The sequence below is a fragment of the Ambystoma mexicanum genome, chromosome 1p (assembly GCF_040938575.1).
Source record: "Ambystoma mexicanum isolate Mex_15411 chromosome 1p, UKY_AmexF1_1, whole genome shotgun sequence".
NCBI classification, from domain to species: domain Eukaryota; kingdom Metazoa; phylum Chordata; class Amphibia; order Caudata; family Ambystomatidae; genus Ambystoma; species Ambystoma mexicanum.
This window is the reverse complement of record NC_090921.1, coordinates 1403076634-1403148722: the sequence shown is the minus strand read 5'-3', so window position 1 is coordinate 1403148722 and position 72089 is coordinate 1403076634.

Genomic DNA, 72089 nt, shown 5'->3' with positions numbered 1-72089 from the left:
GCAATACATTTGCAATGATTGACACAGGCGCACAGGCCACAATTATGTCCAAAGAATTGGTAAGAAGTATCAATGAAGGGAGATCTCCACAGAATTGGATCAAAGTGAGACAGAGTGAAGGCCCATTACATAACTTTAATGGTGAGGAGGTGCCTATCACGGGTGTTACTGAAGTTGACATAAAGATAGGAAAACACAGAATAAAAGAGGAAGTATTGATCACATCTATTTGTGAAATTCCATTCTTGATGGGAACAGATTGCCTGAAAAGATTGTCTCCTCGCATTGATGGGGTAAATGGGGTTCTGTGGTATTTAACCAAAAAACCATTAAGGTCTAAGAAAATAAAGTCACAAAACAGCAGTGTAAATGAATGCCATACTGTTGCCAAATCGAATGATGCAGTGGAGGTGTACTTACAGAATAGCTGTGTGCCTAGTGTCACTGTTATTTTGATGTGTCAGGACAACATGTAAAGTGAAAAAGAAAAACAATCCGTGCAGATTTATTTGGATCCTAGGAAGAAATGGCAAACTGAGATAAATTAACACATATTGCGCTTCTATTTAAAAGAGAAGAAGTGCAAACAGAATACCATCCTTAAAGCAGACACAGAAAAGCACATCACCACTCTTGCTGAAATACATTTGGTAGATGAGCAGCCATGGATTCATATTGGTATAGATGGCCATTCTAAAATGATAAAAGCCACTTTGGCGCTTGAACAGGAAAGGAGATTTATTAATGAGAAACTACTGCAGAGAATAGTGGGAAGGGAGGAGATCCCGAAATCTAGTATTAAAAACCAATATATCTCTGGTTTGGACAATCCAGATTTTGAAAATCGAATTGTAGGAAGGTGCATGCTAAAGATTAATGTTGGACAAATCTAACACAATGGGCCTCATTACGACCCCGGCGCTAAACCATGGTGCTATTAGCACCATGGTCCATGCCGGGGTCCGCCATGGTGAATGGCGGAATTACCGCCCCATTCCAAGGTTGGCGGGCGGTAATTCCCCATTCACCATGGCCCCATAGGGCTCAATGGGAATGGAGAAGGCGCTAAGTACGGTGCCGCAAATTGCGGCACCGTACTTAGCACCAAGGTCCCTTTGCGGCACCCTACTTTAACGACTGGTAAAACCAGCCGTTAAGGTCGGGTCAGCAAAGGAACCTTGTAATCAGGTGTTAAGGGTTTAACGGCGCCGACACCTTTTACGGCGCCGTTAAACCCTTGACGCCAGGGTCGTAATGAGGTCCAATGTGTGGATAGTGAGTGGAACACAAAATGTTTTTTATTTGGACGATGATATCATGCACAGGATGTGCATGGTGTTAGATTTCCTTAACCAAAAAATATGGTCCCAGCTAGGCCGGCCTGCGCCCGAATTTGAAGACAAAAGAAAGGCTTATCATTGTGCACAATTGGTACCATATGCAATTGAATAACAGGTGAAGAAGGATATTACTATTCCTGCATTCACCAAGCAGGTTGATATAACACTAAAGCGTAAGAATGGACAGCAAATGAAGGATTCTGATGCATTTGTGTGCTTGAATGAATCCATGAAACAGCAAGGGCTGTATTATGAATGTACCCCATTGATAGATGTTGGGGTGAGGTCCATCAAAATTATGGTGGATAATAACGGATGTCAAGATATTAATTTAGAAGAGAATTCCTTACTAGGAATGGCCATACAAAAATCATATTATACTGCAGATTTCAATAATATGGTGATTGGAAATATCCCTGAGAGATGTTTTGATGCACAGGGTGTGTTACCAGAGTACTTGGCATCTCAACCCAAAGGGATGTTCAAGATTCAATCTGTATACCCTTATGATTCCAATGAGACAGCGTGTTGTCACCAGGATAATTGTATAGTATTTGACTTAAATGAAAATGAAACAGGAAATCAGCACATTGAACGGAGGCTGATATGCCAAAATATGTAAAAGCGGCAGCTTTGCAGAGAGATACATACACACAGTTCGAAGAAAGCACAGAGGTTCCTCCATTGGAGGATTTCCCAGAATTTTCAAAAATGGTAGAGGAGCAGATTCTGTTAGAAGATGCCTGTGATAGCGAAGAGGATAAGAATGAATTGAGAAAAATATTTATGGAATTTAAGGACGTTTTTGCCAAAGACGCATATGATCATGGCCTAACTGATTTACATGTTGCCACATTACCAGAGAGGTGTGGTAGAAATCCAGTATTTGGGTGCCAATATCGATTGCCACTGGCATGCTTAGAGTCATTGGCAGAGATAATTAAAAACTTGGAGTCTAGGGGAATTATCAGACCCATTCATATTACCTCCAACACTCCTATTTGGGTGCATTAAAGCCAAATGGACAATGGTGTCTGTGTGCAGACCTGAGGGAATTAAATAAAAGAGTGCCAGTGTCTAGATGTCTGCTGCCATTCATTGATCAAGGCCTTGCTCAAGTGCATGGGTCAAAGGTATTTACCACATTATATCTCAAATCTGGGTACTGGTGTGTGTCATTGGCAGAGGACATTCAGAATTTATTTGCATTTTCATTTGATTAAACGCAATACGCTTGGTCTAGAACACCATTTGGGTATTTCAATAGTGGAAGCGAATTTGGCATATTTCTGAGAAAATATATGCCGGATGCGGCAGATAGAGGAACCATAGTTTATGTAGATGATGTCCTGATAAAAAATGAAAATTTAAAAAGTCATTTTGATGAAATTAGACATGTACTTGACCAATTGCAAAAGGCGGGTGCCAAATTATCTTTACAGAAAGCCAAATGGTGCAAGGAAAAGGTGAACTTCCTAGGCCATGAAGTAACTGAACATGAGTTAAATCCACAAAAGAAAAAGGTGGAGGCCATACAGAAATTGAAAGATCCTAGAAACATGAAAGGTTTAAAAAGTTTATTAGGAATGACGGGATATAACAGGACATTTATTGAAAATTATGCTGAAATCACTCAACCATTGACTAAATGATTGAAGCTGAATACACCCTGGAAATGGGAAAAGGAGCAATCTGAGGCAGTTTCTAAATTGAAAGAATGCCTCATAAAGGCACCATGCTTGGCTTATACCATAAAGAACAAAGATTTCTTTATAGGAATAGTATGTCAGCAATGTTATCTCAAAAACATGATTTGAATCATAAAACTATTGCTTATGCAAGTAAGGCATTTTCTCTGGTTGAAATTAAATTCAGTGAATGTGAAAAGGCTCTTCTGACCACTGTGTGGGCATTGCAACATTTTCGTCCCATTGTTCAAGGGGAGAGGTAATCATTGAGACAAATCTTCAACCATTGCAGTTTTAACAGAGTAAAAGGATTAGATAAGGCAATGTAGCACAATCCAGAATTACGTCATGGACGTTGGCATTGCAGGGCTTTCCTGTGGAAGTAAGATAAGGCCAAAATAAAAAGAGCCCAATTACTCAAGGGTTGGCAGATCTACATGATTGTGCAGCTGAATGTGTATCAGATGAAATACAGGTGGAGTCCAGTTTGCAGGAGTTTGAACAATCACCACACAAAGCTTTTGTTCAAAATACATGCAATAATGTACCAACTGTATATGTTGATGGATGTGCTTTTCCATTGAAAATGACAGTAATAAACAGTTGGTGTCAGGGGTAGGAAATGTCTGGTTGAGATGTGAGGACATTCTAGTATAGGGATGTGAGAATTGGGGCTAGGAGTAGCCAGGTAGCAGAGTTGGCAGCCATTCATAAAGCAATTACTACTGCAGTTGATAACAAATCCAGTTAAATTGTCCTGGTGACTGATTCTGATTGTGCACAAAATAGCTTTGGAGAATATTTGCCTGGCTGGAAAGCAAGAGGCATGCTCACATATAATAAAAAGCCCCTCAAGCATGGGAAAATGATACAAGCTATGGACATATTAGTGTCAGAGAACGATTTAACAGTATACTGGAGAAAAATGTGGAGACATTTGAAAACTCCAGGAGAAGATAAGGAGGGACATGATAAAGCAGATCAATTAGCCAAGAGTGGGGCTGTTATGGGAGAATTGTTGCCCATTGAACACTTGATTGGTGAAATAAAAATAGATGCAGTTACATGCTCTAAAGCTCCAAAAGAAGTAGAACAACCAGTAGTGCAATGGAGTTATGATACACCAGATCAAGATCTGATTAAGGCGCAACAAGATGACCCTGTGTTGGGGATCTATTATAATTATTTGATGGGCCCCGAACAAAATCCTTTAACTGAAAATTATTATACAGGAAAAAAATTGTTGTGAGTGTTATTAAGGAACAAAAAAAGAAATAAACTACAGGATGGTCTGATGATCAGGGAATCCATAACAGGGCAGATGCAGTGGGTGGTACCTCTTTCATTCAGAGGGCTAATGTTACACCATGCACATGATGGAATAACTGCAGGACACAGAGGTTCACAAACAACTTTAGAGACACTGAAAGATTATGCTTACTGGCCACACATGTCCCAAGATGTGGAATTATATACCAGGGGGTGTCTTGTATGGGCACAATTTAAACCTACTTCACCAATGCATAGAGCTCCATTGATGAAACGAAGTTTAACTCTTCCACGGTCAGATTTACAAATTGACTATGTAGGGCTTGTAAAGAGATCGAGTAGGGGAAACCGTTATCTTTTGACAGTGGTTTGTTTGATGTCGAAATGGGTAGAATGTATTCCTGCACCAGATTGTAGTGCACAAACAGCAGCTACATTGCTAGTGAATCTTATATTTTCAAGATTTGGGTTACCACAAAGAATAGAATCAGACAGAGGAAGTCATTTCACGAGCACCTTAATGAGTAAGCTGTGGCAGATATTGGGGGTAAAAAGGAAATTACATATCGCATATCGGCCCGCCTCTTCTGGAAATGTTGAACGTTGCAACAGATCTGCCCTGGAGATATTAAAGAAGTTTGTAGCAGAGGCAGGTTCTAGTTGGGATTTACGATTACCTCTGGTATTGATGGCCATTAGATCGACTCCTGCTAAAGCAACAGGTATCAGTCCTCATTAGGTGTTAACAGGAAGAAAAATGGAACTGCCACAACATTTATTATACAAGAAACATGAGCAGACACTTGTGAGTGCATCTACAGTTCACAAATATGTGGAAGAAGATGCATTTGTATTTGTGCAGCGAAATTTGGAAAGAGCTGCTGATAGTGCATAGTCATACTATGATAAAAAGACTTCTGTGAAAGAGTATAAAGTAGGTGATCAGGTATATTAGTTTCATTTTGGAAAAGGTAAACATAAAAACTCAAAATTTCTTGTGACATGGCATGGTCCATTTGAGACAGTGGATAAAGTGTCCCCGGTAGTCTATAAAATATTAAAGACAGAGGGTAAAATGGTGACAGAACAATTTGTTCATGTTAACCAAATTAAGCCCCGTCATCCTAAATATGAAGTCAGAAGACTTGAGCAGGTAGAGACAGGTTAAGTGTACTGATTTAATGAAAAAGAAAGATGCCGTTAATTATCTCACACCATGAAAAACCAGATATATTATTTAGTGTAGAGATAAATGTAAAAGAAGGTATCAGGAAAACGTGTCGTAATATGCATTGATGGAAGGTGCTGAAACAAGTTAAATTACTATGGTATAATATGCTAAAATGTTCTGCATGAAAGTTGTTTTGATGTATAATAATGTAAAATGATTATATTATTGTTTTCTCTCTAACATGTGATTGATTGCAGATATTCGGAATAGTAGATCATAATATTTTGGGCCACATTTTGTTTTTGGCAAAGTAGAAGTAAGGGTGAACTTGGTATTATGCTATGTACTTAATCTGTTCCTTTTCTATTTGGTTTAGAAACAAAGAACTAACATATTGGTTGGGGTAGGAGGTCGCAGGACCAGAGGACGCGAGAGATGATGGAGTCCTGGAGTCCATGGGATGAAGGCCAAGTAAAGCCTCCGGACCGAAGTATGGAGGTGAAGACATAGAGATTTGGATGCCAAAAGAGGTGATTTTTGTGGAAAAACACCCAAGAGCACCAGGATGAAAGAATTCCACTGAGTGAACGATATGATGAAAACTTGGTGGTCAGGACATCTCAGAGGTGCGGTCATGAAGATGGTGAATGCCATCAATTGAACAGTAGTGAGTTGAACTTAATTCTGCAGTGTTGCTGGTGGAGCATAGTATTATCCCATGTGACTGAAAGTGGGGGTGAAGGAGACTCACAAATTTGTAATGTTGTTTAATTGTTTTAGTTAGTTATGTTAGTCATTTGTTTTATCTATTTATTTTATTGCTTTATTGTCATAATAAGAAATGTTGATTTTACACATATATAAAGACTATAATTGAGAAGACATTCAAACATACGTGGACACTTCAGTTGGAAAATATGTGTAGAATATTTTGTTATACATACGCATGCACATGCAAACGTGTGAGAGGACTGATGGGCCCATTTGGGATCTGTTTTACTTTTGTTATGATTAAGCAGTGGTTTGTTATGAAATGTTTAAATGTTCATTTTATTAAGATGCTATTATTTCAATTGTGATTCATATGATGGAAACAGAGAGATGCACATTTTAAAAGGTTTCCTCCAATTAGGGGTTTATTAGCCAGATTTGTTGGAAAAAGGAGGGAATGTGTAAGGACATATATGGGATTTTATTGCCAGCATACAATATGCACCATAGAAAAACAGCCAGGCCCAGGTTTTCAAACTGCAGGCATTATTTCAGTAACAGCCAGAAACAGCCAGCAGGCACATTTTCAGAATACTTAGTGATAAAAAATAAAAACTGTGAATCTTGCTGGAGCGAATTCAGCTGGTGCAGCTTGACAGTTACGCTCCCTTACGCTAGACCTAGGATCTAGCTTCTTTCCTCTAGTCTGCCGAGCCGAGCTGCCTGAAGGAGAGTGTTCAGCGTCGGGCTGCTCCCTGATCTCTGAGCTCCGAGCAGAGATGGTGTCGGATAAGAGAGCGGAGCGGAACGGAGAGCGGAGGCATATTTGTGCCCGAAGTCGGGCGGGTACCTGACACCCTACAATCATAGAGAAGAGGCGAGAGGTGAGAGGTGAAGCGTGTGACGAGGTTGTTAGAAGTTGATCGCCTGTCCCCACGCACGCCTGCTCGCCACAGCGTTCTACTCTACATATGCCATTGGTATTGTGTATGAGTTTGTGTCTGTGTCTCTCAGGTCTGCCTGAAGGCATATTATATTGATTTCAGTCCATCAGAGTATTGAAGGCAATATGAGTTTGGCCTGATTAGACCAGTCATCTAGACCAGACTCGGTTTGGTCATACCTTGGACACTCGCAGAGATTGTATGGGGCAGACTATAGGTGATAAAGAGTGACATTAAGTGTGGTCTATACACTTACTGCTTTCCAGGTGAAAGGGGGTAAGGTTATTGAGAAGTCCTCTCCCTTATCTCCCCCACCCCCTAACATGGCATTCTAGTGATCTGGCCCACCAGTAGAGTCAAGGACACGATAATTGCGAATACAGTTTTGGCTGTTTAGGCTGTGAGCAAGGGCATTCTCTGTTCTATCAATTTCCAAATGGGATCTCATAAGGACTAAAATCTTATAGGCAAGGAAAATCAAAACCTATAATATATACAGCCCGTGGATTCAGTGAGACTGCGACAGCAAATAATCCTTTCATCATGTGAATCTGTGAAGTGCTATATTAGTGAATGCTGGTGACTGTGGAACTTTTTCTTTGAGCCAGCACTTTTCCTTTTCCCTGAGTAATCAGGCAGCTGGGCTATAGCAGCATCCTGTGTACATGATACATGCTTGATTGATACAATGAAGCTTAGGAGTAAATTGAAAAAAAAAGTCAACAAAAACCTACAAATAAAGGGAATCCCTTGGCTATAAGTGATAAAAGCCCTCAAGCTACTACTGATAAGGGAAAAAAAGATCACAGATTTTTTTGGGGAACAGACCGTGATGGTGCAAATCCACTCTGAACTACCTGCAAACACCCCTATCATGAGAGATGAGATAACCATCCCAGCAGAGTTTGATAATAATAACTCTCTACTTAATCTATGCTACAGTCTGGAGGGCCAAATCTCGCACTTAGAGAGATCTGGGAATGTAGGGCCGGCAAGGATATCTGAAGTCATTGCTGATCCAGTTCTCAATATTGAGGATATCTCTATAAATATCATACCAAGTACAAATATGGAAAGATTCTCATGCTCCCCCCGTCTGTCTGGTTTGGCAGATGCAACAAATGAAGATGCTAGTGTGGTTCAGGATAGCACAACATCAGGCCTAAACCATGATTCTGGTAAAGGTAATATTGACTCTAAATTCAAAGATCTGGATGCCGATAATACGGCTACAAGTTTTGCACTTAAAATATTACTAAGGCTTTGCTGCACTACGGCTACACAAACTAAGAGTAATGCGGAAGTCTTAAAAGGATTAGTTAAGGATAATATTTCACACAAGCAGAGAGAAGTCAATCTAAGATCGGAAGCTCCAACATGAAATACTTCAACTAAAGAAACATGTAAAGTCAACTTAGAATCCACCTTGGTAAAAATATTGGCTGGGAGCGAGGAAGAGAGTGAGCATGATGCTCCTATGTCGAGAAGAGAGAAATGAAAGAGAAACAGAGAAATACAAAACACGGCAAAGGAAGAGATCATACTGGTCGATAATGGAAAAGTAGCAAAACTAGCAAAGAAGAATCGTACAAAAAGAGAGAGAAAAAGGGTGGCCAGAAATGCAAGAAAGCGTGCAGAAAAGAATAGTGGTGAAAAAAAGGGCACTCTTACATCTTGGGTGATTGAAACTAATAAGAAAAAAATTAGCTCCAGTAAGCAGGCTAATGTACAACCAGAGGAATCCATGAGTGAGGACAGCAGCGATGGCTCTGTTGATGACGCTGATGTTTCATCTATGAATAGCAGTTACAGTGAGGCAGACCCAGCAGATATATCACTGCACATCACAAATTCAAAGGTGAAATTTTGTAAGATAGCTCAAGATAATTGGACAACGTCATGTAAAACAGAGGCAAAGTCCAATAGGTCAAATAAGGTTGAGACCTCAAATGGACCCATGCAACAAAAGATCTTCATTATCTCATGTACAAATAAAAGAAACTCCAATGTCATCAATATGGGGGTGCTGCTAGATGTCCTACATCGGCAACTTCAATTAAGAATATTGAAGAGTGGGGACTTTAAATTTTTGGAGCCCTGTAAGGGCAACTATAGTTGCATTCACTGCTACTCTGAGGTGGTGGGAAATCTTGTGAGAGAACTCAAGGGAGAACTAAGCAGCAATGGTTATGTTCTGGACGCAAAAAAAGTGAGGCGGGATGCCGTGATAGTAAATCTGTATATAACAAAAGTGCTAAAAATGTTCCACAGCCAAGAGAACCTAAGAAGGGTAATGATATAAATAAGTCACATTGGGAATGGCTATGCTCATTTTTGCCTCCAGTATCTAATGGAGAATGATTAGATTCTACCATTATATCCTCGAATACTAGGGGCCATTTCCATCCTTTTGCTGAAAATGGGTCTTTTGGTTTATTAAAGGATGCACTAATTGTTTTCTTACAGGAAACATGGCTTCTGAAGGGTGCTGTGTTTGATGGTTTTAAATTGTACCATAATGTTGCAAAGAAAGGAGAAAAGGGTCGTCCATTTGGAGGCCTCACTATCTTAGTCTCTAATAGACTGAATTCACAAGAGTGTATATTATCTCCAAATAATTCAAATGCGTTGATGGTGGCAGTTGATATGCCCAATAATTGTAAAATCTTGTTGGTTAATATATATGATAGAAAAGGAGGTTTGTTTCTCCTGGCTATCTTGCTTCAGTGGTTTGAAATAATCGTTTTAACACTGTAGTTAATGCGATACAGGATTTGCTTTTATTAGTGATAGTATTGGATTGTTTCTCACATTACATTGATAAGCGTCACATACACTTTAAGGCAATTGTACGCCTTGTTTGTCCGCTGACACGTGTTTCGACCCAGAGGGTCTTTATCAAGGCTATTGTCAAAATTTGTGAGCCCCCCGTGGGGTCCTGGTCCTAGTATGGGTGCTGCCTGTTGACAGGTAAGGCTTCTGTTGGCCCTTGTTAGTGGCTGTAATTAACTACAGTGTTAAAACGATTATTTCAAACCAATGAAGCAAGATAGCCAGGAGAAACAAACCTCCTTTTCTACTTAACAACTAGGGATACTGGCTAAACCCCAACAACTCCTGTGATCTTGCAACGCCAGAACAATCTATTAGCCTTGGATAATAGCAGGGCCTAGCACAGGCTGTTTCCACACCTAGAGCCAACCACAATCCTTAATATATATGATCCTCCAGGACTGTCCCAAACTTTTGAGATTCAACAGACAATATTCGATGTTCTGGCTAATCAAACTATGGCAGGAGGAGAATTGAACATCATACTTGGAGGCAACCTCAATGCTAACCTATGAATAGACGATATGGGCATATTAACCAAAGCAGCTATTTGGAGAACATTCATCAGTGAAAACACACTAAGGCTGCTAAATGGTAGCAGTTGTGACAAATCACCCAACACTGTAACATGGACTAACAAAGCCCATACCTCTACACTAGACTATATATGTATAAGCGACAACATGCCTGGTCAAACTAAAAGCTTTGAAACCCTGAATAATATTTTTAGCGACCATTATATTTTGCAAAGTAGAATGGAATTGCACATGGCAACCCCTGTGAGAGATGCTGTTGGTGAGGTATACAGCGGTAGTAACGGCACTAGAATTCGATGGTCGGATACTAACATGGCTAAGGCCAAATGGTGGATTGAAACAATTGACCCAGAACAGATTCTTGATACCTCTGTGGACAATATAGTAGCCTGGTTTTCTAATCACATCTCTGTCATGATGCCAACTCCAGGGAAGGTGTGTCCCCGAGAGAACGAGGTCATTCATAGTGGACTGTTTGATCAAAACATAAGGGATATGAAAAGGGAGAAGCGAAGAAATGTGAGACAATTGAATAAGCTATGCCTAAGTCCTGAAGCAAGTCAAAAAGGCAGAAGGGAGATTTGCAATAAGTACTCTAATGCGATCAAACTCTATCAGACATCAGAGAAGAATGCCACTTGGCAATCTATTGTTCGAATATTAAATGAAGGAGATGCTAGGAAGTTCTGGGCCTGCTTTCGAAATAGGAACAATGCAGGTAACCCGGAGCTGTTAATTCCCATAGACAGCTATACTTGGGTAAACTTCCTAACTAAAAAGTTTAAAGGAGAATCCTTAAAACTTGAAATTTGTCCTATAACCAACACGAACATATGTAGGGAAGACATAGTGCTAATAATTAAGAAGCTAAAGAGCTCTCAAGCCCCGGGACCCGATGGTCTATGCAATATCATCCTAAAAGAAAATCCGGAAATCTGGGCAGATATCTTATTAATAAGGTACCAAAAAATTATCGATACGGGTAGGATGCCTAATTCCTGGAAAACCTCTAATATCATAACTAGATTTAAGTGTAGTTTACACAATCTTCCTGAGAACTATAGGTTAATTGCCCTTACCAATGTCCCTAGCAAGATTTTCTGTACTATGATACTAAAGGAAATCAATAAGTGGATTGCTAGTGAAAACATATTAGATAAAGCCCAAACAGGCTTTAGGAAAGGTTGTGCTACAATAGATAATATCGTCATACTAAACACACTAATTGAGCAGGCTAACCAAGATAAAAATCTACCTCTATATGTACTCTTTGTAGATTTTACCTCTGCCTTTGACTCAGTGGAGCGGGGCGACTTTGGATGAAACTTAAAGCCCGAGGTATGCCTGCGAATTTGTTGTATTTTTGTATGATGATATATGATGACAGCAAAGCCCAGATACGCCTTGACAATCGAGGTACTCTATCTGCATCTTTTAACATCTCAAAAGGTGTAAGAGAGGGATGTGCGCTAGCGCCCATCTTTTTCAATGTATTCATGTACGATTTTGGTAACATCTTTAAAGATAAAATGAATGCCTGGGGTGGATCTGCTGTGCAGATGATATTATAATCATGGACAATACCTATATGGTCATTTGTAATAGTGCATCAACCCTGTGTGAATATGCAGATAAGAATGGCTTTACAATTAACTTAAAAAAACACAATTTATGAGCTTTGGGTCCCACTGCTGTAAAAAAAACACTATATTATGTTCATTTGGAACAATAAGTAAGGTTAACTGCGACAAATATTTCGGCCAGGAAATATGTGGTGAAATGAAGAAAATGAACCCACTAGTTCAAAAGAATAAATGAACCATTATAATGGCAACTCTAGTGGCAGTTGTGAGATTTTCTAAGAAAACAACGGGCTTTAGCCTACTGGGAATTATTAACATCTATACGCAAAAGTTGGTTGCAATGTCCCTGTATGCCTTGGAAGCATCTTTCTCTGATTGGTCTGAATGGGCAGATGTGACAGAAGGTGTGATATGGAGGAGAATATTAGGTCTCTCTAATTATACACCTATCCAGGCCATCCAGTTAGAAATGGGGTTTATTTCTCTATCTACCCAAATCGACCATAACAGTGCAAAGCTATATATCAAAGTAAGGTATGCACAGCAAGGCTCATTACTGCACATAGTACATGAAGGGCTTAAGGGAGGAAATATGGGGGCCCTGAATAACTTCCAGAAAAAAATCCAGGATATTCTTGAGAGAATTCCTTTTGTCCCAAAATGGGAATACGGAGAGGGGGCGGTGCTGAAGTCTTTGAAAGATTCCTTGGAACAGTGGGATTGGGTTTACAGCAATGATAGGATTGCTGAATTTGGCTCACTGGGGTCATTTGCAAAACTACCTTTCCTATATAAAAAACCTCAGTTCTATGTAAAGCTTTTGCCCTCAAAGGTTAATCGTAAAATCTTCCTGGACATGAGGCTAAATCGTCTTAATGTTCTGGGGATACGGGGGGCCTGGCTAAAAATCCCGGAGGAAAGGAGAATGTGCAGACTGTGCTCACCTGCTGTAAGAATATGCGTTCCATATATGAGAAATACTTTGAAAAATATCTAGTAAAATATGAATATGATCTTACCTATATTGCCAGTGAAAGGTTTTGGCTGAGATGCTTAGCAGGGTGGAACAGGAATTTATTAATTGCAACAACTCAGATATGGAAAGTGGTGAACTTTCGTCTTAGGCGTTTCAAAGAAAATTTGAAGTTATTAGCAGAATTATAAATCGTTTTTCTGTCTGAGTTGGGGTCGAATTGAGCTACTTTGTCTCTATGATGGTCACTCTTTTCCTAGAAGATGAACTGAATGAGATTTAGATACACTCAGGAGTGATGTATGTTGCTTTGTTTTATTTTATAACTAGTTCATGTAAAGAAGGCAATTAATTTCCTTTTTAATAATGTATAGTATATATATTGGTGACAAATTTAAATGCAGGTATTATTTTTTATGTATTTTATTGATTAATGAGTGTGTATTTTCTTATTCTTCTATTTCTTATCTGTTTTGTGTGTGTTTATCTCTTGTGAAAAGTTCTTTTGAACTAAAACACAATTAAAAAAATAATTATAATTAGTGTGCTGCCAGGTTAAAATAAAGAGGTGCACAATTTTATATTGGATGTTTCATGTGTGAAAACTGCATTAGAATACATAACTGATTAACTCTGTACTAATTGCCTTACTAAAGTACTAATATCAACTTCTCTAACATTATAATGCAGTCTTATGTGCACAATGAAATGCAGTCTGTGTTTTATGGGCACAGTTGGAAATTCATTTTTCCATGAAGAGGTGCACACTAGCGTTTTTTCTTCATCTTGTCGAGAACAGAAATATGTAAAATGCAGGAAGGAAAATGAAACAGTTGCTTTACAAATTAAGTCTTCGTTGTTTTGAAAAACGAAGGCTGGCAGAGGGCCCATTCTTGTTCTTCTGATTAGTAGGGATTGTAGGTGGATAAGCCACATCAACAAAAGGCTGAATTAGAGTTTTCTTAAGGATGGAAGAGAAGGGAGGTGGCAGTTTGTGCTGGGACCAGGAGACAGAAGGTGCCATATCTGCTGAACTCCATGTGGGTTGAGCGCTGGCTACGAATCTAATCAGTTGGCTGCTCCCCACACATAAGGAGGAGTTTGGCACTGGGTCTGGGTCTGCGAAGACAGCGAGGTCATGCGGGGACTTCAGATTTCATCGACTTTGGCGAGTTAGTTCCAAGTGAGGAAACATAGATTGCTGAATGTGTGTTTATACAATTTTCTAGTAGTGCAGGGAGTTAGAAAAAAAAACTGTATGTTTATTTTTCTCTCTATATTCAAGGTGTTTGAAGATCAATTCCTTTTTGCAATATGTCTGCTTGTTTCTGTTTTTCTTTTATATCTTGCAGGTGATGCTGTAAATATCATGTGGTAAGATGTTTTGTGGTTTGTAATTGTCATTTAATACAAAGTGCAGATTAAAAAAAACAGACACTTTAGTGTCATTCATGCATCTGTGAATCATTTATATGGGGGAAGTACAGAGGTGATGTTTATATCAGAACAATAGTGCATTTACCAATGTACCACTGTAGTTAAAATAGCAAACAAGAGAAAGTGAGTAAAAATCTGCAAGGTAGGAAGGTGTGTGTGTAAGTGTAATGAGTGATTCCTTCCTTGCATGCTGAAAGGAAGGAGTGTACACATAGATTACTGGATGTACATAAACCAGTATTACCAGCCACAAACCATAGGTGGCAGTCTGAATAAACTCATTGAGTTCTCTGAAGTGTCATAAGTCTGGGGGTTCTCCAGAGGCGACTAAAATACATTCTAATAGAAAGGAAAGGTTTGTTTTATGATGGGGTTGTATTAAAAAAAAAACATGCTCACCGATATACCACAGGAATAAGATAATTCTGAAAATACCACAAAGTAAGATACCACTCAAATTACCACCAATACAAGCTAACAATATATAATCGCCAAAATAGAGTGATACCAAACCCACTCTAAATGTAAGACCAGTTTACTACCTATTTACCACCAAAACTTTTCCGGTAAGAGAAATACCACCAAATCCCGAATTTACCCCAATAAGACAAAATCTCCTACACCGTCAACATCTCCGAGAGGGCAGGCGTCCCCGAGACAAGCACCCCGAGGTTGGCACTCAAGGTAGCCCAGGAGGACGAGCCTCCACTAGAGGAAGACGACCAGGAGGAACATGATGAGGATGAGGAAGATGCATTTTTCACCTTGAGTGTGTCCGAACTTCAAAAATCAAAGCAGCGCCAGCCCAGGTACATGCTTCGCATATGTGACTCGCCGGTCCCCATTTTGATCAATACTAGGGCGTCGGTGAGCGTCATGGCTGAAGACCACTACAAGCAATTGAGCTATGCACCGCCTCTAAGTGAGATGAATGTGTGCCTTTTTACGTTTGGAGGGAAGCACCCACTGCCCCTGGAAGGCATATTCGTGGCCTACATTCACCATGATAATATATCCATCAGGGCCCGATTTCTTGTCACCAAGGTGAATGATGTGACTCTCTTGGGGTGCGCTGCTGCCGAGGTGCTGCAATAGTGAACTTCGGTTTCAGGGTGTACTTGGAGGACATTAAAACTTGCCAGGTATACAGACATCTTCACAGGAATTGGGAAGCTTGTGTGTCACCCAATGCGCTTGCACATTGACAGCACAGTGCAGCCTGTCATGCTGAAACACTGTTGGGTGTCGTTCCAACTGAGGGACAAGGTGGACAAAGAACTGGACAACCTTATCAAACTGGACATTATTGAGGAGGTGGAAGGGCAGACCCATGGGTCTCCCCCATAGTGATTGCGAGAAACAAACAACCTGACACCATACGCATCTGTGTGGACATGCATCTCCTGAACAGAGCCATTCGACATGAGAGACACATACCGCTGACCCTGGACGACATGCTGGCGGACCTGCAGGGTGCGTGCTACTTCGCCAAGATGGACTTCAGGTACAGGTATCATCAGCTGGTACTGGATCTGGAGACCCGCTACATCACCACGTTTACTACACACAACTACTGTATAGGTACAAATGCCTGAACCGTGGCATATTGTCAGCCACCAAGGTCTTCCAGCACACGATCAGGGGGTCCTGGCCAGTTGAAATGTGTGATAAATATAAGCAACGACATTATGGTATATGCCAAGTCAAAACAGGAACACTTGGAGAAACTGGGGAATGTCCTGAAGCACATTCAATGCCCCGGACTCACTCTACACCAGGATAAGTGTGCCTTCATGGAGAAGAGGACTGAATCTTTGGATTCATGTTCTAGAAGGGAGGCATTTCCCCTGATCCGGTGAAGGTGAAGGACATACGCGAGGCAGGTGCCCCTGTGAATGTGTCGGAGGTGTGCAGCGATCTGGGGATGGTCACGTACTGTGGCAGATTCATACAGAACTTGGCCACCTTATCAGAACCCCTCAGGAGCCTTACGAAGAAGGAGTGTGCATTGAAGGGAACTGCATTTGAATAGAGCGCATTCAAGGAGATCAAAGGTCCCTTGACGGCCGAAGACACTATGGCATTTTTCAACACCAGAAAGAAGTCAGAAATCAGCATGGACACCAGCCCATTTGGCATGGGGGCGGTATTGATACAGTCCGATGATAATGGTGCTGACCAACCAGTGGCAATTGCGAGTAGGGCGTTCAATGTGAAGGAATAGTGATATTCAAAAATCGAATGTGAGGGCCTAGCGGTGCAAACACTTCCGCCAGTGACTGTCATCACCGTTCTCACGCCCCTGATACCTATCATGACAGTGTTTTCCTCCAAACCTCTAACCCAGATTGAGAAGTGGTTGTTCACCCTGCGGGAATACAAGATCGAACGAACCTTCCGACCCAGGAACACCAACACAGCAGACTATCTGTCCCAACACCCCAGTCAAAAGGAGGGGGATCTAGAGGAAAAGGGAATAGAAGAATATCTGCACACTTTAGCAGATACCGAAAACCCCGGTCTCCATGTCCATGACGATATCAGGAGGGCATCAGCCCAAGACAAGTGTTTCAGGATACTCCACTCTACAGGGACCAGAGGAGAGTGGTGAAGGGTCCTCGAGAAACTGGGCAAGCGTATGCTGGAGAGAAGGATGGCTTTGGAGCAGATGTGGAGAGTGGGAGGAGAGCTCACCTTTATGGAGGATGGGCTCATCCTGCGGGGCTCAAAGATGGGGATCCCAGCCAGCCTGGTACCAAGAGCATTGAAGTTAGCACACAAAGGCCATCAAGGGGTCACCAAGACCAAGGCACATGTTCGGTTGGAGGTGTGGTTTCCAGGCCTGCAAGCTTGAGTGGAATATTTCATCTGCAGCTGTGTGTGGTGCCAGGCAGCATTGTCGCATCAATGGGAGCTGTGCATCTGATCAATGGACATAAGTTTTGTGCCATGGGGGACCATGCACATGGATATTGAGTCAAATTGCAGAGACAATCATTTCTTGGTCCTGGTGGACCAGTCATCAAGATAGCCTGAGGTTGAAATCATCAAGTCCATGGCTCTGGAACATGTGATACCAGCAGTTGAGAGAATATTCGCCACTTATGGCCTTCTGGAGGAAGTGTGCTCTGACAACAGGCCTCCGCTCCAGGGTAGGAGATTCACAGAATACCTACGTGACCTCGGCATTGCGCATTGGAAGATCACGCGTTTATGGACACAGGTGAATGGGGAAGCAGAGAGATGGATGCAGGCACTGAATAAGGTGTGCAGGATAGCACATGGACAAGGGGAGTTCAAGATTCAAGCTCTATATCAGTTTCTTTCAGAGTACTGAACAACCCCTCATTGATCCACCGCGGTACCCCCGCCAAAGCGTTGTTTCAGTGGTGCCTGAGGTGACTGTTGCCAGATCACTCACCTCGAGTCACGGGGATCATAGATGATGATGCCATACTGGAGGAGAGAGGGAGGGCTAATGAGATAGAGAATGACTGGAGGAGCCTGCAACACCAGCGTCTGGATATAGGAGATTGTGTGCTGGTGAAAACGAGACACAGGAGAGGGAAACTGTCCCTTCCCCATGTGTCTACAGCACTCAGAGTGATGGATGCAAAGGGTTGATGGCCCAGAGTCGAGCCCCGAAAGGAACCGGAAGGTGAAGTCCCCGCTGCGGTGGCTGGGTCTGGACAGTGATGAGTCAAGCCGAGAAGGGGCAGTGCCCAGCAGTGAAGAGGCAGCCCGACTGACCGATGATAGGGTCTGGCACTGGAGATGAGGACCCGGGATGGGAGAGGTGCTTTCCTGACTGAGAGTTGTTGCGTGTCCTGACCCACGTTTAAGCTATCATGCCACAACATTTGGTGCTGTGGGCTTAGAAAATTCAAGATGGCGGAAAACCCACATGTGCGCTGAAATCCAGGAAAGCTGCGCAGTTTGTGCACACACTAAAATGGTTGCCTCACTTGCCACCCACCAGTGCGAGAATGAAAGGCCGGGTTGCCATGAGGGAAATGGGTTGCCAAAGGAAAAACAGTAGCGCCGGTTAGCTTCAAAGCGCTTTAAAACCACCATTGGACTACCCGCACAGTAGTCTGAAACCATTGGGAATGGCAATGCTGATTGCCAAATGCAACCTAGAATTGTGAGGAATTCATTTCTTAAATCTCAAAAATGGGTGCAGTACCAGTACTCACCACTATCCAAAAGCCGGCAATTTAAAACAACACCAGATTTTACTTTTTTTGTGTAAAAATGAATGAACCCAAAGCAGGCCAAAGAAAGACTTACTGAGAGGTGGATACAATGTAAAGTGATATTCTGAAGTAACTTGAAGGTTTATAACAAGACTGGCTGAGCTGTGGATTGCAGCAGTTTAAGTTGCACTGGATTTAAAGACACTAAAATCGAAAATGTTTAGATTAAATGAGTGACCTATGTTTGGTGTCACATGCCTTTGTAACTGTTGAAATGTCATCGTTTTGCACTTAGAATCAGCATTCTAGCTGCATGTGTAAAATTGCAAGTTAATTTAAAAAGCAACAAATAACATGACAGTAGCTGAAAGTCTGGCTTAAGGAACTTGATTCTGCCTGGCAACTACCCCCATCAGGAGTGAAACTTGAGTCACAGCTGTGTTCCCAGGCTATCTGCCTTTTGCTGGCAACACTAAGGATATGCCATCTTTCTGATAATTGAATTACCTGTGCTCTGCAGGAGAGTGAACAATGCAACTCCCTTCACCCAGGCAGAGGGTTTATTGAGAGGATCATAAATGGCTTCCTCTGAACAAAGCCTGTTCTGACTCAGGCAAAGGTTTTATTACAGCAGTCGTAAAATGTAGCTTCCTCTTGGCAGAAGCTGGGAGGGGCACTGCCTGTGAGAGCAAGCTGGCTTGGCAGAACTGGATAAACCAGTATTTCTACCTTGTGCTGAGAGGAAACCACACCCCTTTGGAGCCAGAACATAACTTTAAAAAGATGGATCATTCATAGAGCGGACATGTGAAAATTTTATAAATGATACCATAATTCTTGTGATTTTTCTGCCCACAGTTTAAGAGGTTTTTAGAACCGGTGGTATGTTCAGGGGGGTTTTAGCGGAAAAGTGGATATTACTCTAAATGTATGCATGTTAAAAATCTGAAACTTCATCGTGAGAGGGGCGAGTTTAGTTATGACCAAACACACACACCCACTTGCAGAACATATAAATGGACCACTGAAACTTAGGTAGAGACCTTCAATTCCATTTGCTGCAACGCGCTCTGCCGGACCATACAACATCCAGAGATCCAGACTTCAAATTCATCAACCTCCAGAAAGCCAAACTAGAGACCAGACCAGAGAGAGAAAGCAGTGCTGTACCCAGAGAGAAAGCAGTGCTGTGCCCAGAGAGAGACCCGAGCCCAGTCCAAAACCCTGACCAGATCCGTGACGAGGCCCATTTAATTCAAGAATATAGTGTGAGTACCCAGCCGGACTGTGTAGAACCAAGCTTTTAGTTTAAATTCATCTAATTCAATCTATTTAACCTAAGTAGAACTGCCTGATAGCTCCAAATCTGTCACCTGTCATTTTAGCTGCAAAATCTGCCACTTGTCATTTTGAGCTTTTAAAATTTGCAAAACCAAAAACGACCTCTATTGAATCGCTCATATCTCCGCGACCGTTTGTGCTAGAGACTTGCAGTAACTTTCATTTGAAAGCTTAGAATCTTAGCTTTGAATCGCACCAAGAACCACATTCCTACCCCTTATAGTTTTACCGCAATCGCGGAAAACGCACGCGCGAATTTTGCCGCGATTTGAAAATTTCTCCACGTGTGAAAACAGCAGTTTGCTTGCCTTCCATTTGCCAGAAATTCGTTTAACCTGCTAATCATCCCTGCATCATTGCTAGTGTGAGCCTGGACTAATATTAACTAGATACCACTCACCCTGAACCTCTGAAAGGGAATTAAAAGCATTTCCAGCATATTTCTCATCCATTGCTAGCACATATCAAAGCATTTGGGCCTGTGTTTTCAAAACTCCTATCTGTTTTCTGTAAGCTTGCTGGGATTGAACTGAATCACATTTGATTGCATTTCTGAGAACTGTGTGCTTCCTTCCATTTCCTTGCCTTGCATCAAGGGGGGAAGGGGATTGCCAGAGAAAAGTGATTACATTGTTTTGCTGAAATCATATCAAGTTGTTTTCTATACTGCATTTCATTCATTCAACCTTGCATTTCCTTGAACCTTATAAAGCATTCTCTACCACATTATACTTCTGTACCTATTTACCAGTGTGCTACCTTATCCATTTCATGTCAACTCCTTATTGATTATAGAGAAGCGTGTTAGTGCCAGATTCTCCGTTGTTAATCTTTATCATATCAGATTAAGTGTGCTAGTCAATTATTAATTTATTATAAAGTGTGATATATATATATATTTTAATTTATCAAATAAACCTTTTAAACTTGCAAAACAAAACTACTTCTTGGCTCAGTGGGGTCAGGGGGATTCCAAGAGAGGGGTGTTATATAGGGGTAGCCATCCAGAACGCATGAACTGGACATAAAGATATATCAATAAGGGTTTTCATTCAGTATTATAGATTAGGCGTTGACTTAGCTGTAGTGTTGAATTGAATCCTCTTACAAATTGGGGGCTCGAGCCGAGACGTTGGGTTAGATTTACCACTTGTGCAGCTTAATACAGTGTGCTAACTGACGGGATACATACATCCGGTCGGATCACCACGCTGCATTACGCTGTGAAGCATTCCTCAAAAGGGACACTCCAAGAAAAGTTCTGTTCTGCAAAAATAAAATACTAACTTCTGTAAGTCAGGACAGAGACCAATCTCTAGAATGACGACCTTGGTAGATATGAAAATAGCCAGAGAGCACTTCTTACATAAATTATTTGTGAGAGGTGAATGGGCTGAGCAGGGCCAGGATGCCTGGTTGCAGGCCATCACGCGACAGGTCACTGAAACAGGGTCAGACTCATGGAGAGATCAGGGTCCATTACATGTGGCCCTGAGTGAACTATATATGGCTCCTAAAGCCAAAGAGGAACACAATAAGATTGCCAGGATAGCAGCATACCTGTACCTATATATGGGAGACATGCAGGATAGATGTGCTGAAAGCCAAAATCTGGCAAATAGGCAACAGATGGTGTTAGAGAAGGTCCAATCTGACCTGGTCTCTTCTGAGCAGAGGCTGCAGAGGAGCCAGGAGTCAGAAAATGACAGCAGACTGTACATCACTAAAATAAAGGAGGATATGGATGTGCTGCAAAAGGAAAAGTCAGAACAGGATACCAGATTTCTGGCCTTGCAGAAGGAACACCAAGAAGGTTTGGACTCCCTACTGCAAAGCCAGAAAAAGCTGGAGCAACAACTGGACTTCAACAGGGTATGTGCTGAGCAGGTAGTCACCCTGCAAGGCCACCTAGATAGAGTGAATGCAGAGAGCAACAAACTAATTCTGAAAGACCTGGATACCCAGGCAGAGTTTGATCAGGAGCGCCAGAATGCTGGTGCCTTCCAAAGGCAAAGGGACGACCTGGCAGCACAGATGCAGGCTCTCAGTCAGGAAAGGGATACCTTAGGCCAGGAAGTCTGCCATTTAAAAAGAAAAATGGAAGAAAATCACCTGACCCACCAGGGACTGGGTGACCTCCAAAAAGAACACCAGAACTTGCTAGAGCATACCAGGAGGGTGGAGGATGCTCTAGCAAGAAAGGAGCAGGCCAATAGGGACACAGCTCAGGAGGTAACCCTCCTGCAGCAAAGACTGGCCCAGTTCTCCAGGACCAACCAGGAAGCACAGAGGGAAAATGAGGCCCTCTGTCAACACAATGATAGGCTCCAACAACAGGTAGCGATGCAGGAGAGACTGATAGAGTCGAGTAAGGCCTTAACAGAGGAACTGAAAGCACAAATGCAGGCTCTTGCATTGCAACAGGGAGCAGGGGCGGATAGAGATGAGGTCCGCTGGGAAAGAGAGACTCCTGACCATAACCGCAGGAGCCCTAACACCGGGGGCCTTCATCTCCCCCAGTCCCTGGACTCTACCACCCCCATGTCCCCTGCGCACATGAGCACAGGGCCGCAGGGATGGCAGATTACTATCCAGCTAAGAGTATGGGGCTCATAGGCCAGTACCACTCAGGAATGGAGGGGTGGGCATCCGGGTATGGGCACCCAAGTACAGTACAGTTCAATGGGGAACCCCAGGAGAGTAGACCCATTAAGGGCATCCTGAAAACCTCTGCCCAGTTAGGTCAGTGGAGGGGGTACCCATCAAATCCTGGCAGCAAGGAGGAATCTGAAGACTCCTCTGAACTGCGCAGGACACAGGAGACCAGGTCCCCACATTCTGCCAGCCATTCCCAGGCTCGCAGAATCCGGGAAAACCTGGAAGAACAGACGGGAACCTCTGGGAGCAGTGCCTCTGAGTCCGAGGAAGAATGGACAAGGGTTACCCGAACCAAAAAGGCCAATAAGGCAAAAAGGGCCTTGCTTAAGGACCCCTTAAAGCAGATTAAGGCGATCAGGAGCGTCATCACGCCTTACCATAAGAACGCTAAGTATTCTGTTTGGGAGCACTTAGAGTTGTTTGAACAAATGATGGAGACTTTCCATTTGAAGGACAGCCAAAGCTGTATTCAATATGTAAAGTGGACCTTCTCCCCGGAATACTCCAGTTTCTTTGCGGGGCTGGAGGACCAAAATCATTTAAGATGGTCCACCTATAAGGCGGCCATCTTGAAACATTTTTCTGTTCACAGAAATCCTCAAGAGGCTCGCAAGGCAGCCTACAATTTGCAATGTGGGGAGGATCAGGCCCCACAAGAATTTGTGCAGGAGTTAAAGCGTGCTTTTGCACAGACCACAAGAAGGGTGCGCACGGATAGCAGGGAATTTATTAATACGTTTTTCCATGCCTTGCCCAAATATATCATGACCCAGCTCGTGAGGGATTTTCACGAGAAAAGATCTTTAGACTGGGTCATTGAACAGGCTACCCGGATCTATGAGGTGCAGAAACCGGTAGATAGCAAAAGTAATGCCCAGAAAAACCCCAAAGCCAACAGCACCCCTGCTGCTGCCAAGGTGGCAGAGGTAAAGGTCACCCCCGTTTTGGATTTGGAGATGGGGGGGCCTAAAAACCTACCTGCACCTAATAATGCTAGGCCCAGAAGGTCCTCGGGTCAGTCACAGACAGGGAGCCAAGGAGGCAGCCCCACAAATGGGGTCCCTCGCTCTCCTGATTATGTAAGTCCCCGTTACAAGGGAAATCGACCCATCCTGGGTTATGTGTGGACTCCTCCAGCCCAAGGGGGGGGATCCAGCCAAGCACCTAACCCAGGGAACTTCCCTCCAAACTTCCCTCAGGAGGGCAGAAATTTACCAAACCCTGGGCAGAACTTTTTCCCCAGATATCCACCCGACTTTCAGCCCCAAAACCATCCATCCTTCTTTCCCCAATTCCCTGAGCCCAGACCACTGAATCCGGGAGAGGGGAGGCCAAGGGTGGAGGGGTACCCAAATCTTCCCAACCAGGGGTACTACAAAAGAAGGGATAGCTACCCTTCCCGGGATCAGCCCAGGGGGGAAAACAGGGCCCCGTATCAGCCTGAGCGGGTTTCCCAGTTAGAGCGCCAGGTTCAAAACATGGCGCGGGACCTGGGTCACATACTGAGGGCTCAGCAGAACCCTCAGATGGGCGTGCCGGCGCAGAACGCACCCAACTCTGGACCTGGTGCTCCAGAACAATGACGGGGGCAGCACCCCGATAACTCACCGGTTCCCAGGGAGGAGGCACAAGGGGAAGGGGGGTGTAAAGCCTTGGAGGAAGCTTCCTTCCTCACTTGTAAACAGCCCATGGAAACCCAGGAACCGGAAACAAAATCTCTTGCCCCTGAAAGTCTGCCTCCTAAGGAGCAGAGGGGGGGTAGGAGAAACAAAAGACCCAAACAGACTCAGTTTGAGGAGGAGGTACAGATCTTCCAATTTGAGGGAGAGGGATCCTCAGAGGATCCTGGGAAAAGGATCTTCTCCTTCAGAGAGGGGGGAACTCCTCCCAAAGAAAAATGGGTCCCTAAGGATGCAAATCCAGACTGGGGAGATGTGGAGACTGAGCTACCGCCGCCCACCATCTCATCCCAGAACCAACAGCAAGAAAATCCCCTGGTTCAAACCCATCCTGGGGACTGCCTCCAAAAAGGGGGGGGCGGCCCAGAACCGGAAGCAGGGGAACCCACAATGGCTCTGATCTCCAGTTGCCAACTTTTTCTTTCAGATTCCCAAGACTCTCCACAGAATTCTGCCCAAATCTCTTCGCTAGCGATGTCCAGAACCAGAAAATTAGCCCACCAGTTGTCCAAAAATGTACATTATCTGTGCCCCCTTGAGGAGAAGGAGGGAAGATATTATGCCCCGGTACAATCTCGGCACTGGTGGACACTGGATCTCAAGCTACCCTTCTGTCCAGAAGGGCCTTTGACGAACTGAATGCAGGAAGGGGAGAGAATTACCAAATTCCTCTCACCTCTCTTCCTGGACAACTCCAGAACTTTGACGGGAAGGAAATTCCCGTCGAGGGGACTGCAGACTTGGACATTAAGATCGGGCGACACAAGTTGAAACACCCGGTCATAGTTGTGACCCCAGAGGGCACCCCTTGTTTAATAGGGAATGACCTCCTGAGAAGGTTGTCACCCCTAATAGATTGCGTAAACAAGGTCCTCTGGACCCAGACTAGCCGACCAATAAAATTAAAACAGAGTGTCAACCATGTTAGTTTAAACGGCACCTGCCACATGGTTGAACAAAAATCTGACCAAGTAGAATTTCACTTCCAGAACAACCAGATTCCAGACGTGACAGTAATAGCAGTAGGACAACCGACTAGTGATGGGGGGTCCTCTCTATTTCTGAAAATCAACCTTCCTTCCAATTTAAGGTGGTATTCCACCCTGGAAGGAAACAGTCTGAAATTCTATACCAATCCACAATCAGAAACTCCCACTCCTATAGTCCAGAAAGATGTGAAATCAGCTCAGAGCCTGGCTGATATTCAGCAAATTGGAGAGCAGTTGTTCATCCCGGTTCAGTTAAATGATGGGAAGGACTCTGTTCTCGCTCGAGTGTGTGTGAACAACGGTAAGAGCTTCATCAGCGAAGCCATGTTTCGCCAACTCCCAAAAGATCCAGCCATTCCCACCTTCAAACTGATAGACAAATGGGAAATGGACCTGGAAGCACCTGATTCCAAACATCTCCTGCCAAGCAGGTGTATGCTCAAAATCTCCATTGGCAACAAGAGCATAGTCCACAATTGTTGGGTCGTGCGAGACGTCCCTGCCGCCTTTTACTTAGGCAGTGACATTCTCAATCGCTTTGCCATTAGTTTGGACCTAATAAACTTCAAAGCTTGGTCCCGATTAGCGGATAATCCCATGGGCTTTGATGATCCAGAAAAAGCATTTAGGTCAGCTCAATTGCTACCTTATGCAGTTGGGATTCAGATCAAAGAGGAAGTCACCATCCCAGAAAGGACCCGACAATTCTCCCTGGAAGTGAAAGTTAAAAGGGGACAAGAGTTGAAAAACCCTGATGCTTACATACATCTAAATGCTTCTCTCCAACAGCAAGGGTTGGGGGTAAACCCAACTCCATTAGTCAACATAGAACATGACACCATTCCAATAGAGGTGGATAACAGTGACTTAAAGAGTATTACTCTAGCCGCAGGCACCGTTATTGGAATGGCGGTTGATGACCGACATTTCTCCATTGATCTTGTAAATGAACTGTTAGGACCAATCCCCAAGGACTGTGTTGACAGTGACAGTGAGGACAATACAACACCAGACAGGATTTTTACCCGGCATGGGGGGAACTTCCTGGTGTACACTTCCTGCCCCTATGGTAAGGAAGATGTGACGTGTGACTTCAGGAGGGATGAGGTGATTTTCCAAGTCCATGAGGGCTGCCTTTCCCACCTGAAACCTCCGGTCCAAATCAGCACTCTGACCAGGGACTTCTCCACCCAGCTGGAGGAGGCCGCGGAGATAGCCAAACCAGAAGTCTTTCCAGGCTTCAGGCAGATGGTGGAAGAGAGAGTCAACCTAGCTGATGCCTGTGTGACTCTGGAACAAAAGCAAAAGTTGAAACAAGTTTTCTTGGATTTCCAAGATCTCTTTGCGGTAGACTCATATGACTGTGGTCGCACTGACATCCACACAACAACAATCCCCACGGACCCTGGCATGACTCCTGTGTTTGTGAAGCAATATCGCTTGCCTCTCGCATCAATGGAGTCCCTTACTGAAATAATTAAGAACCTTGAGTCCCGGGGAATAATCCGTCCAGTCCACAGCACCTTCAATAATCCGGTGCTGGGAATATTGAAGCCAAACGGCCAGTGGAGACTCTGCGCCGACCTCAGGGAGCTCAACAAACGGGTCCATACTTCCCGATGGCCTCTGCCCTACATTGACCAAGGGCTGGCCCAGATCCAGGGGTCACAGGTATTCACTGCAATAGACCTGACCAATGGATACTGGACTGTGCCTGTCAGCAGGGAGGACCAATACAAACTAGCTTTTACCTTTGGGGGCCAGCAGTACACATGGACCCGGACTCCCTTCGGATACCTCAACTCCGGCAATGAATTCAACATTTTTCTACACAAGGCCATGCCCGACTTGGGTGCGAGGGGTAACCTGGCTTATGTAGATGATGTCCTCATCAAAAGTTCATCTGTGGAGGAACACATAGCGGAGATCCGTTATGTTCTGACGCAGTTGAGGGCCGCCGGAGCAAAACTTTCCTTTCAGAAAGCACAGTGGTGTAGAACCCGTGTTAATTTCTTGGGGCATGAGATTACTCCTCAGGGTCTCTGTCCCCAGGAAAAGAAAGTGGAAGCACTTCAGAACCTGAAAGACCCCACAACTCTGCGGGAACTAAGGAGCCTCCTTGGACTGACTAATTACAGCAGAAAGTTCATTGAGGGCTACGCAGAGATCACCAGACCCCTGATTCATCTCCTGAAGGGGGGGGTCAAGTGGGAATGGGGTCCAGAACAAGCCGAGGCAGTAAAACAACTCAAAAGAAGCCTCTCACAAGCGCCTTGCCTAGCTTACCCTGTCAGAAACAAGGAGTTCTTCCTGGAGACGGGGTTCTCTAATACGTGCTTGACGGCAGTATTATACCAAAAGCATGACAAGGTCAATAAAGTAATCTCCTATGCGAGCAAAACTTTATCCTCTGTGGAGGAAAAATTCAACGATTGTGAGAAGGCACTCCTGGCAACGGTGTGGGCATTGAAGAATTACCGTCCGTTTATCCAGGGGGAACACATTATAGTGGAGAATCCACACCAGCCTCTGCAATATCTCCAAAGTGACAGAATCCGGGCCGGAAATGTGAGTAATTCCCGAATTACTTCTTGGATTCTGTCAATGCAAGGCTTTCCTGTGGAGGTCAGATATGGCCAAAACAAGAAGAGTCCCCTCGCGCAAGGTCTGGCTGACTTGCATGATTGTGCCAGAGAAAACTGTCTCGAGGACGAAAGTCTAAAAATAAAGGACAACATGGAGGCATACCTTAATTCCCCCCACAAAGTCTTTGAAGAAGACAAGTGTGAGGGAATGCCCACTGTCTATGTGGATGGATGCTCTTACCATGTTGACAACAACGGGGAGAAAGAACTGGTGGCCGGCGTAGGGAATGCATGGGTGAATGAGTCCCCAGAACCCTCCGCTGGATACAAAATTGGTCCCCGAAGTAGCCAGGTGGCAGAACTGATGGCTGTGCATCAAGCAATCCTCACTGCTGTCCAGCATCAACTCCACGAACTGGTCATAATCACAGATTCGGATTATGTACGGAACGGGTTTGTGGAGCACCTGGTTAATTGGAAAACCAGAGGCATGTTATGTGCTAACAACAAACCCTTGAAACATGGGAAGTTGATCCAAAACATTGATGATCTGGTCACATCGAATGGGATGACCATCTATTGGAAGAAGATCAAGGGTCATTCCAAAGTAGAGGGACCAGACAAAACTGGAAATGACTTAGCTGATCAGCTGGCCAAAACCGGGGCCATCCAAGGGGATCTAATTGAGATTGAGTCCCTGTTGGGGGAAATCCAGGTCACTGCCATCACTAGGTCCCAGACAAATGCTCACAACGACCTTTCAATTGTACAATGGAGTAAGGAGACCCCTGATGCTGATTTGATTACCGCTCAGAAGGGGGATCCAATAATTGGTAAATTTTACCAGCACCTTGAGGACCCTGAGAACTTTCCCCTGACGGATACCGATTACATTGGGAAAGAGGACCTAAGAGTGTTGATGAAATGTCCAAAAATGTTCCGGATCCAAGACGGTTTGCTGGTAAGGAAATCCAAAGCTGGCCACGATCAGTGGGTGGTTCCAACCTCATTCCGAAGCCTGATGTTAAGTCACGCCCATGATGCGGCCACCGCCGGTCATAGGGGGTTTCACACAACACTGGAAATCTTAAGAGAGGTTGCATACTGGCCACACATGGGCCAGGACCTCAACCAATATTTGAAGGGTTGTCTTGTGTGTGCACAATTTCAGCCGACATCCCTCACACACCGGGCACCTTTACAAAAGCGGGGGATGACACTGCCATGGTCAGATTTACAAATCGACTTTGTAGGCCCTGTGATTCGCTCGGCTAGGGGGAATAAGTACATGTTGACTGTGACATGCTTGTTTACCAAGTGGGTGGAATGTCTCCCAGCCCCAAACTGCAAGGCAGAAACTGCAGCTGCCTTGATGATTAACCACATCTTTTCCCGTTTTGGTCTACCTCAAAGGATTGAGTCAGACAGAGGTAGCCACTTCACCAGTGAAGTAATGACAAAGATGTGGGAGATACTGGGGGTCAAAAGGAAGTTGCATATTGCTTATCGGCCAGCTTCTTCTGGGGCAGTAGAGAGATATAACCGAACCATTGTGAGCATATTAAAGAAGTTTGTGGCAGATTCTGGGCCAAGTTGGGATATCCGATTACCTCTGGTCCTAATGGCCATCAGATCTACCCCTTCATCTGCAACCAAAATGTCACCATTTGAGTTGATGACTGGGCGCAAGATGGTGCTTCCTCAGCATTTGCTCTATAGGACCCAAGAGCAGACACTGATAAATGCCTCCACTACTCATGAGTATGTAGAGAATTTAAGGAAACACCTCCAACATGCTTTTGCTTATGCTCAGCGGAATCTAGAAAGATCAGCTGATAGCATGAAGACCCATTATGACCTGAAAACTTCCAGGAAGGAATATCAGGTGGGAGACCGGGTCTATCTATACAACTTCCAAAGGAACCAGGCCAAGCAGCGCAAATTTTTGCCTACATGGAAGGGACCCTTTGAGATCATCGACAAGATCTCCCCTGTGGCCTACAAGATCCGCATCCCCAAAGGCGGTTCGGCAGAGGGGGAAGACAAGTGGGTCCACATAAACCAGTTGAAGTGTTGCCATCCCAGGCACACTCTGCAACAACTGGAGGAATCCTCTGGAATCCTAGCGGGTACTGTCTCAGACTAATTCAGTTCCAACCATAAAACATACCACATCTAGTCTCTAAAATATTGTGATTTGCATGAAACTGTCTCTTAGTTATACTGTTTTTATTTTTTCAAAATAAGAATGTAATGTTTCGTGATGATGAAATGCATATGCTGCCCCACTATCTCAACAGTGGTGGAAAAACGTCTATGAGTAGGTATTGCCGCTCTTCCTTTGTCGTCCTAGGAGAAAGAAAATCTGAAGACGGGCCAAGGAGGGCGATCCGGAGACCGGGAACGAAGATCCAATGGGCCCAGTGGACCGCCCAATATTCACATCAGGACCGGCGAGGAGAACCCATCGATCAGTACCGGATGGAGAAGAAGATGCTGAACTGTGCCATCTACAGAAGAGGAAGAAGATTATGCGGACAGACCTGTGCGTGGGTCAAAACCCTTGTGCACGCGACTCCCCATCGACTCAAACTCAAGGGGCAGTCACGTGGGGGGGGCTTGTTGCGTGTCCTGACCCACGTTTAAGCTATCATGCCACAACATTTGGTGCTGTGGGCTTAGAAAATTCAAGATGGCGGAAAACCCACATGTGCGCTGAAATCCAGGAAAGCTGCGCAGTTTGTGCACACACTAAAATGGTTGCCTCACTTGCCACCCACCAGTGCGAGAATGAAAGGCCGGGTTGCCATGAGGGAAATGGGTTGCCAAAGGAAAAACAGTAGCGCCGGTTAGCTTCAAAGCGCTTTAAAACCACCATTGGACTACCCGCACAGTAGTCTGAAACCATTGGGAATGGCAATGCTGATTGCCAAATGCAACCTAGAATTGTGAGGAATTCATTTCTTAAATCTCAAAAATGGGTGCAGTACCAGTACTCACCACTATCCAAAAGCCGGCAATTTAAAACAACACCAGATTTTACTTTTTTTGTGTAAAAATGAATGAACCCAAAGCAGGCCAAAGAAAGACTTACTGAGAGGTGGATACAATGTAAAGTGATATTCTGAAGTGACTTGAAGGTTTATAACAAGACTGGCTGAGCTGTGGATTGCAGCAGTTTAAGTTGCACTGGATTTAAAGACACTAAAATCGAAAATGTTTAGATTAAATGAGTGACCTATGTTTGGTGTCACATGCCTTTGTAACTGTTGAAATGTCATAGTTTTGCACTTAGAATCAGCATTCTAGCTGCATGTGTAAAATTGCAAGTTAATTTAAAAAGCAACAAATAACATGACAGTAGCTGAAAGTCTGGTTTAAGGAACTTGATTCTGCCTGGCAACTACTCCCATCAGGAGTGAAACTTGAGTCACAGCTGTGTTCCCAGGCTATCTGCCTTTTGCTGGCAACACTAAGGATATGCCATCTTTCTGATAATTGAATTACCTGTGCTCTGCAGGAGAGTGAACAATGCAACTCCCTTCACCCAGGCAGAGGGTTTATTGAGAGGATCATAAATGGCTTCCTCTGAACAAAGCCTGTTCTGACTCAGGCAAAGGTTTTATTACAGCAGTCGTAAAATGTAGCTTCCTCTTGGCAGAAGCTGGGAGGGGCACTGCCTGTGAGAGCAAGCTGGCTTGGCAGAACTGGATAAACCAGTATTTCTACCTTGTGCTGAGAGGAAACCACACCCCTTTGGAGCCAGAACATAACTTTAAAAAGATGGATCATTCATAGAGCGGACATGTGAAAATTTTATAAATGATACCATAATTCTTGTGATTTTTCTGCCCACAGTTTAAGAGGTTTTTAGAACCGGTGGTATGTTCAGGGGGGTTTTAGCGGAAAAGTGGATATTACTCTAAATGTATGCATGTTAAAAATCTGAAACTTCATCGTGAGAGGGGCGAGTTTAGTTATGACCAAACACACACACCCACTTGCAGAACATATAAATGGACCACTGAAACTTAGGTAGAGACCTTCAATTCCATTTGCTGCAACGCGCTCTGCCGGACCATACAACATCCAGAGATCCAGACTTCAAATTCATCAACCTCCAGAAAGCCAAACTAGAGACCAGACCAGAGAGAGAAAGCAGTGCTGTACCCAGAGAGAAAGCAGTGCTGTGCCCAGAGAGAGACCCGAGCCCAGTCCAAAACCCTGACCAGATCCGTGACGAGGCCCATTTAATTCAAGAATATAGTGTGAGTACCCAGCTGGACTGTGTAGAACCAAGCTTTTAGTTTAAATTCATCTAATTCAATCTATTTAACCTAAGTAGAACTGCCTGATAGCTCCAAATCTGTCACCTGTCATTTTAGCTGCAAAATCTGCCACTTGTCATTTTGAGCTTTTAAAATTTGCAAAACCAAAAACGACCTCTATTAAATCGCTCATATCTCCGCGACCGTTTGTGCAAGAGACTTGCAGTAACTTTCATTTGAAAGCTTAGAATCTTAGCTTTGAATCACACCAAGAACCACATTCCTACCCCTTATAGTCTTACCGCAATCGCGGAAAACGCACGCGCGAATTTTGCCACGATTTGAAAATTTCTCCACGTGTGAAAACAGCAGTTTGCTTGCCTTCCATTTGCCAGAAATTCGTTTAACCTGCTAATCATCCCTGCATCATTGCTAGTGTGAGCCTGGACTAATATTAACTAGATACCACTCACCCTGAACCTCTGAAAGGGAATTAAAAGCATTTCCAGCATATTTCTCATCCATTGCTAGCACATATCAAAGCATTTGGGCCTGTGTTTTCAAAACTCCTATCTGTTTTCTGTAAGCTTGCTGGGATTGAACTGAATCACATTTGATTGCATTTCTGAGAACTGTGTGCTTCCTTCCATTTCCTTGCCTTGCATCAAGGGGGGAAGGGGATTGCCAGAGAAAAGTGATTACATTGTTTTGCTGAAATCATATCAAGTTGTTTTCTATACTGCATTTCATTCATTCAACCTTGCATTTCCTTGAACCTTATAAAGCATTCTCTACCACATTATACTTCTGTACCTATTTACCAGTGTGCTACCTTATCCATTTCATGTCAACTCCTTATTGATTATAGAGAAGCGTGTTAGTGCCAGATTCTCCGTTGTTAATCTTTATCATATCAGATTAAGTGTGCTAGTCAATTATTAATTTATTATAAAGTGTGATATATATATATATTTTAATTTATCAAATAAACCTTTTAAACTTGCAAAACAAAACTACTTCTTGTCTCAGTGGGGTCAGGGGGATTCCAAGAGAGGGGTGTTATATAGGGGTAGTCATCCAGAACGCATGAACTGGACATAAAGATATATCAATAAGGGTTTTCATTCAGTATTATAGATTAGGCGTTGACTTAGCTGTAGTGTTGAATTGAATCCTCTTACAGAGTACAGCAGGCAGCCCAGCACCTGCATGACTTTGAAGTAGACTCCCCTAATTGCCCACTGCACCCAGTTGGCGCAGTGGTCATGATGATATTGTTGAACCAGTTGGTTGTGATATATTGTTATGCTGTGTGGTGTTCGCAGATATCCAGTATCTGGTGTTGTTCGTTTGAAATATGAAAAAGGTGGAGTATGGTGTGTGTCCCTTTAAGGGCAGTTGTGACGTGGATGTCACGTGTGGGTAGTTAATAAATGTGGGTCCCTGCCGCACACTAGTCAGTTGAGGCACAGGACCCGTAATGGACTAACTGTGTCTGTGTAGGTCTTTGCAGCCGGGAGGCCTCACCAGGACGAGGCCTGTTCGGTGCAACTTAACACTGTAAAGCAGCAGTTAGGAGACACCACAGAGTCTGTAAAGTGCTGAATATTTGTACCCTCAAGAAAAGTTTCAGAAGTGTGTCAGGTCCTGTCGAAGATAAGTGGTTCTAAAGCAGGGTTCTGCAATCTTGGGCTCATCAAATGTTTTAGACTGCAACTCCCATCAGCCCTGCCCTGTCTAATTAATGTTCTGCCATGTATTTATTTTACTTTTTATGTATGCTGCTCTCTCTTCTATTCCGCACTTTCCTCTTCTCCCCCCTTCCATGCCCTTTCCCCCTTTTCCCTTTCCCATGCACTTTTACATTCTAAATGTCACTGGGCCTAGTAAGATCTTTGTTTTTGTTCTCCCCTGTTCCCCTCCGTTTGCCTGGTTGCGCTCTGAAACACTTGTGTATGAGCGCGATATGAATAAAATATCATTTGATTTCATCATGGGAGCTGTAGTCTACTCCAAAACATCTGGAAGTACGGTAACCTACTGCTGCACAGCCATAAGTGCAAAAGACCTCTTCTTGGCACTGTAAAGATATGAAAAGTTGCACAACTTTTATCACTGATTATTATTAGCGTAAACACCCAGTTATTGGACTGTGCATATTTTGTATTATTAGTGTGGACTGAAGAATACCTTTTTAATGTCTTTGAGGTACTGAAACCGGATGTGGTCTGATAAAGGTACACATTTTGGAGCTACGCTGTACCGTTGTCTGGGAAAGAGGTTAAAAAATCTTAAAATCATTCAGTTTTCCCACAATTCACAAACAGAGACAACAAAGTAATTAGAGGCCATAGTTCTATATACTGAGTATACACTACTTTAAACTGGCCAGCGGTAACTGACAAATCTTTTAGGGAAGAGTTTACCTACTGCAAGAAGGCGACGAGTTTTGGGCAATGCTGAATCCCCTACAAACTTGTGATGGATGGGTTTATGGGTCTTGTGATTTTCGTCCAATAAAGAGCGGTAGATCTCGTGACAAATAGCAGGCTTATTTGCCAGGTTTGTCTAGCAAATCAAAATCCTCTCGCGTGATTTGTTGAGTTTGTTTGAGTTTGTGTATCCAATCAGAGACCACATATCTCCTAAAAGTATGTTTTACCCGTATAAAAGGCGCAGTTCACTTCTGCTCATTTGTGGATTTGCTTCTAGGTTGCAATGGAAGTTGTTACACAGATTTAACCCACACTGGAGTGTGTTTGGAGGGTTTCTTGAACAGCGAAGCAGGTTTTGAGGGGTTTGCAGCCTTATGTTGTGTAGTGTGTTTTTGAATGCATTTTTTGATCCCCTTTGCCTAAGTGTTCGTTCAGTGTGTGTTTGTGTCTTGTGTTAGTTTCTCCTTTTTAAAAATAAATGTGCCTTTTCACGTGTACCTTTTTTGTGTCTCCTTATACATTTTGGGAAATGTTTGTATCCTCCAAAACACATAAAAAGCTAAATATGACACCATTCTATGCAGCTCTATTTTATCAGGCACATAACGTTAAGTGACGGCATAAAAGCCCTGCTTATGATTTTGATACCTTCGTCACGCCCTATGTTCACCCTTTAATATGGCAGTCAGCAGTTGTGAAACGCAACTTACATTTCTACAACAGCCTTCTTCTCCACCATAACATGTCCCAGCATTTGCACAGGCATGCCACCCTAAAGCCCGCCATAGGGCTCCATTGTACACACTGCCTGTCATGCTTGAATGGCAGTCACCATGTACAAATAAATGCTGTCTACCATGCACGCATGGCAGGTAGCATTTCCAATTACAATAAAATGCTGTCTACCATTCATGCGTGGCAAGAAGCATTTAATTTTTATTGTAAACACTGTATGGCAATGCGAGCATGGTAGGCAGCGTTTACTCCTTTGCATAGCAGATGCAAATGTGCAGGGCAAAAGACAGCATACATGTGTGTGCGCCGTCTTTTGCCCTGCACTTATGCACTCTGATTGCAAACTTACCAGGTCCCCTTTTTCAAACTACGATATTCTATAAAATGAGCTCCTGTATGTGTACAACGTTCGACTCTCCCACAAGCTATCTCTGGTATTCCCAGAGTCTCCCGCTCCTCCTTCTAGGTGTCCCTCAATGCAGTTGTCTTGCCCACTTGTTTCAACAGATGGACACTGACTGGTGAGTCATACTGCACCCTCTCCTACTCTTTCCCAGCAAAATCTGATCAGCAGGATTCTCCCACAAGCCACCGTAAGGAATTGCCAGCTCCTCCACTCAGGTGTCACCGACTGGCTCATCCCTTTTCCTTTCACTTCAATAGATGGACACTGAGTGCTGTTTAACCTGCCTCTAAAAAATCTCTGAAGGTGGCACCTGTGTCAATCACACAACCCAATCCAGTGGTGCGTAAGAAATGATCTCTCTCTCTGACTCATAAATGATCTTAGCCTCCCCTTCTTTCCATAGCTACTCTAAGTATGGCTGAAACTGAATGGGAGCGGCAGCAATATGGACGCACATCAGAAAAACATTTCCGAACGATTGTCTGTGTTTTTTCCTTGAATAATCTACCAAATCTCAGGTGATTCGGGATGGATTTAAGAAAGTTTTTCCTGGGCTAGAATGCACACGCATTTCTATTGTTTTTGCTTCCTGAATTCAGAAGGTATACTTGCCAAAACGTACCTCAAAACAATTGCCCACGATTGCTTGACCTGATGCCTATATTTGTCACTGAAAAAGCCCTCTCTGTGAAGAAACATTCATTAGTGATAATGTAAATTGAAAATATTTTTTTTTTTTGTGTACAATCAACTTGTGATTTTTACAAAGACGCTTTAGCTCCTTCGCATTCTGCCAAATTCTTGAAGTTCTTTAATTGGTAAAAGTACTGTTTCTGGCCTTCATTGTTATTTCCTGCTGATTACTTTATTCGCGTCTCTAAATTTCTGTCGCTTTTATTTTATCAAAAAAGGCTGTCAAAAGTTTTGCCATTGCAATCATCCATTTTGGTTTTTCCCCAGACATCAGTCTATTCCACCAAACGTCCTCGTCGAGAACTGAGTCTGTCATCCCAAGAAATGTAAGGTAAACGCTTCTTTCTTTGCTGAGGGCTTTGCAGTGAAGTATGAGATGTTTTAGATTTTCAGGTTCTGCTGCCGATTGGCATAGTCTGCATTCGTTGGCAGTCGACTGTAGTCTAATGCAGAGAATTTCTCGTGTCGGTAATAAATTGAAACGGGCTCTCAAAAAGGTTCTCATTAGTTTCTTATCCGGGAATAGTCGACAGTATGGTAGAGGAGTCTTAAGGCGGTTTGAGGTTGGTGGCAAATGTGTGGTTAGTTTGTTTGAATGGGCCTTGTCAACTGTAGTTATCCAATCCAAAAGCTCCATTTTAGTTTTTACTTTTTGGGGATTTTCCGCCAGGTCTGCTTCAGTGCAGGCTATTTCTTTTAATTTTGCCGTCTGTGATTGAGACCATTTTATGAGACTGTTTAGAAGGCCTGATGAGATTTCTGCAGCTATCAGTTTGAATATAGGGAGCGTATCAGGAATGGTCATTTTTCTGTATATTTGCATAGCATTTAGTTCCACTGATGCTAGCAAAGACTGCAGGCCCAGGTCACGCCTGATGTTCGCAATAGCTGCCGAATTTGGAAGACCCAAGACTGAGCGCCATAAAAGGCCTTCAATTTTTGGCCAGATTGAAATTGGCATAGACAGAGTCGCACCCATGCCGTAGGTTATCGCCGGGACAGCCTTGCCTCTATAAAACTGGAGTACAGGCTCCAGCGAGAATTTGCCGTATTTTTTATCAATGGATCTCATCTGGGCGGCTAGGTTTCTTGCCTTGCCCCAAAGGGTAGTTTGCATGCAGGCTTCCCGGGGTGAGTTGTCTATCATTATGCCCAGGTATTTGTAGCGGTCCACAATTTCGATCTTGGTATTTTCAAGGAACCATCCTTTGTTGCGATTCTTAGTTGAATTATTGTTCGCCATAATTAAGATTTTTGTTTTTGATTTATTAATTTCAAGGTTGTTTACTTTTATATAGTTTGACAAGATGGTCAGTTGGCGTTGAAGGCCGATTTCCGTTTGATCTAATAAGATTAGATCGTCTGCATACAGAAGGCGTGATATGTTGGTGGCCCCTATTTTTGGTGTAAATGCTCGGACAGAGTTTTCAGAGTCTTTGAAATCACCAAGGAAGCTTATGAAGAGTGCCGGGGCTAGCGGGCACCCTTGTTTGACCCCCCTCTCTGCTAGGATCTCTTCTGGTAGCATTCCTTGTTTGTCAAGTCTCACACGGAGTTTGTTGGCTGTGTGTAGTGCTATTATTGGATGTAGAATTTCTGTAGGACAGTTCCATTTATGTAGTTTGGTCCACAGGCAGTCCCGATCCACTCTATCGAAGGCCTGCGAGAGGTCAATGAAGGCCATGAACACTGGTGGAGAGCCCTGTTTCACCTTACTTTTGATCAAGTTTAGCACTAAGATGTTTGCTGAAGTTCCCCCGTTCTTGAGGAAGCCCATCTGAAATGGGTCGTAGGCAGCAGATGACTTTGCCCATGTTTGGCTGATTGAAAATAAATAATGTTTGCATGAATAAAATATTCACTATTCCAAGTTTATATTTTTTTTCATGAACAAGAAACACATTAGCAGAGATTTGTTAACCATTTTTGATTGATTTAAATTGTAAAAAATGCTATTGGAACAGACATTTAACAAAATACATTTGTGATTCAAAAACTAAAATAAAATTGTATTATTCTTTTTTAAAAAAACACATCTTGCATAAGTAATAGGAGATCAAGAAAAAAGAACAATGGGCTTTACATTTTATGTTACTCCCTCCGCCCCCATCATCGGATTTCCGTGGCTTTCTCGACGTGTCTTTCGTTCGTTTTATGGTCCATGCCTATGTCTCTGATGGGTTAGTTCCTTGGTATCATTTGGCTAAAATGCTAGTCCATTGTGCTCCCGCATGATTCCCGAGGTACCGCAGTGTTCCTCTGCTCGCTGGCAGCGACCCATGCCTCACAGTTGCCCTACTATGTCCCTCTGCCGAGGTTCCCTCTGCTGTGCCCGTCGTGGGTGTCCACATGCATCATTGTCCCATCCACAGATCGAAACCCCAACGTACCTCATCCCCCCTCCAGACCCCTATCCCCAACCCCACCCACCTCCCGCTGCCCTTACCGCCCTCCCCCAGTCCCGGGTGTCGCCCGTCCCAGATGTTGCGTGTGGCTCCCTTTCCTTGCCCCATACCAATGTGGTTGGAGGACCCTCCTCTCTTCCCGGCTTATCCTTATTCCCGCCCCCTGCGTTTATGGCTCTGTGCGTGCTAGGGAGGCCTCAGATCCTGTGTAGATGCTAACTCATTCAGCAACTGGCCCCAGTTCATCACTGGTGCATTTTCCCCTTCCAGGTCTCTATGTTGATTCAGGTACTCTACTTCAGCCAAACTCCATCTCCGAACTTCGTGCAACCACAGGCGCAATGATGGGCCGGTCCCTTTCTTCCATGAAATCGCTATCCACCTCTTAGCCAGTATCAAGAGGAACCATTTGTGTTTAAACAATGCATGCGACTACCAACTTGTAAATGGAGGCTAATAATAACAGTGATTTAGCTTAAATTATGTTATGCGTTTTCTTGTCTGTGAACATGTAGGGGCAGATTCTCAACACTTCATTTTGACATAATTCAGAGATGTTCATAGAAATATGCAACACTGTGCAAGAAAAAGATGGGCACAATTCTAGGAAAAGTAGGCAATAATGTTCCCTTCTTCTCAAAGGTTGAGGCACATGATTTTCTCCCAACAATGTCTGTCACTATTCGCTCCGATCCCAAACTGAAGCAAGTGGTAACAAATTTAGCAAAGGTGAACAATATGTGACACATAACACTCGAATTGCATCAAACAAAACTGCATACTTGCCCAAAATGGCCGATCAAGTGAGCATCCTGTGAAGCAAGAGGAGGAGAATGATTTGTAGGAGGATCATTTCCCTTTTTCATCTGGCAGATAAATAGGTCATCCAGTGGTCCAGTTTCCTCCTCCAAGCAAATCTGGAGATGCCAAGACAATGGGAGAAGCCCTTACTTCACCCACAACAGAAGGGTATACCTTACCATTACTGGTGAAGCTAGTAGCAGCCTTGCATTTTTTGTCACTGGCCAATCCCAAAGGACCAGTGGCATCACAGTGTGGATGTGGTATATTCCAAACCTCAGAGTCGCATGCCCTATACCAGTTCCTCAGGGCCATCCTTCTATTTGCCAGGCTACACAGAGCCATACCCCATGATGCATGCACAAGGTTAGAACTAGCAGGGACATTTTACGACATTGCTCTGTTACCTTCAGGGTACAGTGAAATTGATCAGACCCCTGTGTCCCCCACGTGCACTGTGGCTACGCAGTCCCTGTCCAGGACCAGGCGACACTAGCATTGGTTGAGTGTACAAATGGCGTTGAATGCAGAGAACATCGTGGACATTAATGCTAACTTTCCTGCATTTACACACAACATATATTATCTGCTGGTAAGTTGCTACAGCTCAACAAATTGAGATATGACAGTGGTGTGCAAATAATTACTTTGCAGGTCTGCAAACATACACACACGAATATATTGCATTACTCATCACGGGACACTACTCCTAGCCACAGGTGACGGTGGATTGCACCTGAGGAGATACCTAGTCTCCCTTTTTGGCAAAACAGTGAACACAGGCTAGCAAGTCGAGGGTACACGCGGAGGGACGGAGTCCACCCACTTTATTCAGAGGGTGGACTCAGTCGCCCCCAGCTAAAAGAGAAACATTGGATGTCCTCTTAGAACGTATGAAGTCGTCAGGTTTGCTGACTGGACACTTAACCACTGCACTATATAACTTAATGAAAAATAGCAAACAAATAAAGATCACATTTCCCATTTTGGTCCTGCCTATTCCAGGGAAAACATGTGTATTGGTACTTGGAGTTTAAAACATGCACACTTTTTAATGTTATCAAAAACACTATTAGAAGAAAATATCCTGTCTTGGTTTTGTGTGTTTGCTGATTTTTATGAAAGGCAAATGCCATTCGTCCTGTGCAATTTGGGTGGTTATGCAAAGCCAATTTAATGAAATGTGCATATTTCTCCTTGATATGCTAAATTCTGGGGACGTTGTATCCCATTGCGTTTGTTGATGAGTCCCCCCACTTTAATGTTTAGGACTTGACCCCTGCTATCAACACTTCAACACTGCAGACATAGGCATGAGTATTTGGGTTGCCCTAAATCTAATAAACATACAGCTTTCAGATGGATTTTCATATCAAGTGGTGGTGCATGCAATACCCTTAAAACCCGTTTTTATCTGTAAACATATATGTAAATGATCATGTTACCTCAGAATTGAGGAATATGACCTAGAGCCTGGCTTTGAATGTAGAGGAATCCACGAGGTAGGTATCTAACCTGATGATCCATCACTTTGTGTTGCATTCACATTCATGCAGCCCCTTTCTCATTAAAGGTAAGACTAAACGTATGCATCTCTTATTTCTGTTGCATGGATTAAACAAGCATTAGCTCAACCAATCGTTTTTGCTTTTGCGTAGGCATGGGATCCACGTTTTCCAGGCACTGCCATGAGATGTTAATAGCTGGCACATGGAGCTAGTCCCTGGGCCTGTTGTGTCAGTTCCTGGCAAATGCCTATTTAATGCCTATATAAGTGCCAAAGCTGTTGGCTTTGCTAATGCCTGTTTCAAAATCCCTAATCACTAAACTGAAAAAAAAGTAATCTATTCAAAATGGGCCCAGATTATTAACAATTTACAACAATTAACAAAGTTGTCCCAGATTAGTTGAAGTTAAAGCAGCATTTCATTTGTATGGAAGGCTCTCCAGCCTTTTGAAAGGAATTCCTATTGTATTCTATTACCAAATGAATGACAGCAGTAAAATGACTCACCCAAAATCCTTTGGGAAACAGTATAATATGTAAAAATGGACAGTCGCCAGGAAGCAGACAGTGTTACCATTAGAGAGTTTTTGCTTTTAGAACTGATGGGAATGTAGTTTGCCAAGTTCCCAATATTACTTTCAAGGCAGGGACAGAAGGTTCTACCATTTCTCGGGGGAAGACTTTGCTTCATGAAAATCGAGCAGTGGGTGGCTTCAGCTCTGTCCATCTCACAACGTATACTAGAACGACATTTCACAAAAACTACAAGAATCAAACATAATGCATATGCTATTTACAGAAGACTATCTGCAAACACGATGCGTTGTACATTCTGGCAGAGCTGGCCCCAGAGAGCTGGCATTTTTCTCAGACATTTTACAGGCCTTGAAAACAAAATGTCTTGACAAACATAGAACCAGGGCCTGACAGCAAATACGGAGTTCCAGCCTTATTATGCACCCATGTGCACCTACCTCAGAGACTATTAATGTATGTAGTCACATAAAAGCGCTGTTAAGTACAGCTGTGGTTAACCTATTGCAATAAAAGCACATACATATTAAATATATTACACGGCCCACGGTAGCGTCCGTGTACTTATGGTTAAGTTGCTCATCTCATAGGAAGACCACTTTTTTGGCCGGCTTATAACTTTGCTGCCCCTGGACGAATTTGCATAAAACTGCAAAAAAAAAGTATATAGCCCACTCTGATTTTTTTGGGGAAGATGGGTGACGTTTCGTGGAGGGGGCCAAAGTTATAGGAGGGGTCCCCATTTTTTTTTCCATAGACTGAATGGACAAAAACTTTGCGCGCGCCTAGAGGCTAAACAGCTGGATGGATTTTCGCCAAATTTGAGCCAGGAGTAGCGGATTGGTTCCGAAAGCATGCTTTTGGAAATTTGTGAAAATCCATTCAGTACTTTCTTTTGAAACAGTTGAAATGTACGTCTCAATAAATAGTGATATCTGACTGTGCTCCATGGTCCCATTTCCCTGTTTGCTCTGCAGTCAACAGTCTCATTGGCCTGGTGTGTGGGGTGATGTCGGTGAACATTGGAAGCAGTCGGCAGTTGGCTGGAAGCATGGGCGTAGGACATGGGGAGTACAGGGGGGGACAAATCCCCCCACAATTTTAAGAGGGGGATATAATGGCATTGACCCCCCCCCACAGTATGTCTATGTTGTGCACAGTGCACTGTTTCTCTGCCACTGTCTGCAGTTACATGCAGCATGTAAATATACTAGGCTGTGCACTGCTGAAAACTGACTTTGCACTGCCAACACAAACCCCGATTCATGGAACTGTGTAAAGTGGATTTTTGGTGTGCAAAGTCAGTGTAAAGTAATGTTTGCTGTACAAAATGACTTTGCACTGCAAAAATACACTCTGCACGGTTCCATGAATCAGGCTTTGGATCGGCAGTGCCAGTGCAAAGTCACTTTTCAGCAGTGCAAACTTGGAAAGTCACTTTCAACCATGCAAAAAATGCCATGAATCGGGCCCAAAAATGTGTCTTTACATGACATTGGCGACAACCCCTGAGGTCTCTCTTGCTACCCCTGTGGTCTCGATTGCTACCCATAAGAAAATCTCCAAAAGAAGTTTTTAAACATTTTTTACTTTTTTAAAAAAAATTTGAGGCTCATGGGCTGTGGCCAGCAGCATGTGGCTCTTTGTTTCTGGAGTGGCTGATTTTCTGATAGCTGTAGCCAGTAAGATAGCTCAGTGGGTTGAGCGCTCTCTGCTGCAATGTGTGTGTGACCTGCAGGTTGCAGGTTCGACTCCCAGCAAGGTCAACACAGCCTTTCATCCTGCTGAGTTTGAACATTGAGTACCAACACAGGTTGGGTAATATTGTATGTGTATTTGTTCTATATGAAGCACTTAAACATAAGTGCTATATAATAACGCATCATTATTGTTTGTCCTTGCATTCCCAGTGATTTAGCACTATGGGCCTATATGGAACGATATTAACGATACATATGGTGATCCATTCTTGTTTGAAATGTATATCACGTTACATTGATATCGTAACCATATTTTTCGTAGTGTGCTTAGAAACAATGCTATGTGATGCCACTTCCTGTTTTGTCAAGGGGTGAAAGGTCATATTCCATCGCTTCCTGTGATGTCACTTCTGGGTGGGATCAAATTACATCACGTCCTGTGATGTCATCAGAGGTCAAGCATCGTGTGTTGCCACTTTGCTACCCCCTGGCATGTTGGTGAAATTACGTCCCTGAAGTAATCACAGGAAACCTTTGCCACAACATTTCAGCTTTTTATTTATTGAAAGCTCCTTTGCAACATAACACTTGCATTGGTATGTTTACAACAAAAGGGCCTTTTCAGCTCCTGCATTTGTGCATCACTAATCCAATGCTTTGCTGGGTGCATGGTGTCATGGGAACATAGCTATTTATTTATGCATGTATTGGGTATTTAAAAAGTGCCTAGACAGAAAATGGTGTTTCAAGGAGCCACAAGACAAAAAAGGGGGCGGAGGACAGGGAAGAAAACACCAAGGACAGTCCTAGTAGGCCTTTCTGTTAACAATATAGGAGCTGGAATCTGCCGTCTGTCAGACATCAGTGAGATAATAAGTCAGTAGCACCTGACCCTTATTCACATTTCCTGATTCCTTCTCTTAAAATATCTCGGTGAAGCAACTGCACATGCACATGTTTGGGCAACCAGTAAGGCTTGAAATAGAGAAGTATCCAAAGCGACCTTCATTATAAATTCCACTCAGCCTTGTGGAACCTCACAAGTCTGGAACCCAGGGTCTTTAGGTCCTTTAATCACTGCATAATCAGTTGAAGTTCTGTCCCATTCAGCCGCAGTACGGTCCAGAATGCTGCAAAACATGCTCGCCCAAGCCAGCACTCACAGATTGTAGGCACACAGCTGAGAAATAGATGTTGCGGCTGCCAATGCTCTATTTGTGTAATCAAAATGTTGTAACCAGGTTCGTGCTCAGCCACTCGATTTATAAGCACTATGTGTGTCCTTCACTGAAGTCCTGGTCAAAACAAACATTGGAAAAGCATGCAGTTTTGGCTTGTGTATAAGTATTAAGGCATTTGCCAAGCACTGCTGTTAGATGCCCAGTTACTCACACCACAAGTGACTTTTCTGACACAAAAGCCAAACTGTTGGCATTGCCAATGCTTGTTCTTTTTCAAATCAATTAGGATAAAATGAATAGAAGATATTGTGTGAGTCATGTAGTCTATTGGTGAACGTAAGATGCAAGCACTTTGACGTGGGACTTCAAAACTAAATTCTTGACGGTAGCATAAACATCTGCAAAAAAAAAAATTATAATAAATGAAGCTTTATATATTGTGGGCTAGGGTATGCAGGTATAGGGAAACCTGAGGCTGAACAGGGCAGTTCCAGTATATGGGGAACCCTTGCAGCCCTACTTTGCATGATGCGAATGCAGGTTTTGGCTAATGGGTGGGCTGATGCATTCTACTCACAGGTGTGGGCAACAAGAGGCCTGCAGTGTAGGAAATTGCATTATCCTGGACCATGTGTTTTGGTTGGATTGAGCCCGTTAGTAGAGGAGCCGAGATTGAAACCAGCTGCAGTGGTTCAACCAGCTGCAATGGTTCATCCACTGTGGTTTGGTGGTGCTCTGGCTCCTCAAAGTGGAAGGGAACTTTTATTTTTATATTACAGCCTCATCTAACAGCAACCATCAATCCCAGACTCCCATGACCTTGTGTGAAGATTGGTGCAATCAACTCACTCTTTCATAGATTGCCTCCTTCTTGTCCACATCACTTGGACTTGCCATTTGCAGCACATCCATCAGGCAGCGATTAACACTTTCCACCACCCCATTACTTTGGGGAGGTACAGCGCTGTCCTCCTGTGTTTCATACAACATTAGTACCCGGCAAGGGACAATCAGAATGAAAGCACCATTCTGATTGGCCCTCGCCAGGGCATTACCCGACCGGTAATCCCTGGATTCATGCCTTTGTCCCCGGTGGGAGGTGTGGCAGCCCCTCAGCCAATGAGGAGGCTCGAAGCGGGGCTTGTTTTATACAGTGATGATATGTGTAATTTAATACGTACTGCTATTTTAATTTAAATTTTGTGAAAAGTCAAGTTCTTTGACTAAAACACAATAAACAAAATAAAAAGTAAAGTCCCCCAAGGTGTCCCCTGTCCCCCCCAGATTTGATGTGTCTCCTACACCCCTGGCTGGAAGGAAGCGTGATGGGCGTCACAATTTTGGGAAACATCGCCATGTTGTATCAGAGGATACTGTGGCACCTAGAGGGGCTGGAAAACATGGTTTGCAGCATCTGGTGGTGGGAAGAGGGGATGAAAAGTGTGGGGGAGTGAAAAGTGGTTCATATGATATATCTATTTAGGTGGAAGAAGACGGTGGTGTTGGGAGCGGTGTATGTGAGTGCTGCAGCAATTCGCAGGTAGCTCATCAGGCGACCAGTTTCTGTGGTGACTGCAGGGAGGCTGAATTGGGGATGGGGAGTGCATTGCAGACGATATCAGGATATTTCCATTGGGTGTAGTGTGCTGTGTTGACTGTGGTAAGCACCGTTGCAAGTATGTTCACACTATTGCCTTGTGTGTGTCGCTTGTGCCCAGTGTACACATTGATGGCTGCATGCCTGTGGTGATTGTTAGCATGTTCTACAGTTTTTGGTCCATGCCTGCAGGTGAAGGAGTCAATAGTCCTATAGTTTGTCCGCTGGGTGAAGTGTTGCAATACTGTCTGTTTACAAATGGATAGGGTTTCTGTGGATGTATTATGTGTTTGGGTTGTGCCCATTTGCCAGATGACTGAGTACTTTACTGTATTATGATGTATTAGTTATCAGTACTTAGAACAGTCGGGCATGCAGGGGCGATGTTCCCAAGACTTTGTGGTTTGGTCTGAAGTAAAATAATAGTATGTGATCGTAAGTGGGTAGGGGTGCCCAGTGGCGGCTGGTGAGTTTGAAACCTGGTGGGGCGTAAATTTCCCCGGGGCAATTTATGAGCGAGCGCGCAAGCCTACATCACCCAAGGAAGGTGTGGGGAGGGTTCTCCCTCCTGAAATCTTTAGAAAAATGGCCCCCAAAATATGCAATTTACTGTCCAAAAAACCCACCAAAATATGACGAAAAGCATTAGGTTTTACATACTAATGGTGGTACATTATTCTTACATGTGCATTTGTGATGGTGTATTTTACAGCAGCTGATCTGAGAAAGGGCAACATAGACTCAGAGCAGTATTAAAATGGTTTTCAGACATGAAGGAGAGGGTTAACGGCTTGTAACATTGAAGCTGCACCAGAATACTCATTACAATGTGTAAAGAAAGTACCAGCAACTACCACCATGTGCCAGTCATCAGTTGTATAACACTGCAATATATGAATTTCTATGTTTTCGTTCTGGGGCTTTAAATGTGCACTTTGCAGAACTCACATTACAAAATTCATTTGCTGCAGCCCTTCAGGCACCCGATTTATAAGCACTCTGCCTGTCCTTCGCTGAAGTCCTGTTAAAAACAGCTTTGGCAATGCAAAGCCACTGAGGTCCTGTTTGAACACGTTTTCATTTCAGTCTCAGAAGAATACACAGATTGTGGGGCCATCACAAAACCAAGGAGGAGAGAGAGGTTACGGTCCCCTGCAGCTATCAACCTATGCTTGCCAAAATGACCGAAGAGATTGCAGAGGAAGCACCCCACTGAGGGGTTGCACACCTTTAGGTGGTCTATCCACAGAACCACATCAGTCTGTATAAAAAATGTGGTTCTGTGGAAAGTCCACATAAGGGTGTGCAACCCCTCAGTGGGGTGATTCCCCACTGCAAGCTCTTTCATAAATTAATACGCCCATTAAGCCACATGATTTGCACAGAAGTTTTACACCCCCGAAATCCCTCTATTCCAATGTGAAATCCAGCGGGACTTCAAAATGTTGCAGGTTGCTTTTGGTCACTTGCACTGGAAAGAACAGCCAAACAGCCCCCTTTTCAAGCTCACTGCTTGTCTTCCCCTTTCTTACTTTCACTGCCATATTCCTCACACTGGCGGTGCCATAAAACAACTGCGAACATTTTCACCAGAAGAAAAAGCCTTCAAACTATCCACACAGACCCTTGCCAGGCAATCCATGATGGATGCCATATCGTGTCCTGTAATGTCTTCCCAGAAATGCCCTCTCTTGTCCTTCTCTTACGTGGTACACTTACTTCAGCCACTGAACATTTGCTTAAGCAAAATGGAGTACAGCAGTTTCTTCCAGCTCAAGCCTAAGTAGGGATTTTGTCACAGAAACAAACTAGTGAGAAGTGTTTACGTCCAAGATAGGGAGTTCAAGGAACGCAGAACACCACGCAGTGTGAAACGTAGTAATAGCCACTGGAAGGGCAGTCAGCAAAAAAGAGTAAACATGGAAAAGCACGGAATGAAGAAATGACCCCCCCCCCCGCGACAATCCATGTACTTTAAGATAATACCTAAGTTATTAAAGAAACGTCATTTTATTCATGTCACAACAAAGACTTAATTCTTCAAGTCTCGAGTGCTTTTCCATGTTTACTTTTTTTTGCTGACTGCCCTGCTCACTAGTTTGTTTCTGTGAATCCCAAAGCCCACTTCCTTGCTGCGCTTGGAAAATTCTACGGCAGCGAAGTGAATCTCTTCTGGCACGGGTCATTAACGGCTGCAGATCTCATCCAGCACACGTTTCATTCTTCACATGAAAGCAATGAAAACAGTCCTGGCCTGGTAATTCCGATTACATATATATAAATATATATATATATATATATATATATATATATATATATATATATATTGTACTCTCTGGGCCTCTGAAAGGTCGTAAAGCACTACGTGCTTTTGATTTATGATGGCAGGGTGCACACTGCATGGAGCAAAACAGCTCGGCATGCTGGTATCCTTTCTGAGCCCTCCCCCGCTTAACACCACCAGGCCCTGCTAGGATGCACTTACTCACCTTGACCACACCAGAGTCAGAGAGGGCAAACTTCTTCGGCCTGCAGGACTGTTCTTTCTCTCTGTTGGGCAGCAGGGCAGGGCAGGGCAGCTCAAAAAGTTGCAACCACGAGGACGATGGAAGAGAGAGAGGACTAGTGTGGGTGGATGCAGCCTGGACCATCACCCTGCCCCCACACTGAAGTCATTGGCTGCCACCAGCGTAGATACAGTAATCACATTGGCTGTTTGCCAGCCATTGGCAAACAGCCAATGAGATTACTGTATCTATGCAGGGAGGGAAGGAGACTCCCTCCCTCCCTGCATATTACAGATCTTTGCTGCGCTGTTTGCGCACATACGGATACTGGCGGGGCCACTCCTCGAGCGCCCCGCCAGCATCCTACTTAAAAGGGTTACGTAAAGTGTGTGGAGCTACGACCTCCACGCACTTTGCCATAAGCAAAACCAATGCAAAACGGGATGCGCCCCGCTGTTGCAGCCGGCCCATGAAAAGGAATCCTATTCATGGGCCGGCTGCAACAATTGGAATGTAATTGCCGCCAGTGTGTCGCCACAGCACCACAAAGAGGTGGAAAATACTAACAAATTCAGAAGAACTTCTGAACTTCTTCTGAATTTGTTAACAGTACTCACTCCTGGAGGGGTGTATAAAAGGGGGGCGGCGCCCTGCCGCCCTATGATAGCGGCCGCCACTGGGGGTGCCGGAGGTTGTACTATGATTGTGGGTTCTGGTAAGTGGCTACATGTTTGCCTGCATGGCTGTATTATGTTGCAGGGTTGGGTAGGGGTCCCGGTGGCTGTGTTACATTTGTGGGTTGTGGTCACATGTTCCCATGCATGGCTGCATTGTGTTGTGGTGGTTGTGGCCAAGGCCTAGCCTCTTGGGTGCAGATTGTAAAGCGAGTGCTGCAAAGCGCACTTTGAAACCCCAGAACAAAAGTAACATAAAGGGAAAGATATGGTTACTTTATTACACTGCTGACTCGCAACATGAGGTTGTTGAGAGGGCCTCTCTGCGCCTCATGGCCAATTTCTACTGAAAGAGTGGAAAGGCCCTGATGACGACCCTACTTTTGCCATATGAATTGCCAAATAATGTTTTTAAAGTATGGCAGTGTGAAAAGGCAATGAGATGATAACACTTCTGTATATGGAAAGGGAAGTGACAGCTGCAAAGGCTCTACCAAATCCAGCTTGTAAAACGAGCACTGCAAAGTGCAAATGTAAAAGCCTACAACAAAAGTAATACAGGGAGAAATATATTTGTGTGTTATGAGACTGCTTGCTTAGAAAATGGGACAGCTGCTGCTCTGCACCGCCCTCAGGCTTAAACTGAAAGGGCCTCATTACGAGGTGGGCGTTAAGGGATTACCGGCACCGGTAAGGGCACCGGTGCCGGTAATCCCTTACCGCCCTACTACAAGTTCCCGTTGCGGGTCCTCCCTTAACATATAGTTTTTCCAGGCATTAAGGACGGGACCCGCAAAGGGACTTTGGAGCTAATAATGGTACCGCAATTTGTGGTACCGTTATTAGCGCCATCCCCATTCCCATTGAGCCCTATGGGGGCTCTAATGGGAATGGGGAAGGGCCCTGGTGAATGGGGAACTACAGCCCCCGCCAACCTTGGAATGGGATGGTAATAGCTCCATTCACCAGGGCCCTTATTAGCGCCATGGTTACCTCCGAACTCCTAATGAGGCCCAAAGAGTTGAAAGGCCCTGATGCTGTAGTGAGACAGAGTACTGCTTCGGAGCTATGAACAATCAGTATGCCTGGAATGCTGAGACAGGCAGCTCTGAGATGCACCGGATGCTTGTGGCTGGAGCTGCTACAGGAGTCTTGAACTGTTGGATCTCCAGATGTTTTGGACTACACATTCTAATATCCCTCTGCATTGAAAGTGATAGCTAGGGCATATGAGAGCTGTAGTCCAAAACATCTGGAGCGTCAAAGGTTGCAGACTTCAATGCTATTTTAATCTATATGAAACAATTTTTAGAAATTGGTTTAAAAGACAGAATCTTTGTTACTGTGCCCTGCAGCTGGGAGCCAGTGCATTAGAAAAGTGTTTAAAAACAAATAGTAAGCTATGCTTTTGTGGTTTGCTATTGTCATTTTACTTTTCTGGTCTGTTTTTTCTTTTTTAAGGGAACAACAACATGTGCTCTGTCATGTCCAGCTCATGTACAAATCCTTAGCTGCTGAGCTACTGAAAATGAGAGCATGGGAAAAGTGTGAGAGAAAGCTTCACAATAGTGAGGGTGACATTGAACAAACACCACAACGCACCAAGGGCCTGATTCATGGATTATTTGCACAGTTCAAAGTCAGTGCACGTGGTTATTTTTGCAGTAGTAAATGATTTTGCACTGATTCTACACTGCAAAAATACACTTTGCACATTTCCATGAATCAGGGTTTGTGTTGGCAGTCCAAAGTCATGTTTAAGCAGTACAAAGTCACCTTCAACCGTGTAAAATGCCAATGAATCGAGCTCCAAGTTCTGATTAAAAAGTAGGAGGAGTTGAAAGAAAAATTCTGTCTGACATTACGTAACGAGGTGTCTGGAATATTTTTAGACTTGTTAAAATGTAAGTTTATGTAGTAGCAGCGTTCTATCACTTTCCACGACTCAAGCCAAATGTACATTTCAAATGCATTTTAGACTGCATTTACTCATTTACTCATGTAAGCAAATCTGTCCCAAAACATAAGCATTGTTACTTCACTTTTCCATTTTTTGGGTGGGGCCTGGAAAAATCGACTGTGAATGGAAAGTTTGTTAAAAATCCAACATTATAGCATTGTATATATTCTTGGTAGCCGGTAATTAGAATAGCTATTACTAAGCATGGGCAGGGATTTGGACACAGATTGGGAATGAAAGCCCAGGAGTTTAACTCACCCCCAATGCCCTCTCTGTTGCCTCCTTTTTGACTGTCAATAAAGTGACCGAAAACAGGTTGCTATTAACAGTACAATACTGAATGCAATGTATATATCCAATGTCTGATGCAGTAATCACAAAGAACTAGTGCAGTGACGCTGCCATACCTCTGCATCTGTCAACACAGGCAACGGGTTCTTGCAGAAATTAAACTGCAGCATAATTTATGACATCTGTCACGCCAAAAAACTGGTAATTGTAAGTCTTCTAATATAGCAACATGTGAATCGAATGCAAAGTATGGTCACTTGAGGGCACTGAATTAGGCATAGCACCAGTATTCACGGGCATGAGTAAATTCTAAAATACAAGAATGCTTTAAACAAGGAGAAACGCAGCTTCATTATGTGGAACAAGAAGGTGATTATTCAGGACGCCCCACGTGGCCACAATACCTTTGAAACCAACACTATTATTCTTTGAGTTCCGAAGATTATGAGGTTTACTTACTTGTCCTTAAATTTAGTTGTATGGCAGTAAACAAGCAGCAACAGCGATGCCATTTTCCAGACTGACTAGAGACTGTCACACTTGCAGTGAAATCCTTTCTCCAACTCTACAAACCACAGCCGAGAAGTTGCCGCTTTACCTCACGGTGCCCAGTGCAGAGACAGTGGGCCTCATTACGACTAGTGCGTAATGGGTTTAATGGCGCCAGTAATGGTGCCGGCACCGTTAAACCCATTCTGCACTATTACGAGGTCCCCTCGCGGGACCCGCTCTGGACGTCTGTCTTTTCCAGACGTCCATAGCGAGTCCCGCGAGGGGACCAGGGAGCTAACAATGGGCCCGTAATTAGCTCCCCTATGGGGGCTCGAATGGGAATGGGGAAGGACCGGGCCCGGGTTCCTGAAGGACAAAATACCGGGCCCTCCAAAGTCTGATTGGCCCGGTATTTCCCCATACATGGCTAACTCCATAGTCGTGAAGAGGCCCAGTGTGTCTGTTTCATGGTTTATGCAACGGTAAGCAGCACATCAATCAAATTAAAGGGCCTTTTAACATGCCCAACGTACACTGGAGGATGCTGTTCCTTGCTCCCACTTGGCCTCAGGCAGCCAGGCCTGCTGCAGCCATAAAAGGGACAGCAAAATCCGTAGGTGGTAAGACCGCTTGAAATACGGTAACTTACTGCATGAATGGTAGGGTTGGCAAGTATGTTCTATTCGCTTCCTTTTGTGCACTTTTTGAGATGCGCAAACAACGCGGTCGGCATTGCCATTCTGTGCTATTGTTATGTGTGCATCACTTGCACTAACTATACGTGTGGCCGCGCCACAAGATCACCACACTCACCTTCATAGCTGACATTAGTTGTTGACAGTAGTTGCTCAAACCGTGCACTGCAGGTATTTTCATAATGTGTGTTCCCAGCATAGCCAAACCTGTCATGCATGGAGCTAGGTCTGGAAACAAGCAACATAAACAGAAGCTAAAGCAGACATGCACATACAGAGTGTACTGTCACAGTGTTCATGTATAGAGTGGTTGCTTAGAGAAAATGTGAATAATTTACGGACAACACTATGTACTGTTAGAAGTGGTTTTAGTTTTCATACAATGTTCACAAGAAAGTGTAAGATGCCTGCAACCACTGCTTCTTTTCATTTTGCAGATAAATTCCAGTGTAGAATGCCATTTGTGCTTTTCTGCACTTCTTTTGTCGTGTGGCAATGTAGAAAAGGATTACTTGGTGGTTCTTGGTGGTTCGTTTGGGAGAACACACTTTCTAAGTATTTTAGGAAAGGTACCAGCTGTTGTCTCTGTGATGTCTTACATCATAAAGGTTTTCAGGTAGCTTCTTATTGCCGGAAATGCAAAGGGACACACAGGCCCATAGCGGTTGTCCCAGATAACAATGAGCGAAAACACACCGCTTATTGTAATCTTGCAAGGATTGCTCCAACACCCGTCTCTTGGCATGTGAAAGTTGTGGCACGAGCAGTAAGGTGCAAGATATCTGCGAACAAACAGGAATAAGAATTCATTTAAGTAGACTTTATCAGTGGCAGCGTAAAGGACAAGGGCCTGGACCTTTGGGTGATCTACTGTGTGTTATTGAGTAGCGTCATATGTTCGTCCACTGCCTTGCTCTCTGTTTTGTAGGTGCCACTCTCCTTCTACGGCTACACACATGTGAATCGTCTTTCAAATGTTGCCATCACACGCTCCTTTTATGTGTTTGCTTTTACAAAAGATGTCAGTAGCAGCGAGTGTCATCAGACCCACAGCACATTCTCTCTGTGTGTGTCCAAAGAAACATTAAAAAAAAGAAAAAAATCATGGGGGTCCCCTCCAATTGCATGACTATGCAGGAGCTGTTTTGCCAAAACATACAACACTTCAATATTACCTGTCGTCGTTTGTGTGCCAGTCAAGAGCTATATCGATCTCAATGAAGGTGCATACATCTCTTAAATGTTTCAAAGGTCATTGTAAGGACAATACAGGCAATCTAGCAGCACACAATTAAGCATATGGTGTGCTGTTTCAGTGCACGAGGTGCGTTCACTTTTTAGTGTTGTGCTTTATGTATACATTGGCATGGGCTGAAGAAGCATGTCAAAAAAACAAAGAACACTCATATCTGCCATTTACGTAAAATGGTGGAGACATGGCACTGTCATGCAGCATGGTCACTACTGTTACAACCCCCCGTACAGTGCACACAGACAAAGTCTACAGTCTGGTAACTTCATAATTATGCATACTGAACTGTATACCACTACACATGTATCAGAAAGTTGTACTTACATAACTTCTGCAAATTTCATGTTTATACTGTGTGGACGGGAAATTGATCTGTGCAGCGTATTGAACAGTTGCAGAGTAACTTTGTGGAACATACGCGCAGCAACTGTACTGTACATTATCTTTGATTATTTTGTAACATTTCATACAATGTCTGTCCTTGGAGCAAACCATGAGTCCTACTCAAGGCTGTTTTACAATTAGAATTTCTCCTGTTGACAGAGGGATATGTTAGGTTTTGCTTTTCAGCGACCATGCGGCTACAAAAAAAAAAGAAATCTGGCGGCAATGTGTTTCGATTTCACCTGGCATTTCTGAATGTCAATAGTGTGGTTACGTTGAAGTTAGTATAACGTACGTGGAGATGATGGTATCTTACACATGCTGCACAGAATGCACAGAAGACAAAATACAGAAATGTAAATTTACAGGCCCTATATATTATTTATATGCGCAGTGTCTTATGAAGCAATGGTGTACGATGGCAGATTGTGTGTACGATGGCTCCACATACGTGGGTGGCAGGGCCATTTTACGCAGTTCGGTGTCTTGTAGAACGAAAAATATTTGGGGCTCGCATTCATCAAACAAAAGGAATTACTTAATAACTTCTTCAAACATTGAAAGGGAGGTATGATTTTCAAATTGTGTCGCCATTACACATTAAAAAAGAGAAGCAGAAGTTTGAGATATTAAGGAGTACTGTATACGTTACAAAATGGTTGCCCAGTTGTGCACCAAGTGCTGCACTCTGTTCTGTGTTCTATACCTTCCAGGGAAATGGTGTAAATAACACAAAAGATAAAACTAATGCCCTAACAGGTGCTGTTTCGGTTGTTGTGAATGTGCACATTCGTGGGTTGGATAGTGTACTATTGTTCATTGAATATGTCCACATAGTACAGGCTTAGGTGAAGAGGGTGTTCAGCAAAGAGGTTGTCCATTGTGTGGAAGTAATGTAATAAAATGTGAACTGAAGTGCCTAAGGGGTAAGTGGCTATGTAGGGTTTGTGATAAGTGGATAGATGTTTATATGTAATGGTTGTACTGTGTTGTGGTAGTTGTAGCCAGGGTATACAATAGTGAGTGCATGACTGTAGCCCATACATTGTACAGTGTTAGTGTTGAAGATGTGTGGCATCCGGTCCATGAGGCCTCGGCAAGTCCCACCCTGACTGATTTGATGAATTACCCTGATTGTTCTGTGAGGGTTGGAGGGAAACTGAGGATAATGGGCACACAAGCAGCCCTGGGCCCTCCATTGATATAGTATTCTGGTTGCAGTTAGATACCAGTTGGCATATTCTAACTGTTTACAGTGTCCCATATCTATAAGGAGCCTTTTGAAGCTTGTGCACTCCTGTTGGTAATTTCACATCTATCCACATTTTGAAGTGGTGATGCACCATTATGGGTTTACCGATATTTGCATATGAATGTAATTTGTTTGGCCATTGTTAGACAGGTGGTGGTTTCAAAGGTTACTGAGGACAGTTTTGAACCCTCATACTTAGTAGTTTTTCTTTTACGTATCATGTAGGAAACAATATCAATGTCATTTTTGTACACTTATTGTTTCTCTGAGTGCAATCATTGGGTTCATTGGGGAAAAAAATATACAACAGAAACATTGATGTATTTGTTGGATGCTTACTGTATGCTAAGTTGTTCTAGTTCCACAGTATAGAGGTAATTCCTTTTTCTCTGCAATTATGTAGGTACTGGTGGGTGTTTGGGAGCAGGGTATTCTAATTTTGTACATTAATGAGTACATTTTGGCTTTAAGAATATTAAGTAGGCATTTGTAAGATTTGCATGTAATCTCTGCTTTGGAGTAATGGAAGTATCATTGCATTCCCATCATGAGCATTGCTTTCTAATGTATGCAGTATAGTGCCCTGCACTGGTTGTGTCGCCTGTGTGGTAGATTATGACTACTTTTGTGAAGGTTTTCTTGCCAAGTGATACTTGTCCATGTGTGAAGGTAGTAAGCTTGCAGTTATTTTGGTTCCACTTGCATTAATATTAGTATCTTAAAAGCATTAATATTACATATTGACTATGTGATTGTATACGTAACATGGAACGATTATCGGAATTGCAAGAAGTACACAATATGCTATGGTTTGCATTATTCACCAGTTGTTTAAATGGAATGGATTCACAGTTAGGTATCGATAGATAGATAAAGCGCTCGTTAGGGACTTGTTCCTGAATGACATGGTTGCAGAGAGTGCAAGTACATTAGCAATTCCTGTGGATCTTCTTGTCTGTTTAACGTGAATTTCACCATTCCAGCAGAGTAGTCCAATTCCTGCCTTATTAACTGAGACACTGTAAGTGTTGTCATGATTATTTTCTGCATTTCTGTGAAGGATTAGCATTTGTAAACACAACTGGTCCAGGCCATTTAAATAAATGTTTTCAACAATTGCTGGTATTTGGAATATAACATTCATTGCTACATTTGCCTAGCAATTTACACCAGTTGTATTGGAAAATTTGAAGGGACCAGGTAGTTCTGTGTTTAAGTACTTTGATGGATGTACACATGTTTTCTTTGAAAAGGCACTTTCCTTTGTGTGTGGAGTTGGGTATGTGTTGTCCTTTTCAGTCCATTTTTCTGTGTTTTTGGTTGTTGATGCAGTATGAGCAGATTTTAATTTCTTTGGTGGTACTGCTGGGAAAGCATCTATATCTTCTGATTGAATGAGTTTTCTTTTAAAACCTTTCCGTTTTTGAGGAACAGAGTACATTTAGAGATGGGGTGTGTAGACTGCACATAGTCTATTGTACTCAATGATGCAAGGAATGTCAGCGCTTACCACACTTGCATCAACATTGGCTAGCTATAGTCCTTCAAGCTTACGAAGGCATGACAGTGCTACGTAACTCATGTCTTCTTTAAATACTGTGCTGCCAATATCAATTAATGTTTGTTATAAGGTTAGACCTTGCGATTTAGGAATAGTCACAGCATAAGCTAGTGACAGAGAAAACTGTTCTCTGCGTACATACATGTCTTTGAAAAGAAGGAATCAAGCTGTTGTGCGTCCTATCCTATTAACTTCTGAAAGTTTGCAAAACTGGACGTTGACAAACTGAATGCTGTTATCTCATGGGTATGTCTGGAAGCCAACAACTGAACCAAGTGCTTCATTCACTAAACCTTGCTCTACGTCAAGGTTAAGTTTTAGCCTTACTCTACAGTTAACACATAATGTTAACATTTTCTCCAAACCATCTATGTTATCTATGGTTTTTAGTCTTGCTATGGCTTGTTGACACATAGGTATTGTCATACCATGTATGTCCAGTTTTTCTGTGGAGTGAATTTCCATTAGTGGTTGCGTTTCTTTTTTAAGCATTGTTGCATTGAATTGTTCACAAATTGACAGAGTTGGCATTAAGGACATACATTTCCCATTTTTGTGAGCTAATTCTTCCATCTCATCAATAGCACCTATATTATGCCCAAAGAGCTCATGGATGCGTCTGGTATTTAGGGTAAACTGCGCTATTTTTGATAGTATACCAATCTCCATGTTTTTTTAAATGTTGGCATAGGTGAGGTCTGCAGACTGACGCATGTTTCAGTTAGTTCTCTGTATTGGAAATGTTGCCAGAGATTTATATTTCTGATGCTTCCAAGACTTTTACGGCAAATCTTGTGTCCTAAGGTTTTAAAGATACGTTCACCTTTCACTGGTGTTAATTGAAGGAGATCTCCAAAAACAATGACATGTTTTCCTCCAAAGAGTTCTTCGTAGTCTGTTTTGTTGACCTTTTGCAATCTGAGGAGAATCAAAGCTAACATTAGATTGGAAACCATGCTCACCTCATCTATTAGGAGTTTCTGCTGAAAGTTTGTAATGCTCTAATTTGTTTGGTGTTCTACAGGAAGCAGTAGCAATCAATGTTAAGTGACAGCACCTATGTTGTAGCCAGCTAAACCTGTGGGGGCGGTTATAACAGCTGAAAGATTGTTGTTTGTTAATTGTTGTAGGAATGTATTGATCATTTTTATTAAGAATGTTTTTCCTGAACCAGCTTCACCACTTACATATAGCAGTACAGGTTTGTTGGTGTCAAAGGTACAAGTTTTAGTTTTGTGCTGCATACCATGTTCAATTTCTTTACTTACTTCTAGAAAAATGGTACGCTGCTCATTGTTTAGTTGCAATTTTAGTACAGCAAACTCTTCTGTAGATTGCTCATACTGACACATGGTGGTCTGTACTTCTGTCATGACTAATTCTGCCTCATTTGCTATGAGTGGCTGTCCAAGTGGTTCTTGGCTTCCTGTCACAGAAGGTTCACTGCTCTCAAGAGTGTCTACATTTAGTTGTGCTTAAATTTCTTCTTCTTGTTTGTGTTCATTGTCCAATATTTTTTTGTACTGTGTATAGTTAATATCTGTTATCGTACTTTCACTTGCATTGAAATAATCTTCATAGGAGGAGTGGGTGCCTAAAACTCTTCTTCTTTTCTCCATGGTTTTAAGAGTTGTAGAAGAGCCATGTAGGACAGTTCTTTGTGTTGAGGACTTCTTAATGAAAATTTCATATGATTAATCAGGCTGTGTTTGGTAAGTTTTACTAGGCTGCCTTCAACATTTTCAACTCTGTATCCACCTTTTTTCTCATCTGGTATAATGTTATTTTTCTATGAGAAGTGTTTGGCTATGTGGTACAGGCACATGGTTTCTTAAGTAATACTCTTGTTTGGGTAGTATGTGTCCAATAAGTTGTTTTCAAAATGTCCTGGCTGTTGGGATCATTTTTGGCTATTGTCTCTATGTCTTGGTATCATTTCAGAACTCCCCAGGACCAAGGCTTAGCCACAATATGATTTCAGATTTCTCATCTAAGGCGGTGCTGGTTAAATGGTCAGCGGCTTCATAGCTGCCGTATTCTCTATGGGATATCATTTTTATGCCAAAGCTGTACAATTTCTGTGCCAGTGTATGTCAGATGATATGTCATCCAAGAGGTCTTTCAGCTCTGTTTTCTTTGCTTTGGTTACATAGGCTGTGACATATTGTGCAACTGCAGTGGAATTGTCTGCAATGTACTGTACATCTACGTTTGCATTCCTTAGGAGGGCAATTATTGCATTGTAATCATAGATGTACTTGGATGCTTCGGTTCTTTTAATGAAGTATGTGTTCTTAGGAGATTTCCTTTTCATACTGTGTCAAACCGAAGACATGAAGCTGTTCATTTGGCCTGATGCCGAGATTGGTCTATGGAAACCAAAGTGGCATTCGGTGAAATATATGCCTTTGATCTTGTATTTGCGCCTACAATACTTGCCACACTTGTGTCTTTGAAATAGCAACATCTGTGCATGTAGGTCACTATGTGTACTTTCTGAAGGAATGTAACAAGTGACATATTTGTGAATGAACTTCAAAACAGTTGCATCACTGTCCTCACCAAATATAGGAGCATTTTTAATCTACAAAAGCATGTGGATGTGTGGTGCTCCTCTGGCTTGATATTCCTTTTTCCAAAAGAAGTTTTCCACTTCTCCAAGGGGAGGAAGTGCTTTAGTGCAAATGAAGTACAGCATGACAATGAAGCAATGATGGAAGTACCTTTATACATTTACAGGATCTAGAGAGCAAAGTTCTCCTGGTGTTTTCATGCCTATACCTGTTTTGTTTTTGTTTCCCATGTGTAGGAAAGTGTGCAAGTCTTCCCATGCATATTCTGCACAACTTAAAGTGATAAACGATGTGGGTGGGCCAAGGTTGCATAGCATAAACTATACATCTGTGTGCCGTTAGAACCAGTACTCTTTCGTACCACGCATGTTTGCCAAGAGATTTGTAGTACTTGCGTGCAAAACTTCATCCTTTTCTTGCACATTTTGAAGTAGTTGTGTAGCAGACATGTTTTGAAAATGGGATCCGGTTTTCAATTTGTGTGCAACTCCATAACATGGCGTTGCTAGGTCACTTTCAAAAAGGAGGTGAAAAATGTATTCCATGCTTTGTCGAAATCTAGGGGCTTCAGAATACATTAGTAAAGAGCGGTATTCCTATGCTCATATTTTTGTGCATCTTTCATCGTATCTTCCACCTTTTCTAGTTAGGAAGAGTAGAGGGAAGGCTTGTACTTGTATGCTTTTTTCCCATTTACTGATTGAGGGTCCTGTGGCTTGCTACATTTGATATGTTTCTAGTGCATCATCTATGGTGACTTTAGAGTGCAATGGGTGAATTGTATAGTGATCTAAAATATTGGAGGCTGCAGTAGGATCTAGAAGTTCAAATTGGCCAGTTGTCGAGAAGTCCTGAACTATTTTGGTGGTTTCTCTTAGGTTTTCTTCAACGTTTATTTCTTTGTAGTATTCATTGTTTTCTTTAAGGTAATGCAAGGCTTCCCTAACTTTGTTAAAGTCCATTGGTTACTGCCATTTTTTTAACCTTTTGTAGGTGCATTCTTTACCAGGATAATCAAAGATTGTTCAATTGACCTTTGCACTCGTAGAGTGTCTACATTTTGTTTCAGATCTAATGGTAAATAAATTACCTTCCCACAAATGCCTCTTAGTAATTTGGTGGGAGGCAATTTTGCAGTTTTTGTTTGAAGTCGAATTATTGCTTGAGATGGGTGTACTGTTTGGATAATAATGCTCTCATACAAATTAAGCTGCTGGAGTGCGTTTGGCAGTGGAAATCATTCTAAATTATTACTGATCGCTCGTTAAGGCATTTGGTTATTGTCAGGTTTTAAGTGCAGTATGTGCACAGTATGGATGTGCTAGTAATTTCGGATTTGTTTTCAGCTATGAGGTACAGAGCTAATTGAAACTATTGGGATTCCTCATTGTCTTCTATGTTGTGCATTAGGTCTACGGTTTTGATGCTCTTTTTATAGAAAGTTCTGCGACAACACACACATCCTTGGTTTGGCATTTCAGCAGATGTGCTTTTGAAGTTTCGTATTTCTTTTTTATATGTGTGACATAGAAAGTTGACAGCTGCAAAGTTGTCACTACTGTTGTCTGAAAGTGCTAGAGTTTGTGAGTGCTCTTCAGTTCCAAAATATTTTCTTTGGATGTGCTCTATTTCTTCAAGCAGTTCTTTGGTAGTACCGTGCAGGAGAATATCATTTAAATGTTGCAGTGCTAAAGCTGGAGTTTTTGCATAGTACAGTTTGTAAACAAGATTTTGTACAGTACAATGGTGTGTTGCTAACATTTTAATATGGTGGAAGGTGCTTTTGCAAGCAGGTCCAGAAATACAGGCTAAGAATGTCCTCTTAGTCCTGTGTATTTGTGAACTGAACAGGAGTCTATAGTTTGTAGTATTTTCATTTTTCCTTTGTCATTGGCTTTCACATAGTGATTGAGAAACTGTTGCAAAGATTTCATCATTGAGTATTGCTGAACATTACACATTGATGTGCAAGGCCATTTGTAGGTGAGGCGTATTGGTTCGGTGGAATGGACAGTGCCATCTAAGTTTGATGGGGATATTTGTGAGAGCAGTGTTTCTTCTTCAATTACGGTATTGTGTACTTTTTTATACCCTCATCCACTGCTATATATGGGATTTTGGTTTGTTTGCTCTTGTTTGTATGATTCTTCATTGACGTATGGCTCTGTGCTGGTGGTATGACTCCACTCACCGGTACAGATGGTGCCAAAGGTATCTATGCTGACATTGCATTTGTTTCGAAGTAGTAGTTGTAGTTTACCAATTAATTTTGTTAGTGGTTTCATTCAGTTTAAAATTAATATTAAAAATTTCCATTTCAGGATCATTGCACTGTCTACAAGAGTGTCCATGATTACCTTTCTGTAGTAAGTTTTAAGGGTTGAGTAAGATTTCTCCCCTCTATTTATAACGTTCTGAACGACTCTGTGGTGGAACATTTTTTTTTAAATTAATTCTTTGGAATCGTTCCTTTTGGTGATATTACCATTTGTACGTGCTTTGTTAGCAGTACTGCGAGATGCATTTTTTTTTAGTGCATTCCTTTTCATTTCCACATTTTGACAGAGGAATTACATTTTCCTTTCTTGTAGGTGATTCACTTTTCGTTAGTGACTGTATTAGCTCTTCTGTTTGAACTTTCTGTACGAATTCTGCTAGGGGTGGATGGGTACTATGTTTTTAGAGTGCTCTGATCTATTTCTGCATTGTTTTCTACAGAGTTGCTGTTTGGTAGGAATTCTGTAGTAGCTGTTGAAGAAAACATGAAAGTGTGGGTGTGCAGATTTTGAAATGTATATGTGTGCAATGGGCATGACTGTTTGAATATGAAGGTAGGCATATACATCGAAGTGTGTGACTGTAATGGGCTCTACATTTCAGTTGGGAACACTATATTACTATATGGGGGCTACTATTATGGTGGCATGCTGACAATATAGAGTGAGGAACTGGAGAGGTGGCATGAGTAAGAATGAAGCATATACCAGTGGGTTGACACAATTCTGTAACTTAAAATGGAAGAATACTATACTATTTTAGTAATATGTAAAATACTATGATGGTACGGTACTTATTTTGTTGGTTGTGAGACTTTATTCTAGGGTGTATTTTGAAGTTCAAATGCCAGTGGTTTCAGGATACAGGTGGGTACTGCAACTGTATAAGAAGATGGTAAGAAAATACATTTGTTAATGGAATAGTGATTGCATTTGGAGAATACATCCTTTAAAAGTGTAGGGGGATGTCTTGGCAGGAAGAGTTATTGTGTGTGTGTATACATGGATGGCTTACTATATGAATGGGGACTTGGGGACATCAGCATGTTTGGGAAGTGAGAAAGTGGATTATTTGTAAATGTGTTGTATGATGTGCTCTTTAGCTAATGTCTGCATTGGTGCAGGAGTATTTACTTTGAAAATGCTTTACTTTTCATTGTAGAAGGATGAGAAAAAAGTTCAGAGACATGTAAACATTGCAAAGGAGAATGTTTTTGTGTGTGCAAGTAAGTTTACTTTTCTGGATATATATGCTCGCTACATGAGTGGAGCAATTCTTTCAGTTGTTTAATTTATTTATGCAGATGTATGAATGGTACTGTGTCAATGCACACATACATCTTTTTGTTTCTTAAGCAATGTTGCAATCTGTGACGTGTGCAAAGTAAGTGTCAGCCACTCGGTTGTTATGCATGCAATGTATGTACCAAGCTTACGTTGGTAGGGTGTATTCACTGATCCTTTTTTATGAGATTTTTTCAAATTTCATAGGTGCGTTAATGAGGGAGAAGGTCGTAAAATTGCCAGAAAAAAAGAAGAGTGTAAGCATTTGCATATTTCAATGGCTGATATGGGTAAATGCCAACTTTGCAAGCACATAGCATTGTAGGTGGAATTTCATGGTAGGTGATGGGAGAAATGACAGTATGCTTTTTGCTTACATTGTGGAGGTTCAGTGGTAGGTCGTCTGTTGTGAGGCACTTATAATAGAGTTCCAAATGTACTGTATACAAATTATTGATACCTGCTGGTTGTGGTGATCGATGGTTATGTGGATGAAACTGGATGCAGAAATCGTAGATAGCTTGACAGTACTTTCCAGTGGAGATGCTTTTCATTTACAGGACACTTGTACTCTGAGTGTTTAACAGTTAGTATGGAGTGTTGAACAGGGATGATACTGTTAGATGCAGAGGTCTTGGATGTGATTGGTGAATGTGTGTGTGACTGTTTAACAGTACCCAATGAGGGTGTGCTGGAAAAATAGTACTAGAAAGGGAAGAAGGACTGCACCTGCTTTACTGGGGCGCGCCCCTCGCGGTAGTTGGTGAAGCACATGTGGTACATGTTGTCCCTATTACTATGCTTGACATGGAAATGGGCCTGCAGATTATCCAATTAGGTGTTGAGGGTGTGCGTAACAGGAAGGGGTGGTAATAAAAAGTGTATTGCTGTGTACCGTGATGATGGTAGAGATGCAGAGAGTGTGAGTGCTCATCATCAGTGATTTGTTTGTGGGTCACCTGCAAACATATGCCTGGGAAAGCGACATTGATAAAAAGGTTGGTGTGGAAGGAATGCACGCTTTGTGGCGCAGTGTGGCTCTACCAAGTTTGCAAGCTGTGCTTGCAGAGTGCAGAGTTGTGGCCACTTGGACTACTGTTGGCATAGTAGTTGTGCATTGTGGAACACTGCATGTGGCTTTTTGCACCGCTGTAAGTTTGCTCGTGAACTGAAGGAGGTGCTGAAATTTATTTATTTATTTATTTATTAAATTTATATAGCGCGCAGGCAGCCCAGGGGCATTGTGGCGCTGTTACTTGCAAGGAAGACTTAGTTACAATGTGTGCAGGTTGTGCCTTGGGTTACAGTGAGGCAGTGACCTGTGATCAGATATACCACATAATACATCATACAATACAGTTATGAGGGCTAGGCCATGTAATTGTTAGATGAACAGGGTCGTTTTCAGGGTTTTCCAAAAGGCGGGAAACTGGAGCCCCCTGCTCTGGTCCTTTTTACCCTAGGTACTGAGAGCATGCAGGCATAGGGTGATCTAGTGGGTCTTGTGGAGGAGACCAGGTGGATCCTCTGGGAAAGGTACATTGGGGCGGCAAGATGGACACATTTGTGGGTGATGCTTAGAGCCTTGAATAGGATCCTCTCCTTTATGGGGAGCCAGTGGGATGCTTTTCTGGCATCGGTGATGTGCTCTCTCTTGGCAATGCCTTGTGCAGCGCGTAGGGCATTATTCTGTATTACCTGGAGCTTCTCAAGATTTTTGTTGGAAAGCAGTGATGCACCTTTTACCCACTGCAACTGTGATTTTGTCATGCATACCAGCAAGACTAGTGTGGAACAATCCCGTTGTACTTTCTTCTGAGGTAGAGAAGGAAAGGTGTCTTGTAAATGGAAGTATGTCTGCTTTTGTGTTTGATGCAGGGATGTTCTTTTGTGGCCATGAGAACCTTAGTGCTTTCAATGTGAGGTTTTTCACCAGAGCTGATTTTTATTGTCCCCCATTGAAAATGCTCTTGTGTTTGCAACTCTATGAGCTATTTTGGAGAAGTTTGTATAATAATCTAAGGAGGAGAAGAAGACAACAATACCCAACAAATACAAACAAAGGTTTTGTTTAAATGCACCTTTAGAAGAAAAAAAAACTTTTCACAGCTACAAATAAAGAGGGCGTGCTCTACCCAACTTAAAATGTGTTCCTGCACCTGTGCACAAAGGACAATATGTCCGGCGGCATCATGGCATTTGAAGGTGCGCAAGTGCCAAATGCAGAACTTGTCAGGGTGGCTGACATGGAAATGGGACTGGGAAGGCGCGAGGATTGGTCAATAAGGTTTCCTGAGTGTGGTGTGTAAGGAGAGATTGTGCCAGAAGGTGTGTGTGCAAATAGGAATACACATGGCTATGGCTGTGCCGTGCAGGAGGCAGAGTGTATGGATTTTGGCCGATTCCTGTATACATTGGGTGAAAGTTTATGCAGAATGTTGTGGAGTGGCTGCACACCTTGGGTTCCATAATGTGGATATCCAATGGTACGGAGTACGTGGAATTCAGTGGTTGCATGTGGCTCCTCTTTGTGCCACTTTGGTGATGCGCAATCATTCAGACATTATTATTATTAATTGTCGAGAGAACAGTTTAGGAAATGTTACCAGCATCTCACTGCATTTTGCAATGATGGAGACACTTGGGCAAGTCATGGAAATGTTTACAAAGTCACAAGCAATGTTTTCTTGCATAGGCAGGTGTGGCTGCGTTCTTCCTCATTTGGGCCACAAATGGAGAAAGAGAGGGTCAATGTGAACAAGGCTGTTTGCGCCTTTTTGTGTGATATTAATATGCTCTCCTTCCTCAATGAAAAACATTACGTTTCGTAGTACCAACATTTTTCGTTCTGATGGAATCCATCTTCCAGATGATGGCAATAAGCTGTTAATGCAGTGCAGTGTTTCTTGCAAGTATAGCAAACATTTCCTCAGTAGGTGTTCACCACTTCAAACCTTCCAAAAACAAACAGCACAAAAAAGGCTCTTTTAAGAGTCTCCACTTCCTTTTGGGAATGCATGCAATTTTTGTGACGGAGCCACGCCACACATTGTTTGTCAAGCTGTCCACGCAGCTTATAGGTTATGTGGTGACGTGGATTGTTTCATATCGTTTCTATTTTTGAACTGTGAAAGGTGGCTCTGAAAAGAGCCGTTTTGTTTTTGTTTTTCCCTTTCTGGTTGTTTGTGCTTAGGGAAGGGGGACCAACCACAGGGATAAAAAAGGGCAAGTGGAGACAGGAATATGTTGGGTGGTCCTTACTTAGGTAGGAGGCACTCTTTGTCATGCTCCGGACCAAAGCCTCGAAAGCACTTAGAAGTTGCTCTCCCCTGCAGAGTACCGCCTCGCAAAACATGCACAATACAGTCACCTTTGAAAGATACGGGTCTGCTGTGGTGCGTATGGCCTGCAAGGCTGGTTTAGGGATACTCTGTCCCAATGGAGGGTCCCTAGTGGTGGCAGGAGCAGATGCGGAGGATGCTGTAGAGGAAATTAACCTGCTGCCTTGTTGGAAGGGGACAACCCTCCAAACTGCTGCCTTGTGGATCAATTTGAGGTGCCGTCGAATGGAGGTGGTGCCATAGCTGTACAAGCCATGTTTTCTGTGACTGAGTATTGTCTTACACTCAGTGCATCTTACTTGGTTCGCGCAAGATTTGGACACGTCTTGTACGGTGGTAAGTAGTTTCCATACCCACGACTCACGCTGGCTGCAGGCAATGGGGAATTCTTCTATTTTATCCTCATTTTCCTCTTGATCTCTATCTACATTACCATACCTGTTCCCTTGTCCAGGCCCTCCGAAGGAGGTGGTGGTGGTGGTGAGGGTGACGGTGTAGGTGCTGCTAAGTTAGAGGCAACAGCAGCAGCCATGGCTGCTATTGGTTGCAAAGGTAATAAGCAGAGCAGAATTGCTCACAAAGCAATTTGACCAAGAAGCAATGTGCCCCACTGCTGTGCTCCGGAAAGCCAAACACAGAATGCAGAGAACTTGACCTCTGAGGTGTGGCCTTTTATAGGGCTGCCATGGAGCACTTGGAACCGGAAAGCGGACCTAAATCTTTCCCCAAAACAATTACATGTACAAGGGCAGAGTGTAGGTCCTCTGTAAGGGTGCACTTTCATAGTTACGCTCGATACATTGCAGAAAACAGTACTTTTTCAATGTCCAGGGGCCCGGATCATGTCTGGCAAATAAGGGTCCATGCACAGCGTGGGTGCGGTACCATGGTGACATTGCAAATGTTCTCTATTGGGATGGCTGTCCGCAGGACGCGTATTGGGTGGAATAAGTTGTGCACATGTCCTATGGATACCGTTTGGATCCCCAGACTAATTCATAGTGATATACAGTGTGCCGAAGATTTTGGAACAAGCTTGGTGTTTGTAGGGTATAGCAGGTGGGATGTGGAGGTACACAGCTACTCACAGGATTTGGGTGGCTGCCTTAAAATACTAAAAGTATGTCAGAAGTTTATTTGGAAATGTTGCATAGGGCCAGTGTTACTGGTACACCGAGGGAGAGATACGCATGCGCCTAGTTGTGTAACGGACAAACGTGCGTTCCCACACCTAATTACAGGTGGTTCACAAGATGCAGACATGCGGCCCATAGTGGAGTCCTATGGAAGTCTCCATTGTGATTGCAGATAGGCTGGGCAGGTGCGGTGTCCGTAGAACACTTACATTTTCCTTACTTGCGGTCATCCCCACAAGTACTGTGCCCTGCAGAGTCATAACAGGAGTTTGAAAACAAAGTTAAACCACATGTACACTCAGCAACAATTTATATATGAGCCTTTATTTCCACACATTCATAGAATTTATTAGGAAAGGGAAGGAGTATCAGAAACTAACTCATACACAGGGAAATTGGGGATTTGTGCAAGTTGGTCATTAGGGGAGGAAGAGATTGAGGTCTCATCGTAACATCTCTGATGACACAGATTTTGCAGGGATGGCACGCTGGGAAATGGGGAAGGGGTACATGTGCAGGTGGGGCAGTGGTATCTTATTTTCTCCATTATATGTCCATGTACGAAATATTTTAAGGCATCAGAATTGCTCAGCAATTCATTCATTTTGGCATCTAAGCTGTCCAGTTTAGTGTTTGTAGCGTTTCCTAAACTTCCTGTGGCCGTATGGTGTTGGGGAAGAGGTGCCTCTTGTGGTGCATCCCTTTGCTTTCCAGTATGTGCTGTTAAAGAAAAAAAATCTGTTAGGTGTGCATGATGTGATATATATTATTTGTTTTACTTTCCACACTGCAGTGCGTACCAATGGTGTTACTGTTGTCACTCGTTTCGTAATGAGGGAAATAAATTCTCTTCCAGACATCCAGGGTGCTTGCCATTGCTGCGTAAAAAAAAAAAAATGCTGCTTTTCTACTATTGTACGCTGTACGCACTCTGCAATTATAAGACAGGCTTTACTGTACCTACCACGTTGATGTGACGTTCTGCTCTCAGCACTTTGCAGTCCTTGGTCTGGCAGTTTGTTCTTCATTCTTATGTAAATCAGCAGTGTGGTAAGATTGTTCAAGGAAGACATTGGCCCTCATTACGACCCAGGCGGTAAGTTACCGCCTGGGTCGCACCTTTACCACCATGGCGTAAACTATGTTTACGCCATGGTGGTTGGCGGACTTACCGCCCCATTCCGAGGTTGGCGGGGCGGTAAGTCCCCAATCCCCATTTACCCTTCCCCATTCCCATTTTTGCCCCATAGGGCATAATGGGAGTGGGGAAGGCGTTAATTACGCCACCGTAAATTACGGTGGCGTAATTAACAACATGGTCCCTTAGCGCCATGGATTTTAACACCTGCTAAAAGCTGGTGTTAAATCCTCCATGGCGCTAAGGGACCTCGGAATCAGGCGGTAAGGGTCGGCGCTGTTTACGCTGCCGTAAACCCCTTACCGCCTGGGTCCTAATGAGGCCCATTATTTCTCTTGTTGGTGCATTCCATTATGGTGCATACCCTATGCCTTTGCTCTGTTTCTTTTATAAGTACTGAGTTGGTAGACCTACTCTATTTACCCTTGCAATTTCCGTAAATGGTGCTGTTTTTATATGTCCCTTGACTTCGGTACATGGTACCACTATGTAAGATAACCCCTGCCTTTCTGAGCAGGTTGGATGCTACCCGATGTCCACGAATAGACGCATACTCCGCGACCACTGTGCCCATTAACATGGGGTCAGCGGGCTCGGTATGCTGTACGGTACATCAATACAAATCAAATGTTTTCTGGTAAAAACCTATGAAATTCAGTAAACAAACGTTGTTAAAGGACATTATGGTTAAGTTGCGCTACTAAAAACCTATCAAATTCAGTGAGAAAACTATGTTAAAGAAACATTGCGATTAAGGTGCCCTAATAAAAACCTATGAAATTCAGTGAAAACATATTGTTAAATGGACGTTATGGTTCAGCTACCCTAATAAAAAGCTATTGCATTCAGTGCAAAAGCTTTCTTAAAGGAACGCTATAGTTACTTTGCACTAATAACAATTTATCCCTATTATGGTTTCTAGTAAAATAGAAAAACCCCAGAAATTTGCCAGTTATGGTAAGCTAAGCAACGGTAACTGGCGCCACCACTGTGCACTGCAAGGACTACCACCCATGACATCAGAGATGACATCACAAATGTTAGTGCTGTGAGAGCGTTCACCAGTCTCCTTGAAGGAAAATTATGGTTATACTGCATTACACAGTCCAGGGAAATACTTCAGAGCTGTGTGCAGTGTTAGCTACCATCATGGGCAGGCTTCCTGTGCACCTGCATTCCTCAATAGCAGCCAAGCTTTTCTCCCAGCAGTGACTTCTCTTGTACCCCAGTGGGAATGGAGGGACCCACTGGCTCCCCAGGAAATGTTGTCTTTAACCCATGCTGGGGACTTGGAGCAGCTGTAGCTGCAACAAGAGTTTGTCTTGAGCCTTCCCCTTTAAAAATGATTCTACAAGATAGTTCACCAAATGGGGGATTTAATCCGTATGTACATGCAAATCCTAATAGGGGATTGGTCCTTCCTCAAGCTTCCTGTTAAAGGCTGATCTGTGTCTCTGTTATAGGTATTCCATCTGCTATGTCATGCCAGGAGTCTTTGGTTTGCAGGAAGTTGGGAATGGATGGAGGTAAAAAGAAAATAATGTATGAATGTTAGGGAGAATTCTCTGTTTAGGCTGAATTTCCTAACCTAGTGAGTCCCCCAGCAGCTTTGCTGGATTTCTGGAGTTTGTTTTTTTCCATCCTGCCAAGAGTGAGACTCTTTTACTCCCACTCTTGGACATGAATGTGTGTAATTCCTTTGAATGTCAATGTATTCTATGGGCTATGGGGTCTTTTACTCCATAGGGTCTCAAATGTTTTGCTATGTGTGTTACACCGCACCCTCCATGCCGTAGCACTGGGGCATCCTAGCGGACCTCCATCATAGACTCCATACCAGGGGACTGACTACTGTCTCCCGGGGCATGTAAAGTCACCATTGGATTTACTAGACCTAAATTTACTAACAGAACTATTACAAACCATCCTATTATGGACATACTAGTAGGGGTAATTCGATTACTCCTGGGTCTGTTATTCGAGGGGGCACTGTCCCTTCCCACCTCGTCGAGTTTTGGCTGGTGGCAGTGGAAACTACTTGTTATATTCGACCCCGAATGTAACACTATGGGATTCTTCCCATTGTTGGAGATTGATACTTTTTCTCGTTGATCTATAACATACCACCGGTTTACTTATCTTAAATAAGTCTATCGGATGGTATTTTCTGCCAGAACTGGTTTGTAAAATGGCGTCTGTGTTCGTCTCTGTGACTCCTAAACCAAAGGTTGAGCCCTTTGTTCCACTTTTGGCGGGCTTCTGTACAGAGACCCTCCAAAGTGGTGCCATTCTGTCTGGGTTACCACAGGGGTGTGGGAGGGGGTTTAGGCACCCTCGACCGAGTTGCCTTGCAAACTCCGGTCGCACTCTGGTGTGATTGGCCTAAGTGGTGAGCCACCCCGCTCACCACTTAGCGTGTTTTGATTGACAGCTAGGCTGAATGAATGGGGGTTTTCTGCATAAAAGCAGGGCTTTTGGGACTGGATCTACAGAAGTCGCCACAGGACCTAAGAATCCGAAGAGGGTAAAGCTGAGCCGACCTGCAACGACGACACCTCCGGTGGAGCCCTGCCAAACCGACTCACCACTTCCTGATGACAGAGGAGATCTCCCTGCCGGAGAGTCTCTTCCCCTGACTGGTGGGAACAACCAGTCCCCTTTGCTTTTTCTTCGCTCCAGGACGCAGTGGTCGAATTGCCTGTGCAGAGCACCTCGGCAACCGGATAGCCACTACCCCTGTACTGCGACCAAAAGGTGGTGCCTTGTGACGGAGCACTCCGCGGCTGGTCTCTTCCCTGGTGGGGCACCGGACTTCACTTTTCTTCGACGATGAGATCATCTCTACTCTTGTCAAAGACCCGACGTGCATCCACCACCAGGAACAACTGCCCCCGCCGGAGCTGTCTCTCCACAAACAAGGTACCGTGTCCGCCTGGCTTCCCTTTCTGCCGGATAGAGTGAGGTGTCTTAATCCTCGCCTTTCCATTGGGTCGCCTTCCAGCTTTCTTTAACTTTGTTCTGAACTGGTCCAATCTTTCCATAACAATTTGCGATAAAGACTCGAAGCGCATTTCCACTG